Raw genomic sequence first — 72,089 nt, 5'->3', positions numbered from 1 at the left:
GCAGTCACCGCAGTCGGCACCGCAGTGACCACAGTCACCACAGTCACCACAGTCAGCACCACAGTCTGCACCGCAGTCACCACAGTCGGCACCGCAGTCACCGCAGTCGGCACCGCAGTCACCACAGTCGGCACCGCAGTCACCACAGTCGGCACCGCAGTCACCGCAGTCACCACAGTCGGCACCGCAGTCAACGCAGTCGGCACCGCAGTCACCACAGTCACCACAGTCGGCACCGCAGTCACCACAGTCACCACAGTCACCACAGTCGGCACCGCAGTCGGCACCGCAGTCTGCACCGCAGTCACCACAGTCGGCACCGCAGTCACCACAGTCACCACAGTCGGCACCGCAGTCGTCACCGCAGTCACAGCAGTCACCACAGTCGGCACCGCAGTCACCGCAGTCGGCACCGCAGTCACCGCAGTCGGCACCGCAGTCACCGCAGTCAACACAGTCGGCACAGCAGTCACCACAGTCGGCACCGCAGTCACTGCAGTCACCGCAGTCACCACAGTCACCACAGTCGGCACCGCAGTCGGCACCGCAGTCACCGCAGTCACTGCAGTCGGCACCGCAGTCGTCACCGCAGTCACCACAGTCGGCACCGCTGTCACCGCAGTCGGCACCGCAGTCACCGCAGTCGGCACCGCAGTCACCGCAGTCAACACAGTCGGCACAGCAGTCACCACAGTCGGCACCGCAGTCACTGCAGTCACCGCAGTCACCACAGTCACCACAGTCGGCACCGCAGTCGGCACCGCAGTCACCGCAGTCACTGCAGTCGGCACCGCAGTCACCGCAGTCGGCACCGCAGTCGGCACCGCAGTCACCACAGTCGGCACCGCAGTCACCGCAGTCACCACAGTCGGCACCGCAGTCGGCACCGCAGTCACCGCAGTCACTGCAGTCGGCACCGCAGTCACCGCAGTCACTGCAGTCGGCACTGCAGTCACCACAGTCGGCACCGCAGTCACCGCAGTCGGCACAGCAGTCACCGCAGTCGGCACCGCAGTCACCGCAGTCGTCACCGCAGTCACCACAGTCACCGCAGTCGGCACCGCAGTCACCGCAGTCACCACAGTCGGCACCGCAGTCGGCACCGCAGTCACCGCAGTCACTGCAGTCGGCACCGCGGTCACCGCAGTCGGCACCGCAGTCACCGCATTCGGCACCGCAGTCACCGCAGTCACTGCAGTCGGCACCGCAGTCACCACAGTCGGCACCGCAGTCACCGCAGTCGGCACCGCAGTCACCGCATACGGCACCGCAGTCACCGCAGTCGTCACCGCAGTCACCACAGTCACCACAGTCGGCACCGCAGTCACCGCAGTCACCGCAGTCGGCACCGCAGTCACCACAGTCACCACAGTCACCACATTCACCACAGTCGGCACCGCAGTTACCACAGTCGGCACCGCAGTCACCGCAGTCGGCACCGCAGTCACCACAGTCGGCACCGCAGTCACCGCAGTCGGCACCGCAGTCACCACAGTCACCACAGTCACCACAGTCAGCACCACAGTCGGCACCGCATTCACCACAGTCGGCACCGCAGTCACCGCAGTCAGCACCGCAGTCACCACATTCACCACAGTCGGCACCGCAGTCACCGCAGTCGGCACAGCAGTCACCACAGTCACCACAGTCACCACAGTCACCACAGTCAGCACCGCAGTCACCACAGTCACCACAGTCGGCACCGCAGTCACTGCAGTCACCGCAGTCGGCACCGCAGTCACCGCAGTCACCGCAGTCGGCACCGCAGTCACCACAGTCGGCACCGCAGTCACCACAGTCGTCACCGCAGTCACTGCAGTCACTGCAGTCACCACAGTTGGCACCGCAGTCACCGCAGTCGGCACCGCAGTCTCCGCAGTCACCGCAGTTGGTACCGCAGTCACCACAGTCGGCACCGTAGTCACCACAGTCAATACAGTCGGCACCCCAGTCACCGCATTCACCGCAGTCGGCACCGCAGCCACCGCAGTCACAGCAGTCGACACCGCAGTCACCACAGTCGTCACCGCAGTCGACACCGCAGTCACCACAGTCGTCACCGCAGTCACCGCAGTCACCGCAGTCGGCACCGCAGTCACCACAGTCGTCACCGCAGTCACCACAGTCGTCACCGCAGTCACCGCAGTCACCGCAGTCGGCACCGCAGTCACCACAGTCGTCACCGCAGTCACCACAGTCGTCACTGCAGTCGGCACTGCAGTCACCACAGTCGGCATCGCAGTCACCGCAGTCGGCACCGCAGTCACCACAGTCACCGCAGTCACCAAAGTCGGCACCGCAGTCACCGCAGTCACCACAGTCGGCACCGCAGTCACCAGAGTCACCGCAGTCACCACAGTCGGCACCGCAATCACAGCAGTCACCACAGTCTGCACTGCAGTCACCACAATCACCGCAGTCACCGCAGTCACCGCAGTCGGCACCGCAGTCACCGCAGTCGGCACCGCAGTCACCGCAGTCACCACAGTCGGCACCGCAGGCACCGCAGTCGGCACCGCAGTCACCGCAGTCGTCACAGTCGGCACAGTCGGCACCGCAGTCACCGCAGTCACTATAGTCGGCATCGCAGTCACAGCAGTCGTCACCGCAGTCGTCACCACAGTTGTCATCGCAGTCGGCACCGCAGTCGGCACAGTCGGCATCGCAGTCACCGCAGTCGGCACCGCAGTCACCACAGTCACCGCAGTCACCACAGTCGGCACCGCAGTCACCGCTGTCACCACAGTCGGCACCACAGTCAACACAGTCAGCACCGCAGTCACCGCAGTCGGCACCGCAGTCACCGCAGTCACCGCAGTCTGCACCGCAGTCACCTCAGTCGGCACCTTAGTCACCACAGTCGGCACCGCAGTCACCGCAGTCACTGCAGTCGGCACCACAGTCACCGCAGTCGGCACCGCAGTTACCGCAGTCACCACAGTCGGCACCGCAGGCACCGCAGTCGGCACCGCAGTCACCGCAGTCGTCACAGTCGGCACAGTCGGCACCGCAGTCACCGCAGTCACTGCAGTCGGCATCGCAGTCACCGCAGTCACCGCAGTTGGCACCGCAGTCACCACAGTCACCACAGTCGGCACCGCAGTCACCACAGTCACCACAGACGGCACCGCAGTCACCACAGTCGGCACCGCAGTCACCGCAGTCACCGCAGTCAGCACCGCAGTAACCAAAGTCACCACAGTCGGCACCGCAGTCAACGCAGTCGGCACCACAGTCACCACAGTCACCACAGTCGGCACCGCAGTCACCACAGTCACCACAGTCACCACCGTCGGCACCGCAGTCGGCACCGCAGTCACCACAGTCGGCACCGCAGTAACCGCAGTCACCACAGTCGGCACCGCAGTCACCGCAGTCGGCACCGCAGTCACCACAGTCGGCACCGCAGTCACCACAGTCGGCACCGCAGTCACCGCAGTCACCACAGTCGGCACCGCAGTCAACGCAGTCGGCACCGCAGTCACCACAGTCACCAGAGTCGGCACCGCAGTCACCACAGTCACCACAGTCGGCACCGCAGTCGTCACCGCAGTAACAGCAGTCACCACAGTCGGCACCGCAGTCACTGCAGTCACCGCAGTCGGCACCGCAGTCACCGCAGTCACCGCAGTCGGCACCGCAGTCACCACAGTCGGCACCGCAGTCACCACAGTCGGCACCGCAGTCACTGCAGTCACCACAGTTGGCACCGCAATCACCGCAGTCGGCACCGCAGTCTCCGCAGTCACCGCAGTTGGTACCGCAGTCACCACAGTCGGCATCGTACTCACCACAGTCAATACAGTCGGCACCCCAGTCACCGCATTCACCGCAGTCGGCACCGCAGCCACCGCAGTCACCGCAGTCGACACCGCAGTCACCACAGTCGTCACCGCAGTCGACACCGCAGTCACCACAGTCGTCACCGCAGTCACCGCAGTCACCACAGTCGTCACCGCAGTCACCACAGTCGGCACTGCAGTCGGCACTGCAGTCACCACAGTCGGCATCGCAGTCACCGCAGTCGGCACCGCAGTCACCGCAGTCACCGCAGTCGGTACCGCAGTCACCACAGTCGGCACCGCAGTCACCACAGTCACCACAGTCGGCACCGCAGTAATCGCAGTCACCGCAGTCGGCACCGCAGTCGGCACCACAGTCACCGCAGTCGTCACCGCAGTCACCGCAGTCACCACAGTCGGCACCGCAATCTGCACCGCAGTCACCGCAGTCACTGCAGTCGGCACCGCAGTCACCGCAGTCGGCACTGCAGTCACCGCAGTCGGCACCGCAGTCACCGCTGTCGGCACCGCAGTCACCGCAGTCGTCACCGCAGTCACCACAGTCACCACAGTCGGCACCGCAGTCACCGCAGTCGGCACCGCAGTCACCACAGTCACCACATTCACCACAGTCGGCACCGCAGTCACCACAGTCACCACCGTCGGCACCGCAGTCACCGTAGTCGGCACCGCAGTCACCACAGTCGGCACCGCAGTCACCGCAGTCGGCACCGCAGTGACCACAGTCACCACAGTCACCACAGTCAGCACCACAGTCTGCACCGCAGTCACCACAGTCGGCACCGCAGTCACCGCAGTCGGCACCGCAGTCACCACAGTCGGCACCGCAGTCACCACAGTCACCACAGTCGGCACCGCAGTCGGCACCGCAGTCACCACAGTCGGCACCGCAGTAACCGCAGTCACCACAGTCGGCACCGCAGTCACCGCAGTCGGCACCGCAGTCACCACAGTCGGCACCGCAGTCACCACAGTCGGCACCGCAGTCACCGCAGTCACCACAGTCGGCACCGCAGTCAACGCAGTCGGCACCGCAGTCACCACAGTCACCAGAGTCGGCACCGCAGTCACCACAGTCACCACAGTCGGCACCGCAGTCGTCACCGCAGTAACAGCAGTCACCACAGTCGGCACCGCAGTCACTGCAGTCACCGCAGTCGGCACCGCAGTCACCGCAGTCACCGCAGTCGGCACCGCAGTCACCACAGTCGGCACCGCAGTCACCACAGTCGGCACCGCAGTCACTGCAGTCACCACAGTTGGCACCGCAATCACCGCAGTCGGCACCGCAGTCTCCGCAGTCACCGCAGTTGGTACCGCAGTCACCACAGTCGGCATCGTACTCACCACAGTCAATACAGTCGGCACCCCAGTCACCGCATTCACCGCAGTCGGCACCGCAGCCACCGCAGTCACCGCAGTCGACACCGCAGTCACCACAGTCGTCACCGCAGTCGACACCGCAGTCACCACAGTCGTCACCGCAGTCACCGCAGTCACCACAGTCGTCACCGCAGTCACCACAGTCGGCACTGCAGTCGGCACTGCAGTCACCACAGTCGGCATCGCAGTCACCGCAGTCGGCACCGCAGTCACCGCAGTCACCGCAGTCGGTACCGCAGTCACCACAGTCGGCACCGCAGTCACCACAGTCACCACAGTCGGCACCGCAGTAATCGCAGTCACCGCAGTCGGCACCGCAGTCGGCACCACAGTCACCGCAGTCGTCACCGCAGTCACCGCAGTCACCACAGTCGGCACCGCAATCTGCACCGCAGTCACCGCAGTCACTGCAGTCGGCACCGCAGTCACCGCAGTCGGCACTGCAGTCACCGCAGTCGGCACCGCAGTCACCGCTGTCGGCACCGCAGTCACCGCAGTCGTCACCGCAGTCACCACAGTCACCACAGTCGGCACCGCAGTCACCGCAGTCGGCACCGCAGTCACCACAGTCACCACATTCACCACAGTCGGCACCGCAGTCACCACAGTCACCACCGTCGGCACCGCAGTCACCGTAGTCGGCACCGCAGTCACCACAGTCGGCACCGCAGTCACCGCAGTCGGCACCGCAGTGACCACAGTCACCACAGTCACCACAGTCAGCACCACAGTCTGCACCGCAGTCACCACAGTCGGCACCGCAGTCACCGCAGTCGGCACCGCAGTCACCACAGTCGGCACCGCAGTCACCACAGTCGGCACCGCAGTCACCGCAGTCACCACAGTCGGCACCGCAGTCAACGCAGTCGGCACCGCAGTCACCACAGTCACCACAGTCGGCACCGCAGTCACCACAGTCACCACAGTCACCACAGTCACCACAGTCGGCACCGCAGTCGGCACCGCAGTCTGCACCGCAGTCACCACAGTCGGCACCGCAGTCACCACAGTCACCACAGTCGGCACCGCAGTCGTCACCGCAGTCACAGCAGTCACCACAGTCGGCACCGCAGTCACCACAGTCGGCACCGCAGGCACCGCAGTCGGCACCGCAGTCACCGCAGTCGTCACAGTCGGCACAGTCGGCACCGCAGTCACCGCAGTCACTATAGTCGGCATCGCAGTCACAGCAGTCGTCACCGCAGTCGTCACCACAGTTGTCATCGCAGTCGGCACCGCAGTCGGCACAGTCGGCATCGCAGTCACCGCAGTCGGCACCGCAGTCACCACAGTCACCGCAGTCACCACAGTCGGCACCGCAGTCACCGCTGTCACCACAGTCGGCACCGCAGTCAACACAGTCAGCACCGCAGTCACCGCAGTCGGCACCGCAGTCACCGCAGTCACCGCAGTCTGCACCGCAGTCACCTCAGTCGGCACCTTAGTCACCACAGTCGGCACCGCAGTCACCGCAGTCACTGCAGTCGGCACCACAGTCACCGCAGTCGGCACCGCAGTTACCGCAGTCACTGCAGTCGGCATCGCAGTCACCGCAGTCACCGCAGTTGGCACCGCAGTCACCACAGTCACCACAGTCACCACAGTCGGCACCGCAGTCACCACAGTCACCACAGACGGCACCGCAGTCACCACAGTCGGCACCGCAGTCACCGCAGTCACCGCAGTCAGCACCGCAGTAACCAAAGTCACCACAGTCGGCACCGCAGTCAACGCAGTCGGCCCCACAGTCACCACAGTCACCACAGTCGGCACCGCAGTCACCACAGTCACCGCAGTCGGCACCGCAGTCGGCACCGCAGTCACCACAGTCGGCACCGCAGTAACCGCAGTCACCACAGTCGGCACCGCAGTCACCGCAGTCGGCACCGCAGTCACCACAGTCGGCACCGCAGTCACCACAGTCGGCACCGCAGTCACCGCAGTCACCACAGTCGGCACCGCAGTCAACGCAGTCGGCACCGCAGTCACCACAGTCACCAGAGTCGGCACCGCAGTCACCACAGTCACCACAGTCGGCACCGCAGTCGTCACCGCAGTAACAGCAGTCACCACAGTCGGCACCGCAGTCACTGCAGTCACCGCAGTCGGCACCGCAGTCACCGCAGTCACCGCAGTCGGCACCGGAGTCACCACAGTCGGCACCGCAGTCACCACAGTTGGCACCGCAGTCACTGCAGTCACCACAGTTGGCACCGCAGTCACCGCAGTCGGCACCGCAGTCTCCGCAGTCACCGCAGTTGGTACCGCAGTCACCACAGTCGGCATCGTACTCACCACAGTCAATACAGTCGGCACCCCAGTCACCGCATTCACCGCAGTCGGCACCGCAGCCACCGCAGTCACCGCAGTCGACACCGCAGTCACCACAGTCGTCACCGCAGTCGACACCGCAGTCACCACAGTCGTCACCGCAGTCACCGCAGTCACCACAGTCGTCACCGCAGTCACCACAGTCGTCACTGCAGTCGGCACTGCAGTCACCACAGTCGGCATCGCAGTCACCGCAGTCGGCACCGCAGTCACCGCAGTCACCGCAGTCGGTACCGCAGTCACCACAGTCGGCACCGCAGTCACCACAGTCACCACAGTCGGCACCGCAGTAATCGCAGTCACCGCAGTCGGCACCGCAGTCGGCACCACAGTCACCGCAGTCGTCACCGCAGTCACCGCAGTCGGCACCGCAGTCACCGCAGTCACCGCAGTCGGTACCGCAGTCACCACAGTCGGCACCGCAGTCACCACAGTCACCACAGTCGGCACCGCAGTAATCGCAGTCACCACAGTCGGCACCGCAGTCGGCACCACAGTCACCGCAGTCGTCACCGCAGTCACCGCAGTCACCACAGTCGGCACCGCAATCGGCACCGCAGTCACCGCAGTCACTGCAGTCGGCACCGCAGTCACCGCAGTCGGCACTGCAGTCACCGCAGTCGGCACCGCAGTCACCGCTGTCGGCACCGCAGTCACCGCAGTCGTCACCGCAGTCACCACAGTCACCACAGTCGGCACCGCAGTCACCGCAGTCACCGCAGTCGGCACCGCAGTCACCACAGTCACCACATTCACCACAGTCGGCACCGCAGTCACCACAGTCACCACCGTCGGCACCGCAGTCACCGTAGTCGGCACCGCAGTCACCACAGTCGGCACCGCAGTCACCGCAGTCGGCACCGCAGTGACCACAGTCACCACAGTCACCACAGTCAGCACCACAGTCTGCACCGCAGTCACCACAGTCGGCACCGCAGTCACCGCAGTCGGCACCGCAGTCACCACAGTCGGCACCGCAGTCACCACAGTCGGCACCGCAGTCACCGCAGTCACCACAGTCGGCACCGCAGTCAACGCAGTCGGCACCGCAGTCACCACAGTCACCACAGTCGGCACCGCAGTCACCACAGTCACCACAGTCACCACAGTCGGCACCGCAGTCGGCACCGCAGTCTGCACCGCAGTCACCACAGTCGGCACCGCAGTCACCACAGTCACCACAGTCGGCACCGCAGTCGTCACCGCAGTCACAGCAGTCACCACAGTCGGCACCGCAGTCACCGCAGTCGGCACCGCAGTCACCGCAGTCGGCACCGCAGTCACCGCAGTCAACACAGTCGGCACAGCAGTCACCACAGTCGGCACCGCAGTCACTGCAGTCACCGCAGTCACCACAGTCACCACAGTCGGCACCGCAGTCGGCACCGCAGTCACCGCAGTCACTGCAGTCGGCACCGCAGTCGTCACCGCAGTCACCACAGTCGGCACCGCTGTCACCGCAGTCGGCACCGCAGTCACCGCAGTCGGCACCGCAGTCACCGCAGTCAACACAGTCGGCACAGCAGTCACCACAGTCGGCACCGCAGTCACTGCAGTCACCGCAGTCACCACAGTCACCACAGTCGGCACCGCAGTCGGCACCGCAGTCACCGCAGTCACTGCAGTCGGCACCGCAGTCACCGCAGTCGGCACCGCAGTCGGCACCGCAGTCACCACAGTCGGCACCGCAGTCACCGCAGTCACCACAGTCGGCACCGCAGTCGGCACCGCAGTCACCGCAGTCACTGCAGTCGGCACCGCAGTCACCGCAGTCACTGCAGTCGGCACTGCAGTCACCACAGTCGGCACCGCAGTCACCGCAGTCGGCACAGCAGTCACCGCAGTCGGCACCGCAGTCACCGCAGTCGTCACCGCAGTCACCACAGTCACCACAGTTGGCACCGCAGTCACCGCAGTCACCACAGTCGGCACCGCAGTCGGCACCGCAGTCACCGCAGTCACTGCAGTCGGCACCGCGGTCACCGCAGTCGGCACCGCAGTCACCGCATTCGGCACCGCAGTCACCGCAGTCACTGCAGTCGGCACCGCAGTCACCACAGTCGGCACCGCAGTCACCGCAGTCGGCACCGCAGTCACCGCATACGGCACCGCAGTCACCGCAGTCGTCACCGCAGTCACCACAGTCACCACAGTCGGCACCGCAGTCACCGCAGTCGGCACCGCAGTCACCACAGTCACCACATTCACCACAGTCGGCACCGCAGTTACCACAGTCGGCACCGCAGTCACCGCAGTCGGCACCGCAGTCACCACAGTCGGCACCGCAGTCACCGCAGTCGGCACCGCAGTCACCACAGTCACCACAGTCACCACAGTCAGCACCACAGTCGGCACCGCAGTCACCACAGTCGGCACCGCAGTCACCGCAGTCAGCACCGCAGTCACCACATTCACCACAGTCGGCACCGCAGTCACCGCAGTCGGCACAGCAGTCACCACAGTCACCACAGTCACCACAGTCACCACAGTCAGCACCGCAGTCACCACAGTCACCACAGTCGGCACCGCAGTCACTGCAGTCACCGCAGTCGGCACCGCAGTCACCGCAGTCACCGTAGTCGGCACCGCAGTCACCACAGTCGGCACCGCAGTCACCACAGTCGTCACCGCAGTCACTGCAGTCACTGCAGTCACCACAGTTGGCACCGCAGTCACCGCAGTCGGCACCGCAGTCTCCGCAGTCACCGCAGTTGGTACCGCAGTCACCACAGTCGGCACCGTAGTCACCACAGTCAATACAGTCGGCACCCCAGTCACCGCATTCACCGCAGTCGGCACCGCAGCCACCGCAGTCACAGCAGTCGACACCGCAGTCACCACAGTCGTCACCGCAGTCGACACCGCAGTCACCACAGTCGTCACCGCAGTCACCGCAGTCACCGCAGTCGGCACCGCAGTCACCACAGTCGTCACCGCAGTCACCACAGTCGTCACTGCAGTCGGCACTGCAGTCACCACAGTCGGCATCGCAGTCACCGCAGTCGGCACCGCAGTCACCACAGTCACCGCAGTCACCAAAGTCGGCACCGCAGTCACCGCAGTCACCACAGTCGGCACCGCAGTCACCAGAGTCACCGCAGTCACCACAGTCGGCACCGCAATCACAGCAGTCACCACAGTCTGCACTGCAGTCACCACAATCACCGCAGTCACCGCAGTCACAGCAGTCGGCACCGCAGTCACCGCAGTCGGCACCGCAGTCACCGCAGTCACCACAGTCGGCACCGCAGGCACCGCAGTCGGCACCGCAGTCACCGCAGTCGTCACAGTCGGCACAGTCGGCACCGCAGTCACCGCAGTCACTATAGTCGGCATCGCAGTCACAGCAGTCGTCACCGCAGTCGTCACCACAGTTGTCATCGCAGTCGGCACCGCAGTCGGCACAGTCGGCATCGCAGTCACCGCAGTCGGCACCGCAGTCACCACAGTCACCGCAGTCACCACAGTCGGCACCGCAGTCACCGCTGTCACCACAGTCGGCACCACAGTCAACACAGTCAGCACCGCAGTCACCGCAGTCGGCACCGCAGTCACCGCAGTCACCGCAGTCTGCACCGCAGTCACCTCAGTCGGCACCTTAGTCACCACAGTCGGCACCGCAGTCACCGCAGTCACTGCAGTCGGCACCACAGTCACCGCAGTCGGCACCGCAGTTACCGCAGTCACCACAGTCGGCACCGCAGGCACCGCAGTCGGCACCGCAGTCACCGCAGTCGTCACAGTCGGCACAGTCGGCACCGCAGTCACCGCAGTCACTGCAGTCGGCATCGCAGTCACCGCAGTCACCGCAGTTGGCACCGCAGTCACCACAGTCACCACAGTCGGCACCGCAGTCACCACAGTCACCACAGACGGCACCGCAGTCACCACAGTCGGCACCGCAGTCACCGCAGTCACCGCAGTCAGCACCGCAGTAACCAAAGTCACCACAGTCGGCACTGCAGTCAACGCAGTCGGCACCACAGTCACCACAGTCACCACAGTCGGCACCGCAGTCACCACAGTCACCACAGTCACCACCGTCGGCACCGCAGTCGGCACCGCAGTCACCACAGTCGGCACCGCAGTAACCGCAGTCACCACAGTCGGCACCACAGTCTCCGCAGTCACCGCAGTTGGTACCGCAGTCACCACAGTCGGCATCGTACTCACCACAGTCAATACAGTCGGCACCCCAGTCACCGCATTCACCGCAGTCGGCACCGCAGCCACCGCAGTCACCGCAGTCGACACCGCAGTCACCACAGTCGTCACCGCAGTCGACACCGCAGTCACCACAGTCGTCACCGCAGTCACCGCAGTCACCACAGTCGTCACCGCAGTCACCACAGTCGTCACTGCAGTCGGCACTGCAGTCACCACAGTCGGCATCGCAGTCACCGCAGTCGGCACCGCAGTCACCGCAGTCACCGCAGTCGGTACCGCAGTCACCACAGTCGGCACCGCAGTCACCACAGTCACCACAGTCGGCACCGCAGTAATCGCAGTCACCGCAGTCGGCACCGCAGTCGGCACCACAGTCACCGCAGTCGTCACCGCAGTCATCGCAGTCACCGCAGTCGGCACCGCAGTCACCGCAGTCACCGCAGTCGGTACCGCAGTCACCACAGTCGGCACCGCAGTCACCACAGTCACCACAGTCGGCACCGCAGTAATCGCAGTCACCGCAGTCGGCACCGCAGTCGGCACCACAGTCACCGCAGTCGTCACCGCAGTCACCGCAGTCACCACAGTCGGCACCGCAATCGGCACCGCAGTCACCGCAGTCACTGCAGTCGGCACCGCAGTCACCGCAGTCGGCACTGCAGTCACCGCAGTCGGCACCGCAGTCACCGCTGTCGGCACCGCAGTCACCGCAGTCGTCACCGCAGTCACCACAGTCACCACAGTCGGCACCGCAGTCACCGCAGTCACCGCAGTCGGCACCGCAGTCACCACAGTCACCACATTCACCACAGTCGGCACCGCAGTCACCACAGTCACCACCGTCGGCACCGCAGTCACCGTAGTCGGCACCGCAGTCACCACAGTCGGCACCGCAGTCACCGCAGTCGGCACCGCAGTGACCACAGTCACCACAGTCACCACAGTCAGCACCACAGTCTGCACCGCAGTCACCACAGTCGGCACCGCAGTCACCGCAGTCGGCACCGCAGTCACCACAGTCGGCACCGCAGTCACCACAGTCGGCACCGCAGTCACCGCAGTCACCACAGTCGGCACCGCAGTCAACGCAGTCGGCACCGCAGTCACCACAGTCTCCACAGTCGGCACCGCAGTCACCACAGTCACCACAGTCACCACAGTCGGCACCGCAGTCGGCACCGCAGTCTGCACCGCAGTCACCACAGTCGGCACCGCAGTCACCACAGTCACCACAGTCGGCACCGCAGTCGTCACCGCAGTCACAGCAGTCACCACAGTCGGCACCGCAGTCACCGCAGTCGGCACCGCAGTCACCGCAGTCGGCACCGCAGTCACCGCAGTCAACACAGTCGGCACAGCAGTCACCACAGTCGGCACCGCAGTCACTGCAGTCACCGCAGTCACCACAGTCACCACAGTCGGCACCGCAGTCGGCACCGCAGTCACCGCAGTCACTGCAGTCGGCACCGCAGTCGTCACCGCAGTCACCACAGTCGGCACCGCTGTCACCGCAGTCGGCACCGCAGTCACCGCAGTCGGCACCGCAGTCACCGCAGTCAACACAGTCGGCACAGCAGTCACCACAGTCGGCACCGCAGTCACTGCAGTCACCGCAGTCACCACAGTAACCACAGTCGGCACCGCAGTCGGCACCGCAGTCACCGCAGTCACTGCAGTCGGCACCGCAGTCACCGCAGTCGGCACCGCAGTCGGCACCGCAGTCACCACAGTCGGCACCGCAGTCACCGCAGTCACCACAGTCGGCACCGCAGTCGGCACCGCAGTCACCGCAGTCACTGCAGTCGGCACCGCAGTCACCGCAGTCACTGCAGTCGGCACTGCAGTCACCACAGTCGGCACCGCAGTCACCGCAGTCGGCACAGCAGTCACCGCAGTCGGCACCGCAGTCACCGCAGTCGTCACCGCAGTCACCACAGTCACCACAGTCGGCACCGCAGTCACCGCAGTCACCACAGTCGGCACCGCAGTCGGCACCGCAGTCACCGCAGTCACTGCAGTCGGCACCGCGGTCACCGCAGTCGGCACCGCAGTCACCGCATTCGGCACCGCAGTCACCGCAGTCACTGCAGTCGGCAACGCAGTCACCACAGTCGGCACCGCAGTCACCGCAGTCGGCACCGCAGTCACCGCATACGGCACCGCAGTCACCGCAGTCGTCACCGCAGTCACCACAGTCACCACAGTCGGCACCGCAGTCACCGCAGTCACCGCAGTCGGCACCGCAGTCACCACAGTCACCACAGTCACCACATTCACCACAGTCGGCACCGCAGTTACCACAGTCGGCACCGCAGTCACCGCAGTCGGCACCGCAGTCACCACAGTCGGCACCGCAGTCACCGCAGTCGGCACCGCAGTCACCACAGTCACCACAGTCACCACAGTCACCACAGTCAGCACCACAGTCGGCACCGCAGTCACCACAGTCGGCACCGCAGTCACCGCAGTCAGCACCGCAGTCACCACATTCACCACAGTCGGCACCGCAGTCACCGCAGTCGGCACAGCAGTCACCACAGTCACCACAGTCACCACAGTCACCACAGTCGGCACCGCAGTCACTGCAGTCACCGCAGTCGGCACCGCAGTCACCGCAGTCACCACAGTCGTCACCGCAGTCACCGCAGTCACCACAGTCGTCACCGCAGTCACCACAGTCGTCACTGCAGTCGGCACTGCAGTCACCACAGTCGGCATCGCAGTCACCGCAGTCGGCACCGCAGTCACCGCAGTCACCGCAGTCGGTACCGCAGTCACCACAGTCGGCACCGCAGTCACCACAGTCACCACAGTCGGCACCGCAGTAATCGCAGTCACCGCAGTCGGCACCGCAGTCGGCACCACAGTCACCGCAGTCGTCACCGCAGTCATCGCAGTCACCGCAGTCGGCACCGCAGTCACCGCAGTCACCGCAGTCGGTACCGCAGTCACCACAGTCGGCACCGCAGTCACCACAGTCACCACAGTCGGCACCGCAGTAATCGCAGTCACCACAGTCGGCACCGCAGTCGGCACCACAGTCACCGCAGTCGTCACCGCAGTCACCGCAGTCACCACAGTCGGCACCGCAATCGGCACCGCAGTCACCGCAGTCACTGCAGTCGGCACCGCAGTCACCGCAGTCGGCACTGCAGTCACCGCAGTCGGCACCGCAGTCACCGCTGTCGGCACCGCAGTCACCGCAGTCGTCACCGCAGTCACCACAGTCACCACAGTCGGCACCGCAGTCACCGCAGTCACCGCAGTCGGCACCGCAGTCACCACAGTCACCACATTCACCACAGTCGGCACCGCAGTCACCACAGTCACCACCGTCGGCACCGCAGTCACCGTAGTCGGCACCGCAGTCACCACAGTCGGCACCGCAGTCACCGCAGTCGGCACCGCAGTGACCACAGTCACCACAGTCACCACAGTCAGCACCACAGTCTGCACCGCAGTCACCACAGTCGGCACCGCAGTCACCGCAGTCGGCACCGCAGTCACCACAGTCGGCACCGCAGTCACCACAGTCGGCACCGCAGTCACCGCAGTCACCACAGTCGGCACCGCAGTCAACGCAGTCGGCACCGCAGTCACCACAGTCACCACAGTCGGCACCGCAGTCACCACAGTCACCACAGTCACCACAGTCGGCACCGCAGTCGGCACCGCAGTCTGCACCGCAGTCACCACAGTCGGCACCGCAGTCACCACAGTCACCACAGTCGGCACCGCAGTCGTCACCGCAGTCACAGCAGTCACCACAGTCGGCACCGCAGTCACCGCAGTCGGCACCGCAGTCACCGCAGTCGGCACCGCAGTCACCGCAGTCAACACAGTCGGCACAGCAGTCACCACAGTCGGCACCGCAGTCACTGCAGTCACCGCAGTCACCACAGTCACCACAGTCGGCACCGCAGTCGGCACCGCAGTCACCGCAGTCACTGCAGTCGGCACCGCAGTCGTCACCGCAGTCACCACAGTCGGCACCGCTGTCACCGCAGTCGGCACCGCAGTCACCGCAGTCGGCACCGCAGTCACCGCAGTCAACACAGTCGGCACAGCAGTCACCACAGTCGGCACCGCAGTCACTGCAGTCACCGCAGTCACCACAGTCACCACAGTCGGCACCGCAGTCGGCACCGCAGTCACCGCAGTCACTGCAGTCGGCACCGCAGTCACCGCAGTCGGCACCGCAGTCGGCACCGCAGTCACCACAGTCGGCACCGCAGTCACCGCAGTCACCACAGTCGGCACCGCAGTCGGCACCGCAGTCACCGCAGTCACTGCAGTCGGCACCGCAGTCACCGCAGTCACTGCAGTCGGCACTGCAGTCACCACAGTCGGCACCGCAGTCACCGCAGTCGGCACAGCAGTCACCGCAGTCGGCACCGCAGTCACCGCAGTCGTCACCGCAGTCACCACAGTCACCACAGTTGGCACCGCAGTCACCGCAGTCACCACAGTCGGCACCGCAGTCGGCACCGCAGTCACCGCAGTCACTGCAGTCGGCACCGCGGTCACCGCAGTCGGCACCGCAGTCACCGCATTCGGCACCGCAGTCACCGCAGTCACTGCAGTCGGCACCGCAGTCACCACAGTCGGCACCGCAGTCACCGCAGTCGGCACCGCAGTCACCGCATACGGCACCGCAGTCACCGCAGTCGTCACCGCAGTCACCACAGTCACCACAGTCGGCACCGCAGTCACCGCAGTCGGCACCGCAGTCACCACAGTCACCACATTCACCACAGTCGGCACCGCAGTTACCACAGTCGGCACCGCAGTCACCGCAGTCGGCACCGCAGTCACCACAGTCGGCACCGCAGTCACCGCAGTCGGCACCGCAGTCACCACAGTCACCACAGTCAGCACCACAGTCGGCACCGCAGTCACCACAGTCGGCACCGCAGTCACCGCAGTCAGCACCGCAGTCACCACATTCACCACAGTCGGCACCGCAGTCACCGCAGTCGGCACAGCAGTCACCACAGTCACCACAGTCACCACAGTCACCACAGTCAGCACCGCAGTCACCACAGTCACCACAGTCGGCACCGCAGTCACTGCAGTCACCGCAGTCGGCACCGCAGTCACCGCAGTCACCGTAGTCGGCACCGCAGTCACCACAGTCGGCACCGCAGTCACCACAGTCGTCACCGCAGTCACTGCAGTCACTGCAGTCACCACAGTTGGCACCGCAGTCACCGCAGTCGGCACCGCAGTCTCCGCAGTCACCGCAGTTGGTACCGCAGTCACCACAGTCGGCACCGTAGTCACCACAGTCAATACAGTCGGCACCCCAGTCACCGCATTCACCGCAGTCGGCACCGCAGCCACCGCAGTCACAGCAGTCGACACCGCAGTCACCACAGTCGTCACCGCAGTCGACACCGCAGTCACCACAGTCGTCACCGCAGTCACCGCAGTCACCGCAGTCGGCACCGCAGTCACCACAGTCGTCACCGCAGTCACCACAGTCGTCACTGCAGTCGGCACTGCAGTCACCACAGTCGGCATCGCAGTCACCGCAGTCGGCACCGCAGTCACCACAGTCACCGCAGTCACCAAAGTCGGCACCGCAGTCACCGCAGTCACCACAGTCGGCACCGCAGTCACCAGAGTCACCGCAGTCACCACAGTCGGCACCGCAATCACAGCAGTCACCACAGTCTGCACTGCAGTCACCACAATCACCGCAGTCACCGCAGTCACCGCAGTCGGCACCGCAGTCACCGCAGTCGGCACCGCAGTCACCGCAGTCACCACAGTCGGCACCGCAGGCACCGCAGTCGGCACCGCAGTCACCGCAGTCGTCACAGTCGGCACAGTCGGCACCGCAGTCACCGCAGTCACTATAGTCGGCATCGCAGTCACAGCAGTCGTCACCGCAGTCGTCACCACAGTTGTCATCGCAGTCGGCACCGCAGTCGGCACAGTCGGCATCGCAGTCACCGCAGTCGGCACCGCAGTCACCACAGTCACCGCAGTCACCACAGTCGGCACCGCAGTCACCGCTGTCACCACAGTCGGCACCACAGTCAACACAGTCAGCACCGCAGTCACCGCAGTCGGCACCGCAGTCACCGCAGTCACCGCAGTCTGCACCGCAGTCACCTCAGTCGGCACCTTAGTCACCACAGTCGGCACCGCAGTCACCGCAGTCACTGCAGTCGGCACCACAGTCACCGCAGTCGGCACCGCAGTTACCGCAGTCACCACAGTCGGCACCGCAGGCACCGCAGTCGGCACCGCAGTCACCGCAGTCGTCACAGTCGGCACAGTCGGCACCGCAGTCACCGCAGTCACTGCAGTCGGCATCGCAGTCACCGCAGTCACCGCAGTTGGCACCGCAGTCACCACAGTCACCACAGTCGGCACCGCAGTCACCACAGTCACCACAGACGGCACCGCAGTCACCACAGTCGGCACCGCAGTCACCGCAGTCACCGCAGTCAGCACCGCAGTAACCAAAGTCACCACAGTCGGCACTGCAGTCAACGCAGTCGGCACCACAGTCACCACAGTCACCACAGTCGGCACCGCAGTCACCACAGTCACCACAGTCACCACCGTCGGCACCGCAGTCGGCACCGCAGTCACCACAGTCGGCACCGCAGTAACCGCAGTCACCACAGTCGGCACCACAGTCTCCGCAGTCACCGCAGTTGGTACCGCAGTCACCACAGTCGGCATCGTACTCACCACAGTCAATACAGTCGGCACCCCAGTCACCGCATTCACCGCAGTCGGCACCGCAGCCACCGCAGTCACCGCAGTCGACACCGCAGTCACCACAGTCGTCACCGCAGTCGACACCGCAGTCACCACAGTCGTCACCGCAGTCACCGCAGTCACCACAGTCGTCACCGCAGTCACCACAGTCGTCACTGCAGTCGGCACTGCAGTCACCACAGTCGGCATCGCAGTCACCGCAGTCGGCACCGCAGTCACCGCAGTCACCGCAGTCGGTACCGCAGTCACCACAGTCGGCACCGCAGTCACCACAGTCACCACAGTCGGCACCGCAGTAATCGCAGTCACCGCAGTCGGCACCGCAGTCGGCACCACAGTCACCGCAGTCGTCACCGCAGTCATCGCAGTCACCGCAGTCGGCACCGCAGTCACCGCAGTCACCGCAGTCGGTACCGCAGTCACCACAGTCGGCACCGCAGTCACCACAGTCACCACAGTCGGCACCGCAGTAATCGCAGTCACCGCAGTCGGCACCGCAGTCGGCACCACAGTCACCGCAGTCGTCACCGCAGTCACCGCAGTCACCACAGTCGGCACCGCAATCGGCACCGCAGTCACCGCAGTCACTGCAGTCGGCACCGCAGTCACCGCAGTCGGCACTGCAGTCACCGCAGTCGGCACCGCAGTCACCGCTGTCGGCACCGCAGTCACCGCAGTCGTCACCGCAGTCACCACAGTCACCACAGTCGGCACCGCAGTCACCGCAGTCACCGCAGTCGGCACCGCAGTCACCACAGTCACCACATTCACCACAGTCGGCACCGCAGTCACCACAGTCACCACCGTCGGCACCGCAGTCACCGTAGTCGGCACCGCAGTCACCACAGTCGGCACCGCAGTCACCGCAGTCGGCACCGCAGTGACCACAGTCACCACAGTCACCACAGTCAGCACCACAGTCTGCACCGCAGTCACCACAGTCGGCACCGCAGTCACCGCAGTCGGCACCGCAGTCACCACAGTCGGCACCGCAGTCACCACAGTCGGCACCGCAGTCACCGCAGTCACCACAGTCGGCACCGCAGTCAACGCAGTCGGCACCGCAGTCACCACAGTCTCCACAGTCGGCACCGCAGTCACCACAGTCACCACAGTCACCACAGTCGGCACCGCAGTCGGCACCGCAGTCTGCACCGCAGTCACCACAGTCGGCACCGCAGTCACCACAGTCACCACAGTCGGCACCGCAGTCGTCACCGCAGTCACAGCAGTCACCACAGTCGGCACCGCAGTCACCGCAGTCGGCACCGCAGTCACCGCAGTCGGCACCGCAGTCACCGCAGTCAACACAGTCGGCACAGCAGTCACCACAGTCGGCACCGCAGTCACTGCAGTCACCGCAGTCACCACAGTCACCACAGTCGGCACCGCAGTCGGCACCGCAGTCACCGCAGTCACTGCAGTCGGCACCGCAGTCGTCACCGCAGTCACCACAGTCGGCACCGCTGTCACCGCAGTCGGCACCGCAGTCACCGCAGTCGGCACCGCAGTCACCGCAGTCAACACAGTCGGCACAGCAGTCACCACAGTCGGCACCGCAGTCACTGCAGTCACCGCAGTCACCACAGTAACCACAGTCGGCACCGCAGTCGGCACCGCAGTCACCGCAGTCACTGCAGTCGGCACCGCAGTCACCGCAGTCGGCACCGCAGTCGGCACCGCAGTCACCACAGTCGGCACCGCAGTCACCGCAGTCACCACAGTCGGCACCGCAGTCGGCACCGCAGTCACCGCAGTCACTGCAGTCGGCACCGCAGTCACCGCAGTCACTGCAGTCGGCACTGCAGTCACCACAGTCGGCACCGCAGTCACCGCAGTCGGCACAGCAGTCACCGCAGTCGGCACCGCAGTCACCGCAGTCGTCACCGCAGTCACCACAGTCACCACAGTCGGCACCGCAGTCACCGCAGTCACCACAGTCGGCACCGCAGTCGGCACCGCAGTCACCGCAGTCACTGCAGTCGGCACCGCGGTCACCGCAGTCGGCACCGCAGTCACCGCATTCGGCACCGCAGTCACCGCAGTCACTGCAGTCGGCAACGCAGTCACCACAGTCGGCACCGCAGTCACCGCAGTCGGCACCGCAGTCACCGCATACGGCACCGCAGTCACCGCAGTCGTCACCGCAGTCACCACAGTCACCACAGTCGGCACCGCAGTCACCGCAGTCACCGCAGTCGGCACCGCAGTCACCACAGTCACCACAGTCACCACATTCACCACAGTCGGCACCGCAGTTACCACAGTCGGCACCGCAGTCACCGCAGTCGGCACCGCAGTCACCACAGTCGGCACCGCAGTCACCGCAGTCGGCACCGCAGTCACCACAGTCACCACAGTCACCACAGTCACCACAGTCAGCACCACAGTCGGCACCGCAGTCACCACAGTCGGCACCGCAGTCACCGCAGTCAGCACCGCAGTCACCACATTCACCACAGTCGGCACCGCAGTCACCGCAGTCGGCACAGCAGTCACCACAGTCACCACAGTCACCACAGTCACCACAGTCAGCACCGCAGTCACCACAGTCACCACAGTCGGCACCGCAGTCACTGCAGTCACCGCAGTCGGCACCGCAGTCACCGCAGTCACCGCAGTCGGCACCGCAGTCACCACAGTCGGCACCGCAGTCACCACAGTCGTCACCGCAGTCACTGCAGTCACTGCAGTCACCACAGTTGGCACCGCAGTCACCGCAGTCGGCACCGCAGTCTCCGCAGTCACCGCAGTTGGTACCGCAGTCACCACAGTCGGCACCGTAGTCACCACAGTCAATACAGTCGGCACCCCAGTCACCGCATTCACCGCAGTCGGCACCGCAGCCACCGCAGTCACAGCAGTCGACACCGCAGTCACCACAGTCGTCACCGCAGTCGACACCGCAGTCACCACAGTCGTCACCGCAGTCACCGCAGTCACCGCAGTCGGCACCGCAGTCACCACAGTCGTCACCGCAGTCACCACAGTCGTCACTGCAGTCGGCACTGCAGTCACCACAGTCGGCATCGCAGTCACCGCAGTCGGCACCGCAGTCACCACAGTCACCGCAGTCACCAAAGTCGGCACCGCAGTCACCGCAGTCACCACAGTCGGCACCGCAGTCACCAGAGTCACCGCAGTCACCACAGTCGGCACCGCAATCACAGCAGTCACCACAGTCTGCACTGCAGTCACCACAATCACCGCAGTCACCGCAGTCACCGCAGTCGGCACCGCAGTCACCGCAGTCGGCACCGCAGTCACCGCAGTCACCACAGTCGGCACCGCAGGCACCGCAGTCGGCACCGCAGTCACCGCAGTCGTCACAGTCGGCACAGTCGGCACCGCAGTCACCGCAGTCACTATAGTCGGCATCGCAGTCACAGCAGTCGTCACCGCAGTAGTCACCACAGTTGTCATCGCAGTCGGCACCGCAGTCGGCACAGTCGGCATCGCAGTCACCGCAGTCGGCACCGCAGTCACCACAGTCACCGCAGTCACCACAGTCGGCACCGCAGTCACCGCTGTCACCACAGTCGGCACCACAGTCAACACAGTCAGCACCGCAGTCACCGCAGTCGGCACCGCAGTCACCGCAGTCACCGCAGTCTGCACCGCAGTCACCTCAGTCGGCACCTTAGTCACCACAGTCGGCACCGCAGTCACCGCAGTCACTGCAGTCGGCACCACAGTCACCGCAGTCGGCACCGCAGTTACCGCAGTCACCACAGTCGGCACCGCAGGCACCGCAGTCGGCACCGCAGTCACCGCAGTCGTCACAGTCGGCACAGTCGGCACCGCAGTCACCGCAGTCACTGCAGTCGGCATCGCAGTCACCGCAGTCACCGCAGTTGGCACCGCAGTCACCACAGTCACCACAGTCGGCACCGCAGTCACCACAGTCACCACAGACGGCACCGCAGTCACCACAGTCGTCACCGCAGTCACCGCAGTCACCGCAGTCAGCACCGCAGTAACCAAAGTCACCACAGTCGGCACCGCAGTCAACGCAGTCGGCACCACAGTCACCACAGTCACCACAGTCGGCACCGCAGTCACCACAGTCACCACAGTCACCACCGTCGGCACCGCAGTCGGCACCGCAGTCACCACAGTCGGCACCGCAGTAACCGCAGTCACCACAGTCGGCACCACAGTCACCGCAGTCGGCACCGCAGTCACCACAGTCGGCACCGCAGTCACCACAGTCGGCACCGCAGTCACCGCAGTCACCACAGTCGGCACCGCAGTCAACGCAGTCGGCACCGCAGTCACCACAGTCACCAGAGTCGGCACCGCAGTCACCACAGTCACCACAGTCGGCACCGCAGTCGTCACCGCAGTAACAGCAGTCACCACAGTCGGCACCGCAGTCACTGCAGTCACCGCAGTCGGCACCGCAGTCACCGCAGTCACCGCAGTCGGCACCGCAGTCACCACAGTCGGCACCGCAGTCACCACAGTCGGCACCGCAGTCACTGCAGTCACCACAGTTGGCACCGCAATCACCGCAGTCGGCACCGCAGTCTCCGCAGTCACCGCAGTTGGTACCGCAGTCACCACAGTCGGCATCGTACTCACCACAGTCAATACAGTCGGCACCCCAGTCACCGCATTCACCGCAGTCGGCACCGCAGCCACCGCAGTCACCGCAGTCGACACCGCAGTCACCACAGTCGTCACCGCAGTCGACACCGCAGTCACCACAGTCGTCACCGCAGTCACCGCAGTCACCACAGTCGTCACCGCAGTCACCACAGTCGGCACTGCAGTCGGCACTGCAGTCACCACAGTCGGCATCGCAGTCACCGCAGTCGGCACCGCAGTCACCGCAGTCACCGCAGTCGGTACCGCAGTCACCACAGTCGGCACCGCAGTCACCACAGTCACCACAGTCGGCACCGCAGTAATCGCAGTCACCGCAGTCGGCACCGCAGTCGGCACCACAGTCACCGCAGTCGTCACCGCAGTCACCGCAGTCACCACAGTCGGCACCGCAATCTGCACCGCAGTCACCGCAGTCACTGCAGTCGGCACCGCAGTCACCGCAGTCGGCACTGCAGTCACCGCAGTCGGCACCGCAGTCACCGCTGTCGGCACCGCAGTCACCGCAGTCGTCACCGCAGTCACCACAGTCACCACAGTCGGCACCGCAGTCACCGCAGTCGGCACCGCAGTCACCACAGTCACCACATTCACCACAGTCGGCACCGCAGTCACCACAGTCACCACCGTCGGCACCGCAGTCACCGTAGTCGGCACCGCAGTCACCACAGTCGGCACCGCAGTCACCGCAGTCGGCACCGCAGTGACCACAGTCACCACAGTCACCACAGTCAGCACCACAGTCTGCACCGCAGTCACCACAGTCGGCACCGCAGTCACCGCAGTCGGCACCGCAGTCACCACAGTCGGCACCGCAGTCACCACAGTCGGCACCGCAGTCACCGCAGTCACCACAGTCGGCACCGCAGTCAACGCAGTCGGCACCGCAGTCACCACAGTCACCACAGTCGGCACCGCAGTCACCACAGTCACCACAGTCACCACAGTCACCACAGTCGGCACCGCAGTCGGCACCGCAGTCTGCACCGCAGTCACCACAGTCGGCACCGCAGTCACCACAGTCACCACAGTCGGCACCGCAGTCGTCACCGCAGTCACAGCAGTCACCACAGTCGGCACCGCAGTCACCACAGTCGGCACCGCAGGCACCGCAGTCGGCACCGCAGTCACCGCAGTCGTCACAGTCGGCACAGTCGGCACCGCAGTCACCGCAGTCACTATAGTCGGCATCGCAGTCACAGCAGTCGTCACCGTAGTCGTCACCACAGTTGTCATCGCAGTCGGCACCGCAGTCGGCACAGTCGGCATCGCAGTCACCGCAGTCGGCACCGCAGTCACCACAGTCACCGCAGTCACCACAGTCGGCACCGCAGTCACCGCTGTCACCACAGTCGGCACCGCAGTCAACACAGTCAGCACCGCAGTCACCGCAGTCGGCACCGCAGTCACCGCAGTCACCGCAGTCTGCACCGCAGTCACCTCAGTCGGCACCTTAGTCACCACAGTCGGCACCGCAGTCACCGCAGTCACTGCAGTCGGCACCACAGTCACCGCAGTCGGCACCGCAGTTACCGCAGTCACTGCAGTCGGCATCGCAGTCACCGCAGTCACCGCAGTTGGCACCGCAGTCACCACAGTCACCACAGTCACCACAGTCGGCACCGCAGTCACCACAGTCACCACAGACGGCACCGCAGTCACCACAGTCGGCACCGCAGTCACCGCAGTCACCGCAGTCAGCACCGCAGTCAGCACCGCAGTAACCAAAGTCACCACAGTCGGCACCGCAGTCAACGCAGTCGGCCCCACAGTCACCACAGTCACCACAGTCGGCACCGCAGTCACCACAGTAACCACAGTCACCGCAGTCGGCACCGCAGTCGGCACCGCAGTCACCACAGTCGGCACCGCAGTAACCGCAGTCACCACAGTCGGCACCGCAGTCACCGCAGTCGGCACCGCAGTCACCACAGTCGGCACCGCAGTCACCACAGTCGGCACCGCAGTCACCACAGTCGGCACTGCAGTCACCGCAGTCACCACAGTCGGCACCGCAGTCAACGCAGTCGGCACCGCAGTCACCACAGTCACCAGAGTCGGCACCGCAGTCACCACAGTCACCACAGTCGGCACCGCAGTCGTCACCGCAGTAACAGCAGTCACCACAGTCGGCACCGCAGTCACTGCAGTCACCGCAGTCGGCACCGCAGTCACCGCAGTCACCGCAGTCGGCACCGCAGTCACCACAGTCGGCACCGCAGTCACCACAGTTGGCACCGCAGTCACTGCAGTCACCACAGTTGGCACCGCAGTCACCGCAGTCGGCACCGCAGTCTCCGCAGTCACCGCAGTTGGTACCGCAGTCACCACAGTCGGCATCGTACTCACCACAGTCAATACAGTCGGCACCCCAGTCACCGCATTCACCGCAGTCGGCACCGCAGCCACCGCAGTCACCGCAGTCGACACCGCAGTCACCACAGTCGTCACCGCAGTCGACACCGCAGTCACCACAGTCGTCACCGCAGTCACCGCAGTCACCACAGTCGTCACCGCAGTCACCACAGTCGTCACTGCAGTCGGCACTGCAGTCACCACAGTCGGCATCGCAGTCACCGCAGTCGGCACCGCAGTCACCGCAGTCACCGCAGTCGGTACCGCAGTCACCACAGTCGGCACCGCAGTCACCACAGTCACCACAGTCGGCACCGCAGTAATCGCAGTCACCGCAGTCGGCACCGCAGTCGGCACCACAGTCACCGCAGTCGGCACCGCAGTCACCGCAGTCGGCACCGCAGTCACCACAGTCACCACAGTCACCACAGTCACCACAGTCAGCACCACAGTCGGCACCGCAGTCACCACAGTCGGCACCGCAGTCACCGCAGTCAGCACCGCAGTCACCACATTCACCACAGTCGGCACCGCAGTCACCGCAGTCGGCACAGCAGTCACCACAGTCACCACAGTCACCACAGTCACCACAGTCAGCACCGCAGTCACCACAGTCACCACAGTCGGCACCGCAGTCACTGCAGTCACCGCAGTCGGCACCGCAGTCACCGCAGTCACCGCAGTCGGCACCGCAGTCACCACAGTCGGCACCGCAGTCACCACAGTCGTCACCGCAGTCACTGCAGTCACTGCAGTCACCACAGTTGGCACCGCAGTCACCGCAGTCGGCACCGCAGTCTCCGCAGTCACCGCAGTTGGTACCGCAGTCACCACAGTCGGCACCGTAGTCACCACAGTCAATACAGTCGGCACCCCAGTCACCGCATTCACCGCAGTCGGCACCGCAGCCACCGCAGTCACAGCAGTCGACACCGCAGTCACCACAGTCGTCACCGCAGTCGACACCGCAGTCACCACAGTCGTCACCGCAGTCACCGCAGTCACCGCAGTCGGCACCGCAGTCACCACAGTCGTCACCGCAGTCACCACAGTCGTCACTGCAATCGGCACTGCAGTCACCACAGTCGGCATCGCAGTCACCGCAGTCGGCACCGCAGTCACCACAGTCACCGCAGTCACCAAAGTCGGCACCGCAGTCACCGCAGTCACCACAGTCGGCACCGCAGTCACCAGAGTCACCGCAGTCACCACAGTCGGCACCGCAATCACAGCAGTCACCACAGTCTGCACTGCAGTCACCACAATCACCGCAGTCACCGCAGTCACCGCAGTCGGCACCGCAGTCACCGCAGTCGGCACCGCAGTCACCGCAGTCACCACAGTCGGCACCGCAGGCACCGCAGTCGGCACCGCAGTCACCGCAGTCGTCACAGTCGGCACAGTCGGCACCGCAGTCACCGCAGTCACTATAGTCGGCATCGCAGTCACAGCAGTCGTCACCGCAGTAGTCACCACAGTTGTCATCGCAGTCGGCACCGCAGTCGGCACAGTCGGCATCGCAGTCACCGCAGTCGGCACCGCAGTCACCACAGTCACCGCAGTCACCACAGTCGGCACCGCAGTCACCGCTGTCACCACAGTCGGCACCACAGTCAACACAGTCAGCACCGCAGTCACCGCAGTCGGCACCGCAGTCACCGCAGTCACCGCAGTCTGCACCGCAGTCACCTCAGTCGGCACCTTAGTCACCACAGTCGGCACCGCAGTCACCGCAGTCACTGCAGTCGGCACCACAGTCACCGCAGTCGGCACCGCAGTTACCGCAGTCACCACAGTCGGCACCGCAGGCACCGCAGTCGGCACCGCAGTCACCGCAGTCGTCACAGTCGGCACAGTCGGCACCGCAGTCACCGCAGTCACTGCAGTCGGCATCGCAGTCACCGCAGTCACCGCAGTTGGCACCGCAGTCACCACAGTCACCACAGTCGGCACCGCAGTCACCACAGTCACCACAGACGGCACCGCAGTCACCACAGTCGTCACCGCAGTCACCGCAGTCACCGCAGTCAGCACCGCAGTAACCAAAGTCACCACAGTCGGCACCGCAGTCAACGCAGTCGGCACCACAGTCACCACAGTCACCACAGTCGGCACCGCAGTCACCACAGTCACCACAGTCACCACCGTCGGCACCGCAGTCGGCACCGCAGTCACCACAGTCGGCACCGCAGTAACCGCAGTCACCACAGTCGGCACCACAGTCACCGCAGTCGGCACCGCAGTCACCACAGTCGGCACCGCAGTCACCACAGTCGGCACCGCAGTCACCGCAGTCACCACAGTCGGCACCGCAGTCAACGCAGTCGGCACCGCAGTCACCACAGTCACCAGAGTCGGCACCGCAGTCACCACAGTCACCACAGTCGGCACCGCAGTCGTCACCGCAGTAACAGCAGTCACCACAGTCGGCACCGCAGTCACTGCAGTCACCGCAGTCGGCACCGCAGTCACCGCAGTCACCGCAGTCGGCACCGCAGTCACCACAGTCGGCACCGCAGTCACCACAGTCGGCACCGCAGTCACTGCAGTCACCACAGTTGGCACCGCAATCACCGCAGTCGGCACCGCAGTCTCCGCAGTCACCGCAGTTGGTACCGCAGTCACCACAGTCGGCATCGTACTCACCACAGTCAATACAGTCGGCACCCCAGTCACCGCATTCACCGCAGTCGGCACCGCAGCCACCGCAGTCACCGCAGTCGACACCGCAGTCACCACAGTCGTCACCGCAGTCGACACCGCAGTCACCACAGTCGTCACCGCAGTCACCGCAGTCACCACAGTCGTCACCGCAGTCACCACAGTCGGCACTGCAGTCGGCACTGCAGTCACCACAGTCGGCATCGCAGTCACCGCAGTCGGCACCGCAGTCACCGCAGTCACCGCAGTCGGTACCGCAGTCACCACAGTCGGCACCGCAGTCACCACAGTCACCACAGTCGGCACCGCAGTAATCGCAGTCACCGCAGTCGGCACCGCAGTCGGCACCACAGTCACCGCAGTCGTCACCGCAGTCACCGCAGTCACCACAGTCGGCACCGCAATCTGCACCGCAGTCACCGCAGTCACTGCAGTCGGCACCGCAGTCACCGCAGTCGGCACTGCAGTCACCGCAGTCGGCACCGCAGTCACCGCTGTCGGCACCGCAGTCACCGCAGTCGTCACCGCAGTCACCACAGTCACCACAGTCGGCACCGCAGTCACCGCAGTCGGCACCGCAGTCACCACAGTCACCACATTCACCACAGTCGGCACCGCAGTCACCACAGTCACCACCGTCGGCACCGCAGTCACCGTAGTCGGCACCGCAGTCACCACAGTCGGCACCGCAGTCACCGCAGTCGGCACCGCAGTGACCACAGTCACCACAGTCACCACAGTCAGCACCACAGTCTGCACCGCAGTCACCACAGTCGGCACCGCAGTCACCGCAGTCGGCACCGCAGTCACCACAGTCGGCACCGCAGTCACCACAGTCGGCACCGCAGTCACCGCAGTCACCACAGTCGGCACCGCAGTCAACGCAGTCGGCACCGCAGTCACCACAGTCACCACAGTCGGCACCGCAGTCACCACAGTCACCACAGTCACCACAGTCACCACAGTCGGCACCGCAGTCGGCACCGCAGTCTGCACCGCAGTCACCACAGTCGGCACCGCAGTCACCACAGTCACCACAGTCGGCACCGCAGTCGTCACCGCAGTCACAGCAGTCACCACAGTCGGCACCGCAGTCACCACAGTCGGCACCGCAGGCACCGCAGTCGGCACCGCAGTCACCGCAGTCGTCACAGTCGGCACAGTCGGCACCGCAGTCACCGCAGTCACTATAGTCGGCATCGCAGTCACAGCAGTCGTCACCGTAGTCGTCACCACAGTTGTCATCGCAGTCGGCACCGCAGTCGGCACAGTCGGCATCGCAGTCACCGCAGTCGGCACCGCAGTCACCACAGTCACCGCAGTCACCACAGTCGGCACCGCAGTCACCGCTGTCACCACAGTCGGCACCGCAGTCAACACAGTCAGCACCGCAGTCACCGCAGTCGGCACCGCAGTCACCGCAGTCACCGCAGTCTGCACCGCAGTCACCTCAGTCGGCACCTTAGTCACCACAGTCGGCACCGCAGTCACCGCAGTCACTGCAGTCGGCACCACAGTCACCGCAGTCGGCACCGCAGTTACCGCAGTCACTGCAGTCGGCATCGCAGTCACCGCAGTCACCGCAGTTGGCACCGCAGTCACCACAGTCACCACAGTCACCACAGTCGGCACCGCAGTCACCACAGTCACCACAGACGGCACCGCAGTCACCACAGTCGGCACCGCAGTCACCGCAGTCACCGCAGTCAGCACCGCAGTAACCAAAGTCACCACAGTCGGCACCGCAGTCAACGCAGTCGGCCCCACAGTCACCACAGTCACCACAGTCGGCACCGCAGTCACCACAGTCACCACAGTCACCGCAGTCGGCACCGCAGTCGGCACCGCAGTCACCACAGTCGGCACCGCAGTAACCGCAGTCACCACAGTCGGCACCGCAGTCACCGCAGTCGGTACCGCAGTCACCACAGTCGGCACCGCAGTCACCACAGTCGGCACCGCAGTCACCACAGTCGGCACTGCAGTCACCGCAGTCACCACAGTCGGCACCGCAGTCAACGCAGTCGGCACCGCAGTCACCACAGTCACCAGAGTCGGCACCGCAGTCACCACAGTCACCACAGTCGGCACCGCAGTCGTCACCGCAGTAACAGCAGTCACCACAGTCGGCACCGCAGTCACTGCAGTCACCGCAGTCGGCACCGCAGTCACCGCAGTCACCGCAGTCGGCACCGCAGTCACCACAGTCGGCACCGCAGTCACCACAGTTGGCACCGCAGTCACTGCAGTCACCACAGTTGGCACCGCAGTCACCGCAGTCGGCACCGCAGTCTCCGCAGTCACCGCAGTTGGTACCGCAGTCACCACAGTCGGCATCGTACTCACCACAGTCAATACAGTCGGCACCCCAGTCACCGCATTCACCGCAGTCGGCACCGCAGCCACCGCAGTCACCGCAGTCGACACCGCAGTCACCACAGTCGTCACCGCAGTCGACACCGCAGTCACCACAGTCGTCACCGCAGTCACCGCAGTCACCACAGTCGTCACCGCAGTCACCACAGTCGTCACTGCAGTCGGCACTGCAGTCACCACAGTCGGCATCGCAGTCACCGCAGTCGGCACCGCAGTCACCGCAGTCACCGCAGTCGGTACCGCAGTCACCACAGTCGGCACCGCAGTCACCACAGTCACCACAGTCGGCACCGCAGTAATCGCAGTCACCGCAGTCGGCACCGCAGTCGGCACCACAGTCACCGCAGTCGTCACCGCAGTCATCGCAGTCACCGCAGTCGGCACCGCAGTCACCGCAGTCACCGCAGTCGGTACCGCAGTCACCACAGTCGGCACCGCAGTCACCACAGTCACCACAGTCGGCACCGCAGTAATCGCAGTCACCGCAGTCGGCACCGCAGTCGGCACCACAGTCACCGCAGTCGTCACCGCAGTCACCGCAGTCACCACAGTCGGCACCGCAATCGGCACCGCAGTCACCGCAGTCACTGCAGTCGGCACCGCAGTCACCGCAGTCGGCACTGCAGTCACCGCAGTCGGCACCGCAGTCACCGCTGTCGGCACCCGGTCACCGCAGTCGTCACCGCAGTCACCACAGTCACCACAGTCGGCACCGCAGTCACCGCAGTCACCGCAGTCGGCACCGCAGTCACCACAGTCACCACATTCACCACAGTCGGCACCGCAGTCACCACAGTCACCACCGTCGGCACCGCAGTCACCGTAGTCGGCACCGCAGTCACCACAGTCGGCACCGCAGTCACCGCAGTCGGCACCGCAGTGACCACAGTCACCACAGTCACCACAGTCAGCACCACAGTCTGCACCGCAGTCACCACAGTCGGCACCGCAGTCACCGCAGTCGGCACCGCAGTCACCACAGTCGGCACCGCAGTCACCACAGTCGGCACCGCAGTCACCGCAGTCACCACAGTCGGCACCGCAGTCAACGCAGTCGGCACCGCAGTCACCACAGTCACCACAGTCGGCACCGCAGTCACCACAGTCACCACAGTCACCACAGTCACCACAGTCGGCACCGCAGTCGGCACCGCAGTCTGCACCGCAGTCACCACAGTCGGCACCGCAGTCACCACAGTCACCACAGTCGGCACCGCAGTCGTCACCGCAGTCACAGCAGTCACCACAGTCGGCACCGCAGTCACCACAGTCGGCACCGCAGGCACCGCAGTCGGCACCGCAGTCACCGCAGTCGTCACAGTCGGCACAGTCGGCACCGCAGTCACCGCAGTCACTATAGTCGGCATCGCAGTCACAGCAGTCGTCACCGCAGTCGTCACCACAGTTGTCATCGCAGTCGGCACCGCAGTCGGCACAGTCGGCATCGCAGTCACCGCAGTCGGCACCGCAGTCACCACAGTCACCGCAGTCACCACAGTCGGCACCGCAGTCACCGCTGTCACCACAGTCGGCACCGCAGTCAACACAGTCAGCACCGCAGTCACCGCAGTCGGCACCGCAGTCACCGCAGTCACCGCAGTCTGCACCGCATTCACCTCAGTCGGCACCTTAGTCACCACAGTCGGCACCGCAGTCACCGCAGTCACTGCAGTCTGCACCACAGTCACCGCAGTCGGCACCGCAGTTACCGCAGTCACTGCAGTCGGCATCGCAGTCACCGCAGTCACCGCAGTTGGCACCGCAGTCACCACAGTCACCACAGTCACCACAGTCGGCACCGCAGTCACCACAGTCACCACAGACGGCACCGCAGTCACCACAGTCGGCACCGCAGTCACCGCAGTCACCGCAGTCAGCACCGCAGTAACCAAAGTCACCACAGTCGGCACCGCAGTCAACGCAGTCGGCCCCACAGTCACCACAGTCACCACAGTCGGCACCGCAGTCACCACAGTCACCACAGTCACCGCAGTCGGCACCGCAGTCGGCACCGCAGTCACCACAGTCGGCACCGCAGTAACCGCAGTCACCACAGTCGGCACCGCAGTCACCGCAGTCGGCACCGCAGTCACCACAGTCGGCACCGCAGTCACCACAGTCGGCACCGCAGTCACCGCAGTCACCACAGTCGGCACCGCAGTCAACGCAGTCGGCACCGCAGTCACCACAGTCACCAGAGTCGGCACCGCAGTCACCACAGTCACCACAGTCGGCACCGCAGTCGTCACCGCAGTAACAGCAGTCACCACAGTCGGCACCGCAGTCACTGCAGTCACCGCAGTCGGCACCGCAGTCACCGCAGTCACCGCAGTCGGCACCGCAGTCACCACAGTCGGCACCGCAGTCACCACAGTCGGCACCGCAGTCACTGCAGTCACCACAGTTGGCACCGCAGTCACCGCAGTCGGCACCGCAGTCTCCGCAGTCACCGCAGTTGGTACCGCAGTCACCACAGTCGGCATCGTACTCACCACAGTCAATACAGTCGGCACCCCAGTCACCGCATTCACCGCAGTCGGCACCGCAGCCACCGCAGTCACCGCAGTCGACACCGCAGTCACCACAGTCGTCACCGCAGTCGACACCGCAGTCACCACAGTCGTCACCGCAGTCACCGCAGTCACCACAGTCGTCACCGCAGTCACCACAGTCGTCACTGCAGTCGGCACTGCAGTCACCACAGTCGGCATCGCAGTCATCGCAGTCGGCACCGCAGTCACCGCAGTCACCGCAGTCGGTACCGCAGTCACCACAGTCGGCACCGCAGTCACCACAGTCACCACAGTCGGCACCGCAGTAATCGCAGTCACCGCAGTCGGCACCGCAGTCGGCACCACAGTCACCGCAGTCGTCACCGCAGTCACCGCAGTCACCACAGTCGGCACCGCAATCGGCACCGCAGTCACCGCAGTCACTGCAGTCGGCACCGCAGTCACCGCAGTCGGCACTGCAGTCACCGCAGTCGGCACCGCAGTCACCGCTGTCGGCACCGCAGTCACCGCAGTCGTCAACCTTAGTCACCACAGTCACCACAGTCGGCACCGCAGTCACCGCAGTCACCGCAGTCGGCACCGCAGTCACCACAGTCACCACATTCACCACAGTCGGCACCGCAGTCACCACAGTCACCACCGTCGGCACCGCAGTCACCGTAGTCGGCACCGCAGTCACCACAGTCGGCACCGCAGTCACCGCAGTCGGCACCGCAGTGACCACAGTCACCACAGTCACGACAGTCAGCACCACAGTCTGCACCGCAGTCACCACAGTCGGCACCGCAGTCACCGCAGGAGGCACCGCAGTCACCACAGTCGGCACCGCAGTCACCACAGTCGGCACCGCAGTCACCGCAGTCACCACAGTCGGCACCGCAGTCAACGCAGTCGGCACCGCAGTCACCACAGTCACCACAGTCGGCACCGCAGTCACCACAGTCACCACAGTCACCACAGTCGGCACCGCAGTCGGCACCGCAGTCTGCACCGCAGTCACCACAGTCGGCACCGCAGTCACCACAGTCACCACAGTCGGCACCGCAGTCGTCACCGCAGTCACAGCAGTCACCACAGTCGGCACCGCAGTCACCGCAGTCGGCACCGCAGTCACCGCAGTCGGCACCGCAGTCACCGCAGTCAACACAGTCGGCACAGCAGTCACCACAGTCGGCACCGCAGTCACTGCAGTCACCGCAGTCACCACAGTCACCACAGTCGGCACCGCAGTCGGCACCGCAGTCACCGCAGTCACTGCAGTCGGCACCGCAGTCGTCACCGCAGTCACAGCAGTCACCACAGTCGGCACCGCTGTCACCGCAGTCGGCACCGCAGTCACCGCAGTCGGCACCGCAGTCACCGCAGTCAACACAGTCGGCACAGCAGTCACCACAGTCGGCACCGCAGTCACTGCAGTCACCGCAGTCACCACAGTCACCACAGTCGGCACCGCAGTCGGCACCGCAGTCACCGCAGTCACTGCAGTCGGCACCGCAGTCACCGCAGTCACTGCAGTCGGCACTGCAGTCACCACAGTCGGCACCGCAGTCACCGCAGTCGGCACAGCAGTCACCGCAGTCGGCACCGCAGTCACCGCAGTCGTCACCGCAGTCACCACAGTCACCACAGTCGGCACGCAGTCACCACAGTCGGCACCGCAGTCGGCACCGCAGTCACCGCAGTCACTGCAGTCGGCACCGCAGTCACCGCAGTCGGCACCGCAGTCACCGCATTCGGCACCGCAGTCACCGCAGTCACTGCAGTCGGCACCGCAGTCACCGCAGTCGGCACCGCAGTCACCGCAGTCGGCACCGCAGTCACCGCATTCGGCACCGCAGTCACCGCAGTCGTCACCGCAGTCACCACAGTCACCACAGTCGGCACCGCAGTCACCGCAGTCACCGCAGTCGGCACCGCAGTCACCACAGTCACCACAGTCACCACATTCACCACAGTCGGCACCGCAGTTACCACAGTCGGCACCGCAGTCACCGCAGTCGGCACCGCAGTCACCACAGTCGGCACCGCAGTCACCGCAGTCGGCACCGCAGTCACCACAGTCACCACAGTCACCACAGTCAGCACCACAGTCGGCACCGCAGTCACCACAGTCGGCACCGCAGTCACCGCAGTCAGCACCGCAGTCACCACATTCACCACAGTCGGCACCGCAGTCACCGCAGTCGGCACAGCAGTCACCACAGTCACCACAGTCACCACAGTCAGCACCGCAGTCACCACAGTCACCACAGTCGTCACCGCAGTCGTCACCGCAGTCACAGCAGTCACGACAGTCGGCACCGCAGTCACTGCAGTCACCGCAGTCGGCACCGCAGTCACCACAGTCGGCACCGCAGTCACCACAGTCGGCACCGCAGTCACCACAGTCGTCACCGCAGTCACTGCAGTCACTGCAGTCACCACAGTTGGCACCGCAGTCACCGCAGTCGGCACCGCAGTCTCCGCAGTCACCGCAGTTGGTACCGCAGTCACCACAGTCGGCACCGTAGTCACCACAGTCAATACAGTCGGCACCCCAGTCACCGCATTCACCGCAGTCGGCACCGCAGCCACCGCAGTCACCGCAGTCGACACCGCAGTCACCACAGTCGTCACCGCAGTCGACACCGCAGTCACCACAGTCGTCACCGCAGTCACCGCAGTCACCGCAGTCGGCACCGCAGTCACCACAGTCGTCACCGCAGTCACCACAGTCGTCACTGCAGTCGGCACTGCAGTCACCACAGTCGGCATCGCAGTCACCGCAGTCGGCACCGCAGTCACCACAGTCACCGCAGTCACCAAAGTCGGCACCGCAGTCACCGCAGTCACCACAGTCGGCACCGCAGTCACCAGAGTCACCGCAGTCACCACAGTCGGCACCGCAATCACCGCAGTCACCACAGTCTGCACTGCAGTCACCACAATCACCGCAGTCACCGCAGTCACCGCAGTCGGCACCGCAGTCACCGCAGTCGGCACCGCAGTCACCGCAGTCACCACAGTCGGCACCGCAGGCACCGCAGTCGGCACCGCAGTCACCGCAGTCGTCACAGTCGGCACAGTCGGCACCGCAGTCACCACAGTCGTCACCGCAGTCACCACAGTCGTCACTGCAGTCGGCACTGCAGTCACCACAGTCGGCATCGCAGTCACCGCAGTCGGCACCGCAGTCACCACAGTCACCGCAGTCACCAAAGTCGGCACCGCAGTCACCGCAGTAACCACAGTCGGCACCGCAGTCACCAGAGTCACCGCAGTCACCGCAGTCGGCACCGCAGTCACCACAGTCACCGCAGTCACCACAGTCGGCACCGCAGTCACCGCTGTCACCACAGTCGGCACCGCAGTCAACACAGTCAGCACCGCAGTCACCGCAGTCGGCACCGCAGTTACCGCAGTCACCGCAGTCTGCACCGCAGTCACCTCAGTCGGCACCTTAGTCACCACAGTCGGCACCGCAGTCACCGCAGTCACTGCAGTCGGCACCACAGTCACCGCAGTCGGCACCGCAGTTACCGCAGTCACTGCAGTCGGCATCGCAGTCACCGCAGTCACCGCAGTTGGCACCGCAGTCACCACAGTCACCACAGTCACCACAGTCGGCACCGCAGTCACCACAGTCACCACAGACGGCACCGCAGTCACAACAGTCGGCACCGCAGTCACCGCAGTCACCGCAGTCAGCACCGCAGTAACCAAAGTCACCACAGTCGGCACCGCAGTCAACGCAGTCGGCACCACAGTCACCACAGTCGGCACCGCAATCACCGCAGTCACCACAGTCTGCACTGCAGTCACCACAATCACCGCAGTCACCGCAGTCACCGCAGTCGGCACCGCAGTCACCGCAGTCGGCACCGCAGTCACCGCAGTCACCACAGTCGGCACCGCAGGCACCGCAGTCGGCACCGCAGTCACCGCAGTCGTCACAGTCGGCACAGTCGGCACCGCAGTCACCGCAGTCACTATAGTCGGCATCGCAGTCACAGCAGTCGTCACCGCAGTCGTCACCGCAGTCGTCACCACAGTTGTCATCGCAGTCGGCACCGCAGTCGGCACAGTCGGCATCGCAGTCACCGCAGTCGGCACCGCAGTCACCACAGTCACCGCAGTCACCACAGTCGGCACCGCAGTCACCGCTGTCACCACAGTCGGCACCGCAGTCAACACAGTCAGCACCGCAGTCACCGCAGTCGGCACCGCAGTCACCGCAGTCACCGCAGTCTGCACCGCAGTCACCTCAGTCGGCACCTTAGTCACCACAGTCGGCACCGCAGTCACCGCAGTCACTGCAGTCGGCACCACAGTCACCGCAGTCGGCACCGCAGTTACCGCAGTCACTGCAGTCGGCATCGCAGTCACCGCAGTCACCGCAGTTGGCACCGCAGTCAACGCAGTCGGCACCACAGTCACCACAGTCACCACAGTCGGCACCGCAGTCACCACAGTCACCACAGTCACCACAGTCGGCACCGCAGTCGGCACCGCAGTCGGCACCGCAGTCACCACAGTCGGCACCGCAGTAACCGCAGTCACCACAGTCGGCACCGCAGTCACCGCAGTCGGCACCGCAGTCACCACAGTCGGCACCGCAGTCACCACAGTCGGCACCGCAGTCACCGCAGTCACCACAGTCGGCACCGCAGTCAACGCAGTCGGCACCGCAGTCACCACAGTCACCAGAGTCGGCACCGCAGTCACCACAGTCACCACAGTCGGCACCGCAGTCGGCACCGCAGTCACCACAGTCGGCACCGCAGTCACCACAGTCGGCACCGCAGTCACCGCAGTCGTCACCGCAGTCAAAGCAGTCACCACAGTCGGCATCGCAGTCACCGCAGTCACCGCAGTCAGCACCGCAGTAACCAAAGTCACCACAGTCGGCACCGCAGTCACCGCAGTCACCGCAGTCACCGCAGTCGGCACCGCAGTCACCACAGTCGGCACCGCAGTCACCACAGTCGTCACCGCAGTCACCGCAGTCACCACAGTTGGCACCGCAGTCACCGCAGTCGGCACCGCAGTCTCCGCAGTCACCGCAGTTGGCACCGCAGTCATCACAGTCACCACAGTCGGCACCGCAGTCACCACAGTCACCACAGTCGCACCGCAGTCACCACAGTCGGCACCGCAGTCACCGCAGTCACCGCAGTCACCGCAGTCACCGCAGTCAGCACCGCAGTAACCAAAGTCACCACAGTCGGCACCGCAGTCAACGCAGTTGGCACCGCAGTCACCACAGTGACCACAGTCACCAAAGTCGGCACCGCAGTCGGCACCGCAGTCACCACAGTCACCACAGTCACCACAGTCGGCACCGCAGTCGGCACCGCAGTAACCGCAGTCACCACAGTCGGCACCGCAGTCACTGCAGTCACCGCAGTCACCACAGTCGGCACCGCAGTCACCGCAGTCACCACAGTCGGCACCGCAGTCACCCCAGTCGGCACCGCAGTCACCGCAGTCGTTACCGCAGTCACCGCAGTCACCGCAGTCGGCATCGCAGTCACCACAGTCGGCACCGCTGTCACCACAGTCACCACGGTCGGCATCGCAGTCACCACAGTCGGCACAGTCGGCACCGCAGTCACCGCAGTCACTGCAGTCGGCATCGCAGTCACAGCAGTCGTCACCGCAGTCGTCACCACAGTCGTCATCGCAGTCGGCACCGCAGTCGGCACAGTCGGCATCGCAGTCACCGCAGTCGGCACCGCAGTCACCACAGTCACCGCAGTCACCACAGTCGGCAACGCAGTCACCGCTGTCACCAAAGTCGGCACCGCAGTCAACACAGTAAGCACCGCAGTCACCGCAGTCGGCACCGCAGTCACCGCAGTCACCGCAGTCTGCACCGCAGTCACCTCAGTCGGCACCTTAGTCACCACAGTCGGCACCGCAGTCACCGCAGTCACTGCAGTCGGCACCACAGTCACCGCAGTCGGCACCGCAGTTACCGCAGTCACTGCAGTCGGCATCGCAGTCACGGCAGTCACCGCAGTTGGCACCGCAGTCACCACAGTCACCACAGTCACCACAGTCGGCACCGCAGTCACCGGTCACCACAGTCGGCACCGCAGTCACCACAGTCGGCACCGCAGTCACCGCAGTCACCGCAGTCAGCACCGCAGTAACCAAAGTCACCACAGTCGGCACCGCAGTCAACGCAGTCGGCACCACAGTCACCACAGTCGGTACCGCAGTCACCACAGTCACCACAGTCACCACAGTCGGCACCGCAGTCGGCACCGCAGTCACCACAGTCGGCACCGCAGTAACCGCAGTCACCACAGTCGGCACCGCAGTCACCGCAGTCGGCACCGCAGTCACCACAGTCGGCACCGCAGTCACCACAGTCGGCACCGCAGTCACCGCAGTCACCACAGTCGGCACCGCAGTTAACGCAGTCGGCACCGCAGTCACCACAGTCACCACAGTCGGCACCGCAGTCATCACAGTCACCACAGTCACCACAGTCGGCACCGCAGTCGGCACCGCAGTCACCACAGTCGGCACCGCAGTAACCGCAGTCACCACAGTCGGCACCGCAGTCACCGCAGTCGGCACCGCAGTCACCACAGTCGGCACCGCAGTCACCACAGTCGGCACCGCAGTCACCGCAGTCACCACAGTCGGCACCGCAGTCAACGCAGTCGGCACCGCAGTCACCACAGTCACCACAGTTGGCACCGCAGTCACCACAGTCACCACAGTCGGCACCGCAGTCACCACAGTCGGCACCGCAGTCACCGCAGTCACCGCAGTCACCGCAGTCGGCACCGCAGTCACCACAGTCACCACAGTCACCACATTCACCACAGTCGGCACCGCAGTCACCGCAGTCGGCGCCGCAGTCACCGCAGTCGGCACCGCAGTCACCACAGTCGGCACCGCAGTCACCGCAGTCGGCACCGCAGTCACCACAGTCACCACATTCAGCACCACAGTCGGCACCGCAGTCACCACAGTCGGCACCGCAGTCACCGCAGTCAGCACCGCAGTCACCACATTCACCACAGTCGGCACCGCAGTCACCGCAGTCGGCACAGCAGTCACCACAGTCACCACAGTCACCACAGTCACCACAGTCATTACCGCAGTCACCACAGTCACCACAGTCGGCACCGCAGTCGTCACCGCAGTCACAGCAGTCACCGCAGTCGGCACCGCAGTCACCGCAGTCACCGCAGTCGGCACCGCAGTCACCACAGTCGGCACCGCAGTCACCACAGTCGTCACCGCAGTCACTGCAGTCACTGCAGTCACCACAGTTGGCACCGCAGTCACCGCAGTCGGCACCGCAGTCTCCGCAGTCACCGCAGTTGGTACCGCAGTCACCACAGTCGGCACCGTAGTCACCATAGTCAATACAGTCGGCACCCCAGTCACCGCATTCACTGCAGTCGGCACCGCAGCCACCGCAGTCACCTCAGTCGACACCGCAGTCACCACAGTCGTCACCGCAGTCGACACCGCAGTCACCACAGTCGTCACCGCAGTCACCGCAGTCACCGCAGTCGGCACCGCAGTCACCACAGTCGTCACCGCAGTCACCACAGTCGTCACTGCAGTCGGCACTGCAGTCACCACAGTCGGCATCGCAGTCACCGCAGTCGGCACCGCAGTCACCGCAGTCGGTACCGCAGTCACCACAGTCGGCACCGCAGTCACCACAGTCACCACAGTCGGCACCGCAGTCACCAGAGTCACCGCAGTCACCACAGTCGGCACCGCAATCACCGAAGTCACCACAGTCTGCACTGCAGTCACCACAATCATCGCAGTCACCGCAGTCACCGCAGTCGGCACCGCAGTCACCGCAGTCGGCACCGCAGTCACCGCAGTCACCACAGTCGGCACCGCAGGCACCGCAGTCGGCACCGCAGTCACCGCAGTCACCACAGTCGGCACCGCAGGCACCGCAGTCACCACAGTCGGCACAGTCGGCACCGCAGTCACCGCAGTCACTGCAGTCGGCATCGCAGTCACAGCAGTCGTCACCGCAGTCGTCACCACAGTCGTCATCGCAGTCGGCACCGCAGTCGGCACAGTCGGCATCGCAGTCACCGCAGTCGGCACCGCAATCACCACAGTCACCGCAGTCACCACAGTCGGCACCGCAGTCACCGCTGTCACCAAAGTCGGGACCGCAGTCAACACAGTCAGCACCGCAGTCACCGCAGTCGGCACCGCAGTCACCGCAGTCACCGCAGTCACCGCAGTCTGCACCGCAGTCACCTCAGTCGGCACCTTAGTCACCACAGTCGGCACCGCAGTCACCGCAGTCACTGCAGTCGGCACCACAGTCACCGCAGTCGGCACCGCAGTTACCGCAGTCACTGCAGTCGGCATCGCAGTCACCGCAGTCCCCGCAGTTGGCACCGCAGTCACCACAGTCACCACAGTCACCACAGTCGGCACCGCAGTCACCACAGTCACCACAGTCGGCACCGCAGTCACCACAGTCGGCACCGCAGTCACCGCAGTCACCGCAGTCAGCACCGCAGTAACCAAAGTCACCACAGTCGGCACCGCAGTCAACGCAGTCGGCACCACAGTCACCACAGTCACCACAGTCGGCACCGCAGTCACCACAGTCACCACAGTCACCACAGTCGGCGCCGCAGTCGGCACCGTAGTCACCACAGTCGGCACCGCAGTAACCGCAGTCACCACAGTCGCCACCGCAGTCACCGCAGTCGGCACCGCAGTCACCACAGTCGGCACCGCAGTCACCACAGTCGGCACCGCAGTCACCGCAGTCACCACAGTCGGCACCGCAGTCAACGCAGTCGGCACCGCAGTCACCACAGTCACCACAGTCGGCACCGCAGTCACCACAGTCACCACACTCACCACAGTCGGCACCGCAGTCGGCACCGCAGTCACCACAGTCGGCACCGCAGTAACCGCAGTCACCACAGTCGGCACCGCAGTCACCGCAGTCGGCACCGCAGTCACCACAGTCGGCACCGCAGTCACCACAGTCGGCACCGCAGTCACCGCAGTCACCACAGTCGGCACCGCAGTCAACGCAGTCGGCACCGCAGTCACCACAGTCACCACAGTCGGCACCGCAGTCACCACAGTCACCACAGTCGGCACCGCAGTCGGCACCGCAGTCACCACAGTCGGCACCGCAGTCACCACAGTCACCACAGTCGTCACCGCAGTCAAAGCAGTCACCACAGTCCGCACCGCAGTCACCGCAGTCTCCGCAGTCAGCACCGCAGTAACCAAAGTCACCACAGTCGGCACCGCAGTCAACGCAGTCGGCACCACAGTCACCACAGTCACCACAGTCGGCACCGCAGTCACCACAGTCACCACAGTCGGCACCGCAATCGGCACCGCAGTCACCACAGTCGGCACCGCAGTAACCGCAGTCACCACAGTCGGCACCGCAGTCACCGCAGTCGGCACCGCAGTCACCACAGTCGGCACCGCAGTCACCACAGTCGGCACCGCAGTCACCGCAGTCACCACAGTCGGCACCGCAGTCAACGCAGTCGGCACCGCAGTCACCACAGTCACCACAGTCGGCACCGCAGTCACCACAGTCACCGCAGTCGGCACCGCAGTCGGCACCGCAGTCACCACAGTCGGCACCGCAGTCACCACAGTCACCACAGTCGGCACCGCAGTCGTCACCGCAGTCAAAGCAATCACCACAGTCGGCACCGCAGTCACTGCAGTCACCGCAGTCGGCACCGCAGTCACCGCAGTCACCGCAGTCGGCACCGCAGTCACCACAGTCGGCACCGCAGTCACCACAGTCGTCACCGCAGTCACTGCAGTCACCACAGTTGGCACCGCGGTCACCGCAGTCGGCACCGCAGTCTCCGCAGTCACCGCAGTTGGTACCGCAGTCACCACAGTCGGCACCGTAGTCACCACAGTCAATACAGTCGGCACCCCAGTCACCGCATTCACCGCAGTCGGCACCGCAGCCACCGCAGTCACCGCAGTCGACACCGCAGTCACCACAGTCGTCACCGCAGTCGACACCGCAGTCACCACAGTCGTCACCGCAGTCACCGCAGTCACCGCAGTCGGCACCGCAGTCACCGCAGTCACCAGAGTCGTCACCGCAGTCACCACAGTCGTCACTGCATTCGGCACTGCAGTCACCACAGTCGGCATCGCAGTCACCGCAGTCGGCACCGCAGTCACCACAGTCACCGCAGTCACCACAGTCGGCACCGCAGTCACCGCAGTCACCACAGTCGGCACCGCAGTCACCAGAGTCACCGGAGTCACCGCAGTCACCACAGTCGGCACCGCAATCACCGCAGTCACCACAGTCTGCACTGCAGTCACCACTATCACCGCAGTCACCGCAGTCGGCACCGCAGTCACCACAGTCAGCACCGCAGTCACCGCAGTCGGCACCGCAGTCACCACAGTCACCGCAGTCACCACAGTCGGCACCGCAGTCACCGCTGTCACCACAGTCGGCACCGCAGTCAACACAGTCAGCACCGCAGTCACCGCAGTCGGCACCGCAGTCACCGCAGTCTGCACCGCAGTCACCTCAGTCGGCACCGCAGTCACCACAGTCGGCACCACAGTCACCGCAGTCACTGCAGTCGGCACCACAGTCACCGCAGTCGGCACCGCTGTTACCGCAGTCACCGCAGTCGGCATCGCAGTCACCGCAGTCACCGCAGTTGGCACCGCAGTCACCACAGTCACCACAGTCGGCACCGCAGTCACCGCAGTTGGCACCGCAGTTGGCACCGCAGTCACCACAGTCACCACAGTCACCACAGTCGGCACCGCAGTCACCACAGTCACCACAGTCGGCACCGCAGTCACCACAGTCGGCACCGCAGTCACCGCAGTCACCGCAGTCAGCACAGTCGGCACCGCAGTCAACGCAGTCGGCACCGCAGTCACCACAGTCGGCACTGCAGTCACCACAGTCACCACAGTCACCACAGTCGGCACCGCAGTCGGCACCGCAGTCACCACAGTCGGCACCGCAGTAACCGCAGTCACCACAGTCGGCACCGCAGTCACCGCAGTCGGCACCGCAGTCACCACAGTCGGCACCGCAGTCACCACAGTCGGCACCGCAGTCACCGCAGTCACCACAGTTGGCACCGCAGTCACCCCAGTCGGCACCGCAGTCACCGCAGTCGGTACCGCAGTCACCACAGTCGGCACCGCAGTCACCACAGTCGGCACCGCAGTCACCGCAGCCACCGCAGTCACCGCAGTCGGCATCGCAGTCACCACAGTCGGCACCGCAGTCACCACAGTCACCACGGTCGGCACCGCAGTAACCGCAGTCACCTTAGTCGGCACCTTAGTCGGCACCGCAGTCACCGCAGTCATTACCGCAGTCACCACAGTCGGCACCGCAGTCGGCACCGCAGTCACCGCAGTCACCGCAGTCACTGCAGTCGTCACCGCAGTCACCGCAGTCGTCACCGCAGTCACCGCAGTCACCACAGTCACCACAGTCGGCACCGCAGTCACCGCAGTCACCGCAGTCTGCACCGCAGTCACCACAGTCACCACAGTCACCACATTCACCACAGTCGGCACCGCAGTCACCACAGTCACCACAGTCGGCACTGCAGTCACCGCAGTCGGCACCGCAGTCACCACAGTCACCACAGTCGGCACCGCAGTCACCGCAGTCGGCACCGCAGTCACCGCAGTCGGCACCGCAGTCACCGCAGTCACCACAGTCGGCACCGCAGTCACCGCAGTCGGCACCGCAGTCACCACAGTCGGCACCGCAGTCACCACAGTCGGCACCGCAGTCACCGCAGTCACCACAGTCGGAACCGCAGTCACCCCAGTCGGCACCGCAGTCACCGCAGTCGGTACCGCAGTCACCACAGTCGGAACCGCAGTCACCCCAGTCGGCACCGCAGTCACCGCAGTCGGTACCGCAGTCACCACAGTCACCACAGTCGGCACCGCAGTCACCGCAGTCGGCACCGCAGTCATCGCAGTCACCACAGTCGGCTCCGCAGTCACCGCAGTCACCGCAGTCGGCACCGCAGTCACCACAGTCGGCACCACAGTCACCGCAGTCACCACAGTTGGCACCGCAGTCACCGCAGTCGGCACCGCAGTCACCGCAGTCGGCACCGCAGTCACCACAGTCGGCACCGCAGTCACCGCAGTCACCACAGTTGGCACCGCAGTCACCGCAGTCGGCACCGCAGTCTCCGCAGTCACCGTAGTTGGTACCGCAGTCACCACAGTTGGCACCGTAGTCACCACAGTCACCACAGTCGGCACCCCAGTCACCGCAGTCACCACAGTCGGCACCGCAGTCATCGCAGCCACCGCAGTCACCGCAGTCGGCACCGCAGTCGGCACCGCAGTCACCGCAGTCGTCACCGCAGTCACCGCAGTCACCACAGTCGGCTCCGCAGTCACCGCAGTCACCGCAGTCGGCACCGCAGTCACCACAGTCGGCACCGCAGTCACCGCAGTCACCACAGTTGGCACCGCAGTCACCGCAGTCGGCACAGCAGTCACCGCAGTCGGCACCGCAGTCACCACAGTCGGCACCGCAGTCACCGCAGTCACCACAGTTGGCACCGCAGTCACCGCAGTCGGCACCGCAGTCTCCGCAGTCACCGTAGTTGGTACCGCAGTCACCACAGTTGGCACCGTAGTCACCACAGTCACCACAGTCGGCACCCCAGTCACCGCAGTCACCGCAGTCGGCACCGCAGCCACCGCAGTCACCGCAGTCGACACTGTAGTCACCACAGTCGTCACCGCAGTCGACACCGCAGTCACCACAGTCGTCACCGCAGTCACCGCAGTCGGCACCGCAGTCACCGCAGTCACCACAGTCGGCACCGCAGTCGGCACTGCAGTCACCACAGTCGGCATCGCAGTCACCGCAGTCGGCATCGCAGTCACCACAGTCACCGCAGTCACCACAGTCGGCACCGCAGTCACCACAGTCACCGCAGTCACCGCAGTCACCACAGTCTGCACCGCAATCACCGCAGTCACCACAGTCTGCACTGCAGTCACCACAATCACCGCAGTCACCACAGTCACCGCAGTCGGCACCGCAGTCACCACAGTCAGCACCGCAGTTACCGCAGTTGGCACCGCAGTCACCGCAGTCACCACAGTCGGCACCGCAGGCACCGCAGTCACCACAGTCGGCACAGTCGGCACCGCAGTCACCACAGTCACCGCAGTCACCACAGTCGGCACCGCAGTCACCGCGGTCACCACAGTCGGCACCGCAGTCAACACAGTCACCGCAGTCACTGCAGTCACCACAGTCACCACAGTCGGCACCGCAATCACCGCAGTCACCACAGTCGGCACTGCAGTCACCACAATCACCGCAGTCACCGCAGTCACCGCAGTCGGCACCGCAGTCACCAGAGTCAGCACCGCAGTCACCGCAGTCGGCACCGCAGTCACCGCAGTAACCGCAGTCTGCACCGCAGTCACCTCAGTCGGCACCGCAGTCACCGCAGTCACTGTAGTCGGCACCACAGTCACCGCAGTCGGCACCGCAGTTACCGCAGTCACCGCAGTCGGCATCGCAGTCACCGCAGTCACCGCAGTGGGCACCGCAGTCACCACAGTCACCACAGTCGGCACCGCAGTCACTGCAGTTGGCACCGCAGTCACCACAGTCACCACAGTCACCACAGTCGGCACCGCAGTCACCACAGTCACCACAGTCGGCACCGCAGTCAAAACAGTCGGCACCGCAGTCACCGCAGTCACCGCAGTCACCGCAGTCAACGCAGTCGGCACCGCAGTCACCACAGTCACCACAGTCACCACAGTCGGAACCGCAGTCACCACAGTCGGCACCGCAGTCGGCACCGCAGTCACCACAGTCGGCACCACAGTAACCGCAGTCACCACAGTCGGCACCGCAGTCACTGCAGTCACCGCAGTCACCACAGTCGGCACCGCAGTCACCGCAGTCGGCACCGCAGTCACCACAGTCGGCACCGCAGTCACCACAGTCGGCACCGCAGTCTCCGCAGTCACCACAGTTGGCACCGCAGTCACCCCAGTCGGCACCGCAGTCACCGCAGTCGGTACCGCAGTCACCACAGTCGGCACCGCAGTCACCACAGTCACCACAGTCGGCACCGCAGTCACCGCAGCCACCGCAGTCACCGCAGTCGGCATCGCAGTCACCACAGTCGGCACCGCAGTCACCACAGTCACCACGGTCGGCAGTCACCGCAGTCACCGCAGTCACCTTAGTCGGCACCTTAGTCGGCACCGCAGTCACCGCAGTCGTTACCGCAGTCACCGCAGTCACCACAGTCGGCACCGCAGTCGGCACCGCAGTCACCACAGTCACCACAGTCACCGCAGTCGGCACCGCAGTTACCACAGTCACCACAGTCACCGCAGTCACCGCAGTCGGCACCGCAGTCGGCACCGCAGTCGGCACCGCAGTCGGCACCGCAGTCGGCACCGCAGTCACCGCAGTCGGCACCGCAGTTACCACAGTCACCGCAGTCACCACAGTCACCACAGTCACCGCAGTCACCACAGTCACCGCAGTCGGCACTGCAGTCACCACAGTCACCGCAGTCGGCACTGAAGTCACCACAGTCACCGCGCAATGGCCTTTCAGAAGACAGGAAAAGGAATCTCAAATTTATGCGGCAGAAGGAAAAATCACGTGTCTGACTTTATATGGGTCAAATGTGATGATTCAGACTCAAAGGGCGTGTCTGACTTTATAAACAACAATACCATAAACTAAATGAAAATAGAATATAAACAATTGTGATGGACAAAATACGATTGAAAATGTATATATACGACAATGGATAACACTCTATATAAAATATATGAATGAGAAATATATTAATAAAAATATAATTTTTAACAATTAATTTTAAAAAATGAATAAATAATAATAATGAATAATAATACATGCTATCATAAATAAATAGAAACATTTTGGAAATAAATATATGGCCTACTAAAACACATTGAAATACTGGTGTTGTTTTCTGTTTATTTTGGTATTATTTTTTTTATGTATGTTGTATCTTAATCAGTTTTTTGGTTTATTGTTTGTTATTTGTTGTTGTCTTTTTGTGAAATATGAAGCGCGTTACATAGAAGAGGCTCTATCAGCACAGAAGACACTGGAGTTCAGGACCACAGAGCGCCGGGCGTCTGCATCTTGAAGCCTCTAATCACTCATCTGAAGAGCGTGAGGTAAAGATTCTAAGCAGGAGAAAAGATGGTTTGAAAGAGTTAAAGAGGCTATTTTTGTTATTAAAGAAAGACCTTTTTTAACAGGAATGGAGGGTTACGATTCAATCTTCCTGTGGTTTATAATGGAATTTTTAATCCCTGGAGAGGTCGACGTCCAGAGCATTCGGATGATAATCAGGTCCTCAGGGAAGAGAAAGAGAGTGAGCCAGGGACAAAAGGGAGACTAACAGCCCATTAAAGGGCTGAGAGTAAACAAGAGGGTAAGTTTCTGTTGAAACAATAACTTTTTCTTCTACTTCTACCACAGAATAGAATAAATATCTGAGTTCCTGGTCTAAATTCGCAAATTGACAATGACTCTTGGATGAGAGTCGAAACGTCTTGTTTTTTCTAAAACTGAGTCCAGATGAAACAACTGAACCTTTTTCTACAACGTTGTCTTTTTGTGTGTAAATATGTGGTGAAGGTGCAATATTTGTATAATATATAAAACTGGTTCCGGTCTGTGGGAAGGGGACGGGGCCAGACGCCTCTTAAATGTCAGGCTTTGGGAAAGCTTTGCTCCCCGGGTCTTGGCAGAGCTGAATTGTGAAATAAAATTACGCACTCGCTCTCTCTCTTGCACTCTCCTCGTAGCTAACCTGATAGCTAACCTCATAGCTAACCTCGTAGCTAACCTCATAGCTAACCTCATAGCTAACCTCGTAACTAACCTCACTGCTGTCTCATTTATGCAAATGGAAACAAAAGATCTAACCCGAGGTTGAACAGTGAAGGCCAAACACTTCTCTGGTCAAATGGACAGAGTTATGAGCTCTCCGATAACATGGAGCAGCACATGTACTTCCAGAGAGCAGAGAAGGCTATCGTGAGAAAGAGCCTTGTGAGTGTGCCACGCGTTGGGATGAGCTGAAAAAGCTGCTCTAAAATGATGCTAGAGGCCAAAAAGATGCACGTGAATACAAGCAATGTGCCAAATGAGCCAGGAATAGATTATAATGACTCTATAATGGCTTTCATGATTTAAGAGTCACTTTATTCATCCCCAAGCATGTTGCACCCAGAAGAGTTATGAGGAAGTTTTGCAAAGTTTGTTTCTGAACCCTGCTGACTGCAGACTGTTCTCTAACAAGGAAGAGCTGCTGTCCGGTCAGTTTGCATTCAAGACACTCACTGGATATCTTGATATCTTCCTCTCCCACTTTTTACACACAGCTCTCGTCCAGACTTTTTCACTCCCAAGAAATACATCATCATTTTGTTATAAAACATGAAATTTGTTGCGCTCACAGACGTTGGAAGCGAGACACGAGGCACTTCCAATATCCACCATCGTAATCTGGTATTTGCACCTGACCACTCGGGCCTGCACCTGACCACTCGGGCCTGCACCTGACCACTCGGGCCTGCACCTGACCACTCGGACCTGCACCTGACCACTCGTCTGACCACTCGTCTGACCACTCGGGCCTGCACCTGACCACTCGGGCCTGCACCTGACCACTGGGGCCTGCACCTGACCACTCGTCTGACCACTCGGGCCTGCACCTGACCACTGGGGCCTGCACCTGACCACTCGGGCCTGCACCTGACCACTCGTCTGACCACTCGTCTGACCACTCGGGCCTGCACCTGACCACTCGGGCCTGCACCTGACCACTGGGGCCTGCACCTGACCACTCGTCTGACCACTCGGGCCTGCACCTGACCACTGGGGCCTGCACCTGACCACTCGGGCCTGCACCTGACCACTCGTATGACCACTCGTCTGACCACTCGGGCCTGCACCTGACCACTCGGGCCTGCACCTGACCACTGGGGCCTGCACCTGACCACTCGTCTGACCACTCGGGCCTGCACCTGACCACTGGGGCCTGCACCTGACCACTCATCTAACCACTCGGGCCTGCACCTGACCACTCGTCTGACCACTCGTCCGACCACTCGTCTGACCACTCGTCTGACCATTCCTCTGACCACTCGGGCCTGCACCTGACCACTCGTCTGACCACTCGGGCCTGCACCTGACCACTCGTCTGACCACTCGTCTGACCACTCTGGAATGCATGTTGGCTCCGCTCTGCTCTGATTCTTGGCCGGGACAGCGTTTTCACACAGCGCCGTCTTTGGCAGAGAAAGCGGCAGAAACACATTCTGCGCCGGCTCGAGCTCCAAAAGTCACACCAACGTTTCCTTTGGATGATGTCATTTGTTTATGAAGTTCATCATTTGAGTTTTTCTGTTTGTGAAATGTTCAGGAACAAGAAGAGTCAAGAACTAACTGTGTTATCATCTTTGATCATTTAAAAGTCCTTTCCAGATTAAATCTTCTGTCAACACTGGTCACATTGTTTGTGTAAAAATGACCTTTCATATTTCATACTTTCATATTTCATACTTTCATATTTCATACTTTCATATTTCATACTTTCATACTTTCATATTTTATACTTTCATATTTCATACTTTCATACTTTCATATTTTATACTTTCATATTTCATACTTTCATATTTCATACTTTCATATAACTGTCGCTCTTAAAGGTGCAGAACGTCAGTCACATTTCTATGTTTTTGCTTTGGAATGTCTTGCATTTTGTCTTGTGTTTTTATTATATACATTTATAATATATAATAAAACTGGTCCCTTTTCACTCAGCATCGACACCTCGACCATCACCCCCTCCACCCTGGTACGCAATCTCGGTGTCATCATGGACCCCACCCTCTCCTTCACTCCCCATGTCAGCCACATCGTCAAGACCTCATACTTCCACCTCCGCCGCATCGCCAAAATCCGACACTGCCTCACCCTCCCCGCTGCTGAATCCCTCATCCATGCCTTCATCTCCTCCCGCCTTGACCACTGCAACTCCCTCCTCACTGGCATCTCCTCCCATTCCCTCCATAGACTCCAAATGGTCCAAAACTCCGCTGCCCGCCTCCTCACCCACACCCGCCTCACCCACACCCGGTCCCGTGATCACATCACTCCCGTTCTCCGCTCTCTCCACTGGCTCCCCATCAAGCAGCGCATAAACTTTAAAATACTCCTCCTCACCTTCAAAGCTCTTCACCACCTTGCCCCCCCCTACCTGTCTGACCTCCTCATCCCCCACCGCCCCTCCCGAGCTCTCCGATCCTCCTCCTCTCTCACCCTGGCTGCACCAACTTTTGGCATTCTCCCGAACAGCACCCCGACTCTGGAACTCCCTCCCCCAACCTGTCCGCCACTCTCCCTCACTCACAACATTCAAATCCCGCCTAAAAACATGACCTCTTCACCCAAGCCTATGACCTCCCCTACCCCTAGCCTCCTCTACCCCATTGCCTACTCTTCTACCCCCTGTTACATCCCCATCTTTTTCTCTCTACTTCTTCTGTCTTGTTCATTTTATCTGTATATTAATGTGTTCTGTACGTGTTGTCCCCCCTGTCTGTAAATACCCCCCCCCTTTTTTATATATGTTCAGCGTCTTTGGGTCACTGAAAAGCGCTATATAAATAAAAGTTATTATTATTATTATTATTATTATTGCTCAAAAATACTTTCAAAATATGCATTTGTTTTACTGTGAGCAGGGGGTCGCCTCTGCACAGATCTGACCTGTAACTCAGCCTGGCGTCTCATATGAGATAGATAAGTTTAATGCCATACTGTCCATGAAGATAACGTAGCCAAGTGCAGCATCAAACCAAACATGACATTATATTTAACAGAATGTATGTGTCATGTGTTCAGGTGAGGCCTGGGTGGTCTTACTTCTATTCTTTTAAATGCATTACCTTCAATAACAAATACTGTGCAATATTTGCAGTGGTGTATATATGTACACATATATATATATGTGTACATATATACATGTATACATGTATATATGTACACATATATACATATACATGTATACATGTATATGTATATATGTACACATATATACATATATACATGTTGTATACATGTATGTATATAGTCGGTTAAATGAGCCCAAAAACTGGAGCCAAATCCAAGAACAAAGCTTAGAGAGCCAACGCTGAGGACACACTTCCATCCAAAAACTGGAATCCAGACCCAGGAGCGCGAGAGAGAGTACGCTTTGATCCGAGAGAGAGAACAGTGGGGGCTGGTGGGGGCTGGTGGGGGCTGGTGGGGGCTGTGAGCGGGTGGAGCACTGATGGGCCGTGTTTTCGTGCATGGAGGAAATGCCAATGCAGAGATACAGCTCAGATTAGTGGCGCCAGCAGCTGATGTCACAGGCATGCCCCCCACCAGCCCCCCACCAGCCCTCATGCCCCCCACCCACCCTCGCCTCACCCTCATGCCCTCCCCCAACCAAAAAAATGCCAGGCCAGGAGTTCCATTCCAAAACAAGTGGCACACAACAGCGCTCTGTGCAGCTCCTGACCACAGCTCCTGACCACAGCTCCTGACCACAGCTCCTGACCACAGCTCCTGACCACAGCTCCTGACCACAGCTCCTGACCACAGCTCCTGACCACAGCCGACTCTGTGGTGGTGCGTACTCTGCTCTCCGGCGTTTAGCGTTTGAAACAGTCAAAAGAAATGCTGATCCGAACATTCTTAGTTCAAGTACGCTAATGTTGTTAAAGGTGCACTATGTAACCTTTCTCTCAGTTTATCTCCATGCGGATGTTATCGCTTGGCATGGAATGTTCCACAGTATGGCACTATATTTCGTATTTTTTTCAATGTTTATTTTGCGGCAAAATACCTTAAAAACATGCAGTCTTGAGTGATAAGACCCTCCACCAGAAAGGTTCCATAGTGTGCCTTTAAATGATGCCCACAGGCCTGATAATCGTGCACCCGAAGATGGCGCAAGACCTGCATCTGCTTATACACTGAAGAAGGAAGCTGTTCGCATGAAGCTAGAAACAATGACAGCCGTGTGTCAAAGTTGCTAAGCCAGTGCAGCACTGAGACGATGAGAACTGGGATGGTGTATGGACCTTAAAAACACAGAGGAGCTTCTTTACACTGAAGGGGTCGTGGTGATGCTGTGGCTGTTGCAGTCCTAGGTGCAAATGTCTCGCAGTCGTGGTAACGCTGAATGATCTCCACTTCGCAGGCACAGGTGTACGGCCATGCTACGCTACTGTAGGACGCCCACACAGCCCAGTGCATTGTGGGAGAAGAGGCGTCCGGACCATCTGCTGCCACGACGACAGCTCTGTTTGGTCTGGGAACGAGGGAAAAGAACAGAACACAGCAGAGAGAGACAGACATGGAGGAGAGACAACACGATGGGCCTGCGCTGGGGGCCACCAGGGGGCCAAACTGAGGGCGGCCATTCATCATTTTCAACACTACTTTTATCTCTCATGTATAAAGCGTGGCCATATTTGTGGTGTTCAGCTTCCTGTATATACAACATTTTATTTTGCTGACTTTATTTTGTCGGTTGTAAAGTAACTTTGAGTCTGACACAATCTCTAAGACTATGTCCAAGTCCAAGTCCTAATCCCAGTCTTTATCCAAGGCATTGACCGAGTCTGAAGTTTGTGGACCACACAGATGAACTCAGCTGTGTCCATGGAAACAAGCAGCCGAGTTACACGTCAGATCTAGGACGAACCTGCCTATTTCTTTTTCGATAAATACACCTGTAATTCAAAGGCCACCAAGCCTCCATCAGCAGAAGCACATCAGGACAAGTGTGAATGCACCTTACCCCCACGAGCGCTGAGCTGCGACATGTCTGCAGCCGCTCCAAACGTATCGGCGATAGAGTTACACCGCAGGAATATAGACGTCTCACTTTGTACGGGGCACAGGCCTACGTCATTATTATGGTACGGAGCGCCTCTGCGGCCCTGTCCTGGTGTCAGGTCCCAGCGTGCCCGGTCATGCCACCTTATTTCTGGACTATCTTCAACTTAAGGAGGACATAGCAAGCGCGGCGATTAGTCACATTCATCATTTTGTCTTTCAGCAGTTGAACGCCAATCTCCCAGAGCAAATATCTACCAAATGTTCAAACAGAATTGCGGTTCATTTCAGCCTTTTGGATTTTGTTTCCTCCTCATATTCAAATGTGACACCGAGCGCTCTTGTATTTGGCTGAACACGCTGTGATTTTGTGAAAATCCTCCAAACAAATGCTGAGCGGAAGAATAGGAGATGCATCGCAGCTTGAGAAAGGTCATGATTTACATAAAACTGTGGATCAGCAGCAAGGACTGGACGTGTCCTTAACAGGAAGTGTGCAGAAGACATGTGGGAGTCTCTGGACTGGTTTACACCTGCTTCACTCTAGTTCTGCGTTAGCCTTGGAAGAAAAGTCCAATTAATCAGAACACAAGGTCTTAAGCTTAAGGATGCTCAAAGGAGTCATTTTACATTGCATCATTCATTCATCTCTCTTGGCGTAGCCACAGTTGCCCTGGGGTGCTGCCAATCTGTGCCAACTTGGATGAAAAGTCCTACTCAAGGACCACAAATCTTGCTCTTTATCGCCTTAGACTTTTGCACCATTTGGTCCCAGTTTTGACACATTCTCAAAGATCCTGGTTTCATCCAGTCTTGTCCTTTGACCTGGTTTGGACCTAGTTCCTATCTGACCTCACACTACCTCTGCGTATGACTCACCACTCTGCCAGACAACGGAGGAATGGTGCAGCGGCTAATGCTAAGCTATGGTTCGCGTGAGGACACTGAGCCAGCTGGGTGCCAGATGAGAGCGTTAATTAGGCCACGGTCCACAGGCTTTGGTTACAGGTGCGATGCTCCTCCTGCAGAGATCCACCGAGCTGTCAGCGAACGCATCGCTCACACAAAAACAGAACACCGGCTCGGACAAGACAAATGGATCCGAGTGGCACGGCGACAACCGCCCAGCACAGCATTAAATCATGTTACACAGATGCAGCCAGCGAACTGAAATAGGCTGCTGCCAACCACCGCTGCCATTGTTCAAAAGCGTTATGAAAATCTGTCACATGAAAGATGGACCTACGTGAACATGTGATAATGTGCGCTGCGTGTGGGAGAAGATGTTTGGTTGTGAAACTGTACTTAAAGGGGGCATATTGTGCAAAATAAACGTTGAACCCTATAATGGTGATTCCTCATCGTTAGTTTCCTCAAAGTTGTATTTTATTAGATTCCGGCAGGTTTGAGTAATGCTGTGTTGTCAGAGCTTAGAAAATGTTCACTTACTCAATATCTCCGCACACATCCTTGTATTTAAGGAAACAATAGAGGATTTTTAGCTGATTTGAGAACTACTTTGAGAAGTAAAAAAAATTAAAAGTGTGCATGCGCACATTCCCCCCTTCCCCCCCACCCTCCTGTTCTTTCCAAGACTCCGCCTCCCATCAAACCTCGAGCAGAAGCACACAAAAGCCCCGCCTCTACATGTGTTTGTTTATTAGCACGACGATCGCATCGTCTCTCGTCTCCACAGATTTCCGTCTCTTCTGAGCTGGAACACAGTCTTTCTCTGTGTCATGTTTGTAACTGAAGGAACTCACTAAACACACACCGACATATCAACCACACATGTGCAGCCAGGGAAACCTGCTGCTATGGCAACGAGGCTGCAGGTGTGCAGTAGCACGCAAGGGATGATTGACATGTGAATGAACTACTCGGCTGTCCACGCCACCAGGAAATGAGACTCAGATTTGGCGTCAAAAATCCTCTATTATTCTTTTAATTGCAATTATTTGTAAAAAATGAAGACACTGAGTGACACATGGAGAGTTTTACAAATTAAAACATGTTAATTACAATCTGCTGCAGGAAAAACTACAAAGATCTTTGGGAGAAAGTGTGAACCTGGAGGAGAACCACAGCAACGAGATCTGTTCTGCTCCAACACTGAGTAACAATATGTCTCCTTTAGTTGTACTGTCACATTTTCTGCCACCTGCTTTGCCTAGAATGTTCCACAGCATGGAATTAAACGTATGCTGCTCTGTAAGAATACATGTGATGCAATCAGGTCAATTTATAGGTCCAATCTGTGGAAAGGCGACCCTGCTATGTAAGGGTCGGCTTTAATAAAAAACACCTGGAATTGAAGATAGGTTTATTGCTATATTGTGGAACATTCCAGGTAAAGTATAGCATCGCCATGGACACAAGCAAGCGGTGACCCTCACCAGAGAAGTTACCCACAACAAGAATTACAATATGAATTCATAGAGTATGTGTGTGTTTTTCTTTATTTAATCATCAAATAATTCTAATGTCAAATAGCACTTTATCCTCCAGATTTAGTCCAAATCCATCCGGAGTGAAGCGGTGGTTTCCCCTGACCCCTGACCCTTCTACCCTTCTCATTCCCTTGCTGCTTTTGAGCAACCTGCTTTGTGTTTAAAGCACTTTATCAATATATTGGACTTTCCTGCACAGTCAATAGAGAGTCCATTAGCCTCGCTGCGCCGGCTCAAGCCCCTGGCTCAGGCCCCTGGCTCAGGCCCCTCTCTGTGAGCCGTATCTGTTAGCGCTGGTTAGCACGCAGCATCATGCTAACTTCTGTCACGTGTAATGCCATTATGGAGGATTAGGCATGGGATAGTTGAGTAATGGGATTAGCAGGGCACTAAATCTGACACACCAGAACCAGCACGGCCCGGGCTCAGGTGCAGTGACTCTCACGCAGCAGCGGCTGGTCCATTAAGGGCGCTGGGGCTGGCATCTGCCAACTACGTACATTTTTTGGTGTCTAAAAACAATATAATTTATTCAGAAATATCTTATATTCTTATTAGTGTAAATGTTTAAAATAATAATATATATATCTATAAATAGATATATATGTATACTTTGTTTGCGCGGCGCGTGCTCTGCTGCGCAGCCTGCGTCACTTTTCTTCGTAGCCGTGAGGCGGTTTGAAAAGCCCCAGAGCCTCAGAGAAAATCAATGGGGATTTTTAGCCAATCAAATCACAATCAAAAGTGACTACGTCACTATGGTTTTCTCCATAGGAAAATAGTGACTATGGGGCTGTTGTTGTTGTTGTTTTATGGCGGTTGGCATCCAATTGTTGCATTACCGCCAGACTTTATTCCTCAGACTCCAGAAAGCTCCTTTTGAACGTAGTAGTTACGCCATGGAGCTACGCTTTTTACGCTAGAGACACAGACATGTGCGCGCGCACACGCGGAAGTGCCGCACACGCCGTGTTTTCCGTGTTTACATCTTAAAACTGCATCTACAGACGTCTGTGACAAAAGGTACGTCCAAAACGACTCAGAATGAGCTGCTCAACTGTTTGCTGCTTTATTTGTGTTGAAAGTGGCTGATTTCGTATCAATCCGAGCCAAGACATGTGTCTGTCAAACTCCGTGCTACGTTACCATGACAACAAACACGCAGTTTTTTTAGTTTATTACTTGCATAAGGCTAACGCTAAGCATTAAGTATCGCTTAACTTCTATTGATAAAAATATGCTTTTGTTATTAGAAAACCTATGAAAGAAAGTCATAAATGACAACTTTCCATACAGCAATAATGGATGTGATGATTAAAAATAAAAATGTAAAATGTTACACATGTAGGTCAGGGTAACTAATGCCACTTTTTGTATTTTTGTGTTTTTTGTTTTGTCATGAAATCAGACATACACCAGATGCTATTCCTTAACACATAGAGAACACAATTCAACTTAGAATATGAAACGACACAGAAATGTCAGACATTTGTATGGCAAGCTTGGGAGAAAACGCCGGGACTTATCACGCAGGCTGTGGTAAGCAGCCTGCGTGATCCTCCTGCGTCTCACCCTGTTTTTTCCCATGCTGGTTGGTTTTATTAGATATTCTGGAATAGGCGGGTCACATTTCTCATTGGTCAGCTTCACATCAAGGCACTTGGTATTTTTCCGTAGAGATCGAGCCTTGGGTAAACATTCTTTGGCCCATCTTTATGACCCCTTCACAAATGCAGTTTGTCACACACCCGTTCTTCTCTTAGACTAATGATGCAGATAAAATATCACTATTATGCAGATAAAATACACCACAGAAATATACTCATATATTCACATTTTATCACATTTCCCTCCTGTTTATCAAAGCATTAGTCTACTGTCTCATACGCCAAACACATTATTCTTTTCAGTTTTCAACATGTCTTTCATATTGGTGTTAAAATGACACTTTTACACTCAAAAAGGTTAAATACAGTTCTCAAAATTGAACACACTCCTTTTCTCTCGGCCCACAACATGTCTACAGCATTACTGTCCTAAATTTTGAGTCAGATTGGTCAATCTCAACAATTGGACAATTTATCTTGTCTATAATTTGTGCGGTGTGATGGGAAATATAGAAGTACAAGCGGAAAGCCCTTAAACCCGCTGCTCTCTGGTCAGTCAGTTTGACTCGTCAGTGACCTCTCTGGACACCCCAATAGAATCAAATACGTAGTATCAGGTGCTACTGGGACCAGACTGTCCACTAACCTCTCGACCTTGACCCTGCGGTATGGTTCTGGGTGATGCTGATCTTTGTTCTGACCATGGCTGGCCACAAAAGGGATACATAGGCACAACGTCCCACAAGTGTCCCCACACCACCATACGTCCTCGCTTGGTTTCTTAAGAGACCTTCTTCCGCTGCTCGCTTCGGTCACACCTTTGACACATATGAACTGGTACATTTCCCATCTCAATTCATAATCTCATTAACATTACATGTAGTTATGTTGTAGCAGATAAAAAAGCTCTCTTAGTTAGTGCAAACAATAGTGGCTGTGGTGTAATATGCCATTGTGTTTCTTCAGCTACTGTCATGTCAATTGTACATTGTACATTATTACACATCATGCATTTCATAACCTTTCAAGTTGATCACTTATTTTCTTCCCTCTATTTTAGGTCTGTGTATGTTTCATTTCCCGGTATACACAGTTGTGACACACCATTGTATGTTGATCGATTGTCCCGATTGTCCCGATGCATAATACAGGTGTTCAGCACCCATATCATCGTCATCGCTGTGATGATAACTGTTGATTCTTTTTCACAGAGTATGGTACTCTGCGCACCGTAGCCTCTGGCTCTCGTTCATCGTAGCAGAGTATAGCACTTTGCGTACTGTAGAATCTGTCTCCTCATCCATTGTAGCAAAGTATCGTACTCTACCGTAGACTCTGGACAAAACTCATACAAACGAAGTCCTGCGTCTGCGATGTTATGGATCTGCCGCTGTGTTGTCCAGACATTTCTCTCACTTTCCCATGAGAGCACCCATGTTCTCGTCCCTCCAATGGTCGGTGTGAGGCTCCGTCTCTGTAAACACCACATCTCCAACACGTTTTTACTGCGGTGATAAACAAAGTCTTTTCGACAGTTCAGTGTATTTCAAACAGTTCTCTTGTTTACAATTTTTTTTAGTAATTATTGATTCGGAATATTTGTTTACACGTACATATCCCTCCTTTTTGAGATATGGCCTCGCCCATTTCTCAATCTTCTACACAATTCTACATTTAAACAAAATTCATAATCCAGATAGTTTACAACGTTCACTAATCCAGGATGTAATCAAGGAAGAGATGGAATTGCGTCTGTCTTCAACTCCGCAATGTCACCTCTTGACCTTTCACAGTTCAGTGGTCACATCCCTGGCTGAGCCCCCCCTTCCACGGCGCTGGGCTTCCCCCTGTGTGTCTGTAATCCGACACTGCCTCTGCGATCTGTAACTTGTAAATCTGTTTTACCACCATTTGTTTCAAACTCCAAATGTTTCAAACTCTAAATGTCTCAAACTCTAAAAGTTTCAAACTATAAATGTTTCAAACTCTAAATGTTTCAAACTCTACGTGTTTCAAGCTCTAAATGTTTCAAACTCTAAATGTTTCAAACTCTAAAAGTCTGGTGTCCACGTGTGCGCATGTATGTATGTATGTATGTGTGTGTGTGCGTGTGTGTGTGTGTGTGTGTGTGTGTGTGTGTGCAATACAAATACATCAACTATAATAATTATCTCAATAATTCCCCTGTTGAGCTGGCCATAAGGGTCAGTTCACAACTTAGAATCCTTCATCACATAATTAACATAACATCTCCTCTGTGGGTGTGGCCTGTATAAGGTCACACATCTAATGTAATATGTTCTAATCTTCTATATGTGCTTCAGGTGAGTTTCAAACTCAATCTCTCACACCTGCTCATGTGGTGCTTTACAAACATTGTGTATTAGTTTGTTCTAACAAGTCTATATGTGTATTAAAAATCAAAATGATTCTAAACCTTCCCCTTGTCCATAAGGCAAGTCTCTTTCCTGCGTCTTTCCTTTGTCACGTCACATCTTCCTCTCTGTCTTCCCCTCTCTGTCTTCCTCTTGTAACGGAGAAAACACCCATTTCCAAATTTCTAAACCTGCTTTTTTTTCTCCTCTCTTTTCACTTACTCTTACCCTCACTTGTAACCTGCTTTTACTTTCTCTCTTTCTTGTAGTCTAACCATCTCTTGCCTCCGTCCTGAGTCCTATAATGTTTAAGTCCTGTTATCACTGGTTTTCATAACTTCTATAACGTCTACATTTAGATGATATTGTCTAATTTAAATCTATTCAATTCTTGATTGAATCTCCACAATCCTTTAGGTATTTCCTTTAGAATGTCAAATTCTTTCCCTGTTAATGTTAACTTTTCCTATTACTCATCAGTCGACCCCCCTGAGGTGTTGCTGTTGATACTCAAAGATAACAACATCTGCTCCATCCTGAGTCCTCCAGATTCTTTGCCAGTCAATAGCCCCTTATCTCTGACTATCTTTTATGACTTGGTGTCCTCCCATGTTTCCCCACTTCTGCATCAATTGCCTTAGTTAATGACACATTCATGTCTTTCCAAGGAGGACATTGGACGTCACTATTTAACTTATTCCCTCACTTATCTATATGCAATACGAGGTTTCCTCATGATAATACAAATAAATAAGTTACTGATATAACTTTTACTATCACTTTACTTACTGCCCGTTCTACTCCCATGTCCAAAAACATCAGTAGTCACTAATTTACCCATATTATCACTCCCCAGGCCTGTGCCTGTATTTGATTCTAAATTTAAAAACACTTCTGTCTTTTCGTCCTGTCCTTTCATCTTAGTCATGCATTAAGTCCAAAAATATAATTTTCGTCAAGTCTAAAAATAAAACAAACCAAAACAAAACGTAGGTTTGTTCTGTGCACTCAAAAAACAAGATACCGTAAAAACACAACTTTTGTCTTCTATGTCGGGGACAGGAAGTGTCCTGTCTGTCATCACATTCCCCAAAATATTGGCCATCTATAAAAATCTGAATTCATCTTCATCTCTTATCAAGTTTAATACAATATTTATAATTGATTGTTGTCAATCAAACAAAACCCTTAAAATTTGTTCTACAGAGCTCTCAATAACTAAAATTTAAAACCATCTGGGTTTAGTTTTGCTTAATTCATCAGTTCAGAGCGTCCTCTGAACTGCTTTCTCTCCATTCTCCTGCCTTGTTGACCCCCCTTATCTCCCCCTCTCTGCCACGTCATCTGAGCACGCTGGAAGTCTCCCTCCAAAATCCTCTTATGACTTTTCCTTTGTCTTTTTACAGTTTGGGGTGATAATTCTGGCATAATGTGGTCTCAGTCGTCTGAGAGAAATGCTACTTGCTTTACAGTCACGGTCAATGTCAAGCTTCTAGAGAAAATTCCTTATTAGATTCCTCCGGACATAAACGTGGTGTTTAAGATTCACCCGTGACTGCAAATTTGAGATCTCTCAGAATAACGCCTTGTGACCCTTGTATGATTAATTGTGATTCACACTTGTTAGTGAATCACTTATTAATCCTCATTCACACATTCATACTTCTCTCTTACTTACTTCGCTCGTGCACAGCGCTTACATTCACACATATTTATGTCGGTAACAACTCGGCATAAGGCTTCATTACTTTCTTTCGGTGAGAAACTTAACTCGTGGTGAGCAATTTAACTCCTTTATGTGAGAAATTATCTACACAAAGCCAACCCCCAAAATATTTCCTCAGTAACACCTAACTGGGCATTTCCTCAGTAACACCTAACTGGGCATTTCCTCAGTAACACCTAACTGGGCATTTCCTCAGTAACACCTAACTGGGCATTTCCTCAGTAACACCTAACTGGGCATTTCCTCAGTAACACCTAACTGGGCATAAAAGCCTATAATATTTTTCCAGTAAATATCAAACTAATCTATAAAAACGTTTCATGGCTAACTCTTTTTCACACACAATGTTTTTGTCTGACCTTCTTGGTCTGCCTGTGTTCTCCTGCTGCTTCGAAACGACGCGCTCTCCTCGCGGAGAATGAGGTCCGATGGGCGGCCACGGGGAAAAGTGGACTTCCTTTAGCTGTGCACAGACTTCACCGATTCACCCGTCAATCTCCGCGAAGGGGCTGCTTGTCGTCCGGCTCGATAGGACCAGAAAATGTCATGGAATCAGAAAATGTCCTTGGGAGGAGATATACACCGATGCTATTCCGTAACACATTGAGAACACAATTCAACTTAGAATATGAAACGACACAGAAACATCAGGCATTTGTATGGCAAGCTTGGGAGAAAACGCCGGGCTGTGTCAGCCAGGCCGTTGTAAGGAGCCTGGCTGACCCTTCTGCGTCTCACCCTGTTTTTTCCCATGCTGGTTGGTTTTATTAGATATTCTGGAATAGGCGGGTCACATTTCTCATTGGTCAGCTTCACATCAAGGCACTTGGTATTTTTCCGTAGAGATCGAGCCTTGGGTAAACATTCTTTGGCCCATCTTTACGACCCCTTCACAAATGCAGTTTGTCACACACCCGTTCTTCTCTTAGACTAATGATGCAGATAAAATATCACTATTATGCAGATAAAATACATCACAGAAATATACTCATATATTCACATTTTATCACATGTTTGTGTTTTTATTTCCTCTTAATGTAGTAATTGCTACTCTGCACTATAAGTGACAATATCACTGAGATTTTTGATTTGCTCTTTTGGAGTGGAAATAAAGAGTGTTTACTTAATTAATTCAGTTGTAAATGTGTATTTAAGATATGTATCCATACAGTCAATGTTAAAAATTTCAATTTTGGACATTTAAAAAAACAAAAACACGGTCATGTCAAATAGCCCCCCCTATAATTTGTACCACCAGCCGCCACTGCTCTCACGTCCACGTCCATCTGCTCCAAATATTTAACAATGCATTCAAAATGTGCTTGGACCATAAACTTGAACAAAAGTCCAGAAATAACATTTTATATTGTTTAGTTATAGGCGGTTTACACGATATTATCCAGTCTAAATAAACCAGTTTATGAAATATGATTTGCCTTCACTCTCCATCTGCTTCCGCTTATCCAGGGCCGAGTCACAGGATCAGCAGTCTAAGCAGGGACTCCCAGACTTCCCTCTCCCCAGACACTTCCTCCAGTTCCTCCGGGGGGGATCCCAAGGCGTTCCCAGGCCTTGGGATCCCCCCAGCCAAGAGACATAGTCTCTCGGCTTCCCCGAGGCCTCTTCCCATTGGGACATGCCCAAAATAAAAACAAAAAAGCCCAGGAGGAGCAGATGCCAGAGCCACCTCAGCTGGAGGAGCAGCGACTCTACTCCGAGCTCCCCCCGTGTGGCCGAGCTCCTCACCCTATCTCTAAGGGAGCGCCCAGCCACCCGGCGGAGGAAACTCATTTCGACCACTTGTATCCGCGATCTTGTCCTTTCGGTCATTCGGTCACCCAAAGCTCATGACCATAGGTGAGGTCAGGAACGTAGACCGACCGGTAAATCGAGAGCTCTGCCTTTGGACTCACAAGACCCCGAGATATTTGAACTCCTCCACTTGAGGCAGGGACTCCCCACCCACCCGGAGAGGGCCAGACACCTTTTACCCTTTAGCCTCAGATTTGGAGCTGATTCTCCTCCCAGACGCTTCACACTCGGCTCAGACCGTCCCAGTGCTGCAGGTCCAGGTTTGATCATCAGGACAACATCGTCTGCAAACAGCTACTGTGGATTATTGTATATTCAGAAATTAACTTTTATTTAATTCAAAACATTACAGCAAAGGTGTCCAAAAGTATTATAAGGAATGTTGTGCTCGTTAACAAATACTGTAGTTAGAAAGGGCATCTGATGTGAAAACCAGTTCTCCATCTATCGTACAATGGCGTCTGCTGGAGCAGGGGGCGTGTCTGCTGGGGCGGGGGGCGGGGGGCGTGTCTGCTGGGGCGGGGGGCGTGTCTGCTGGAGCGGGGGGCGTGTCTGCTGGGGCGGGGGGCGTGTCTGCTGGGGCGGGGGGCCTGTCTGCTGGAGCGGGGGGCCTGTCTGCTGGAGCGGGGGGCGTGTCTGCTGGAGCAAGGGGTGTGATGTTCCTGCTCCAGCCTGCTCCTCCACCCTGCTCCACCACCCTGCTCCTCCACCCTGCTCCACCACCCTGCTCCTCCACCCTGCTCCACCACCCTGCTCCACCACCCCCCTGCTCCTCCACCCTGCTCCTCCACCCTGCTCCACCACCCTGCTCCTCCACCCTGCTCCTCCACCCTGCTCCACCACCCTGCTCCACCACCCCCCTGCTCCTCCACCCTGCTCCACCACCCTGCTCCACCACCCTGCTCCTCCACCCTGCTCCACCACCCTGCTCCTCCACCCTGCTCCTCCACCCTGCTCCACCACCCTGCTCCTCCACCCTGCTCCTCCACCCTGCTCCACCACCCTGCTCCTCCACCCTGCTCCACCACCCTGCTCCACCACCCTGCTCCTCCACCCTGCTCCACCACCCTGCTCCACCACCCTGCTCCTCCAGGCTGCTCCTCCACCCTGCTCCACCACCCTGCTCCTCCACCCTGCTCCACCACCCTGCTCCTCCACCCTGCTCCACCACCCTGCTCCTCCAGGCTGCTCCTCCACCCTGCTCCACCACCCTGCTCCTCCACCCTGCTCCACCACCCTGCTCCACCACCCTGCTCCTCCACCCTGCTCCTCCACCCTGCTCCACCACCCTGCTCCTCCACCCTGCTCCACCACCCTGCTCCACCACCCTGCTCCTCCAGGCTGTTCCTCCACCCTGCTCCACCACCCTGCTCCTCCACCCTGCTCCACCACCCTGCTCCTCCAGGCTGCTCCTCCACCCTGCTCCACCACCCTGCTCCTCCAGGCTGCTCCTCCACCCTGCTCCTCCAGCCTACTCCACCACCCTGCTCCAGCCTGCTCCTCCACCCTGCTCCTCCAGCCTGCTCCACCACCCTGCTCCAGCCTGCTCCTCCACCCTGCTCCTCCACTGTGCTCCTTCAGCCTGCTCCTCCACCCTGCTCCTCCACCGTGCTCCTCCAGCCTGCTCCTCCACCCTGCTCGTCCACCCTGCTCGTCCAGCCTGCTCCTCCAGCCTGCTCCTCCAGCCTGCTCCTCCAGCCTGCTCCTCCACCCTGCTCCTCCAGCCTGCTCCTCCAGCCTGCCCATCCACCCTGCTCCTCCAGCCTGCTCCTCCACCCTGCTCCTCCAGCCTGCTCCTCCACCCTGCTCCTCCAGCCTGCTCCACCACCCTGCTCCAGCCTGCTCCTCCACCCTGCTCCTCCAGCCTGCTCCACCACCCTGCTCCAGCCTGCTCCTCCACCCTGCTCCTCCACCCTGCTCCTCCAGCCTGCTCCACCACCCTGCTCCAGCCTGCTCCTCCACCCTGCTCCTCCACCCTGCTCCTCCAGCCTGCTCCTCCAGCCTGCTCCTCCAGCCTGCTCCACCACCCTGCTCCAGCCTGCTCCTCCAGCCTGCTCCTCCAGCCTGCTCCTCCACCCTGCTCCAGCCTGCTCCTCCACCCTGCTCCTCCACCCTGCTCCACCCTGCTCCTCCAGCCTGCTCCTCCACCCTGCTCCACCCTGCTCCTCCAGCCTGCTCCTCAACCCTGCTCCTCCAGCCTGCTCCTCCACCCTGCTCCACCCTGCTCCTCCACCCTGCTCCACCCTGCTCCTCCACCCTGCTCCTCCACCCTGCTCCTCCAGCCTGCTCCTCCACCCTGCTCCACCCTGCTCCTCCACCCTGCTCCTCCACCCTGCTCCTCCACCGTGCTCCTCCAGCCTGCTCCTCCAGCCTGCTCCTCCAGCCTGCTCCTCCAGCCTGCTCCTCCAGCCTGCTCCTCCACCCTGCTCCTCCAGCCTGCTCCTCCAGCCTGCCCATCCACCCTGCTCCTCCAGCCTGCTCCTCCACCCTGCTCCTCCAGCCTGCTCCTCCACCCTGCTCCTCCAGCCTGCTCCTCCAGCCTGCTCCACCACCCTGCTCCAGCCTGCTCCTCCAGCCTGCTCCACCACCCTGCTCCAGCCTGCTCCACCACCCTGCTCCAGCCTGCTCCTCCACCCTGCTCCTCCAGCCTGCTCCTCCAGCCTGCTCCTCCACCCTGCTCCTCCAGCCTGCTCCTCCAGCCTGCCCATCCACCCTGCTCCTCCAGCCTGCTCCTCCACCCTGCTCCTCCAGCCTGCTCCTCCACCCTGCTCCTCCAGCCTGCTCCACCACCCTGCTCCAGCCTGCTCCTCCACCCTGCTCCTCCAGCCTGCTCCACCACCCTGCTCCAGCCTGCTCCTCCACCCTGCTCCTCCACCCTGCTCCTCCAGCCTGCTCCACCACCCTGCTCCAGCCTGCTCCTCCAGCCTGCTCCTCCAGCCTGCTCCTCCACCCTGCTCCTCCACCCTGCTCCTCCAGCCTGCTCCTCCAGCCTGCTCCTCCAGCCTGCTCCACCACCCTGCTCCAGCCTGCTCCTCCAGCCTGCTCCTCCAGCCTGCTCCTCCACCCTGCTCCAGCCTGCTCCTCCAGCCTGCTCCTCCACCCTGCTCCACCCTGCTCCTCCACCCTGCTCCTCCACCCTGCTCCACCCTGCTCCTCCAGCCTGCTCCTCAACCCTGCTCCTCCAGCCTGCTCCTCCACCCTGCTCCACCCTGCTCCTCCACCCTGCTCCACCCTGCTCCTCCACCCTGCTCCTCCACCCTGCTCCTCCAGCCTGCTCCTCCACCCTGCTCCACCCTGCTCCTCCACCCTGCTCCTCCACCCTGCTCCTCCACCGTGCTCCTCCAGCCTGCTCCTCCAGCCTGCTCCTCCAGCCTGCTCCTCCAGCCTGCTCCTCCACCCTGCTCCTCCAGCCTGCTCCTCCAGCCTGCCCATCCACCCTGCTCCTCCAGCCTGCTCCTCCACCCTGCTCCTCCAGCCTGCTCCTCCACCCTGCTCCTCCAGCCTGCTCCTCCAGCCTGCTCCACCACCCTGCTCCAGCCTGCTCCACCACCCTGCTCCAGCCTGCTCCTCCACCCTGCTCCTCCAGCCTGCTCCTCCAGCCTGCTCCTCCACCCTGCTCCTCCAGCCTGCTCCTCCACCCTGCTCCTCCAGCCTGCTCCACCACCCTGCTCCAGCCTGCTCCTCCACCCTGCTCCTCCAGCCTGCTCCACCACCCTGCTCCAGCCTGCTCCTCCACCCTGCTCCTCCACCCTGCTCCTCCAGCCTGCTCCACCACCCTGCTCCAGCCTGCTCCTCCAGCCTGCTCCTCCAGCCTGCTCCACCACCCTGCTCCAGCCTGCTCCTCCAGCCTGCTCCTCCAGCCTGCTCCTCCACCCTGCTCCAGCCTGCTCCTCCAGCCTGCTCCTCCACCCTGCTCCACCCTGCTCCTCCAGCCTGCTCCTCCAGCCTGCTCCACCACCCTGCTCCAGCCTGCTCCTCCAGCCTGCTCCTCCAGCCTGCTCCTCCACCCTGCTCCAGCCTGCTCCTCCAGCCTGCTCCTCCACCCTGCTCCACCCTGCTCCTCCAGCCTGCTCCTCCACCCTGCTCCACCCTGCTCCTCCAGCCTGCTCCTCAACCCTGCTCCTCCAGCCTGCTCCTCCACCCTGCTCCACCCTGCTCCTCCACCCTGCTCCACCCTGCTCCTCCACCCTGCTCCTCCACCCTGCTCCTCCAGCCTGCTCCTCCACCCTGCTCCACCCTGCTCCTCCACCCTGCTCCTCCACCCTGCTCCTCCACCGTGCTCCTCCAGCCTGCTCCTCCAGCCTGCTCCTCCAGCCTGCTCCTCCAGCCTGCTCCTCCACCCTGCTCCTCCAGCCTGCTCCTCCAGCCTGCCCATCCACCCTGCTCCTCCAGCCTGCTCCTCCACCCTGCTCCTCCAGCCTGCTCCTCCACCCTGCTCCTCCAGCCTGCTCCTCCAGCCTGCTCCACCACCCTGCTCCAGCCTGCTCCTCCAGCCTGCTCCACCACCCTGCTCCAGCCTGCTCCACCACCCTGCTCCAGCCTGCTCCTCCACCCTGCTCCTCCAGCCTGCTCCTCCAGCCTGCTCCTCCAGCCTGCTCCTCCACCCTGCTCCTCCAGCCTGCTCCTCCAGCCTGCCCATCCACCCTGCTCCTCCAGCCTGCTCCTCCACCCTGCTCCTCCAGCCTGCTCCTCCACCCTGCTCCTCCAGCCTGCTCCACCACCCTGCTCCAGCCTGCTCCTCCACCCTGCTCCTCCAGCCTGCTCCACCACCCTGCTCCAGCCTGCTCCTCCACCCTGCTCCTCCACCCTGCTCCTCCAGCCTGCTCCACCACCCTGCTCCAGCCTGCTCCTCCACCCTGCTCCTCCACCCTGCTCCTCCAGCCTGCTCCTCCAGCCTGCTCCTCCAGCCTGCTCCACCACCCTGCTCCAGCCTGCTCCTCCAGCCTGCTCCTCCAGCCTGCTCCTCCACCCTGCTCCAGCCTGCTCCTCCAGCCTGCTCCTCCACCCTGCTCCACCCTGCTCCTCCAGCCTGCTCCTCCACCCTGCTCCACCCTGCTCCTCCAGCCTGCTCCTCAACCCTGCTCCTCCAGCCTGCTCCTCCACCCTGCTCCACCCTGCTCCTCCACCCTGCTCCACCCTGCTCCTCCACCCTGCTCCTCCACCCTGCTCCTCCAGCCTGCTCCTCCACCCTGCTCCACCCTGCTCCTCCACCCTGCTCCTCCACCCTGCTCCTCCACCGTGCTCCTCCAGCCTGCTCCTCCAGCCTGCTCCTCCAGCCTGCTCCTCCAGCCTGCTCCTCCAGCCTGCTCCTCCAGCCTGCTCCTCCAGCCTGCCCATCCACCCTGCTCCTCCAGCCTGCTCCTCCACCCTGCTCCTCCAGCCTGCTCCTCCACCCTGCTCCTCCAGCCTGCTCCTCCAGCCTGCTCCACCACCCTGCTCCAGCCTGCTCCTCCAGCCTGCTCCACCACCCTGCTCCAGCCTGCTCCACCACCCTGCTCCAGCCTGCTCCTCCACCCTGCTCCTCCAGCCTGCTCCTCCAGCCTGCTCCTCCACCCTGCTCCTCCAGCCTGCTCCTCCACCCTGCTCCTCCAGCCTGCTCCACCACCCTGCTCCAGCCTGCTCCTCCACCCTGCTCCTCCAGCCTGCTCCACCACCCTGCTCCAGCCTGCTCCTCCACCCTGCTCCTCCACCCTGCTCCTCCAGCCTGCTCCACCACCCTGCTCCAGCCTGCTCCTCCAGCCTGCTCCTCCAGCCTGCTCCACCACCCTGCTCCAGCCTGCTCCTCCAGCCTGCTCCTCCAGCCTGCTCCTCCACCCTGCTCCAGCCTGCTCCTCCAGCCTGCTCCTCCACCCTGCTCCACCCTGCTCCTCCAGCCTGCTCCTCCACCCTGCTCCACCCTGCTCCTCCAGCCTGCTCCTCAACCCTGCTCCTCCAGCCTGCTCCTCCACCCTGCTCCTCCACCCTGCTCCTCCACCCTGCTCCTCCACCCTGCTCCTCCAGCCTGCTCCACCACCCTGCTCCAGCCTGCTCCTCCACCCTGCTCCTCCAGCCTGCTCCTCCACCCTGCTCCACCCTGCTCCTCCAGCCTGCTCCTCAACCCTGCTCCTCCAGCCTGCTCCTCCACCCTGCTCCACCCTGCTCCTCCACCCTGCTCCACCCTGCTCCTCCACCCTGCTCCTCCACCCTGCTCCACCCTGCTCCTCCACCCTGCTCCTCCACCCTGCTCCTCCACCCTGCTCCAGCCTGCTCCTCCAGCCTGCTCCTCCTTTGTTGTACATATTCAAGTGATAATTAATGTATAAACTCAATGGGGTCAATTCAGTGGCAAAGAACAAGAACAGCAGCAAAATAAGAATAAAAAAGCTAAATAAGAATAATTTCAAATTCAATAAATTATTACTTCATTATTTTTAAGTTATATAAACATATATTTTACATTATCTTGAAACTGAATTGATTTGCTTTGGACATAATATAACTATAATATAACTAAGTGACACTGTGTGACTTTGTAACCTACATTTCCATGGAAACAAGTATGAGGCTCGTCCAGGGCAACTGAGAGTCAGGTCTGTGGAGCGGCCACACAGCTGGTTTGGGACTTTGAATTGAAAATTGGGACATGAAAAGAAAAAAGCCAAAATTTACAGTCAACATTTCACTAAATTTCGGGTTTTGAACCATCAACCAAGTCCTTACACCAGGGGTCTCCAAACCACGGGGCCGGGGCCCAAGACCGGGCCGGGGGCCATCCCCAGAGGCCGATGTAACCCGTGTTTTACCATGTATTCTTATGCGTTACGTGTTTACCTTGTGAATAGAGCCATAAGTATAAGTTACTTTAAAAGGGTTCGTTCACATTTCACGCTGTTGTTTCTGGCTCGGCTCTTCTTCCGGCCCCTGAAAAATAACCTTGTGATTGCACCGGCCCTCGTGAGTTCAGGGGCTCAATTCATTACCGAGCGCCACGTTCAGAACAAGGGCCCTTAAAACGCACTGAAGCAAAGCCAGTGTGCAGGAGCCCTTTATTCAGATGTTCTTCTCCTCGGTGTGCGGAGGCAGGAGGAGCCCAAAGGTCACCCAAAGGTCATCCTGATTACCTCTACGTCCATTATCAACAGAGAACAGTGAACAGGGCCGTTTCTAGGTGTCGGGGGCCCTGTAAATGTAGTTGGGAGCCCTGTAAATGTAGTCGGGGGCCCTGTAAATGTAGTTGGGGGCCCTGTAAATGTAGTCGGGGGCCCTGTAAATGTAGTTGGGAGCCCTGTAAATGTAGTCGGGGGCCCTGTAAATGTAGTTGGGGGCCCTGTAAATGTAGTCGGGGGCCCTGTAAATGTAGTCGGGGGCCCTGTAAATGTAGTTGGGGGCCCTGTAAATGTAGTCGGGGGCCCTGTAAATGTAGTTGGGAGCCCTGTAAATGTAGTCGGGGGCCCTGTAAATGTAGTTGGGGGCCCTGTAAATGTAGTCGGGGGCCCTGTAAATGTAGTCGGGGGCCCTGTAAATGTAGTTGGGGGCCCTGTAAATGTAGTTGGGGGCCATGTAAATGTAGCTGGGGGCCCTGTAAATGTAGTTGGGGGCCCTGTAAATGTAGCTGGGGGGCCCTGTAAATGTAGCTGGGGGCCCTGTAAATGTAGCTGGGGGCCCTGTAAATGTAGCTGGGGGCCCTGTAAATGTAGCTGGGGGGCCCTGTAAATGTAGCTGGGGGCCCTGTAAATGTAGCTGGGGGGCCCTGTAAATGTAGCTGGGGGCCCTGTAAATGTAGCTGGGGGCCCTGTAAATGTAGCTGGGGGCCCTGTAAATGTAGCTGGGGGCCCTGTAAATGTAGCTGGGGGCCCTGTAAATGTAGCTGGGGGCCCTGTAAATGTAGCTGGGGGCCCTGTAAATGTAGCTGGGGGCCCTGTAAATGTAGCTGGGGGCCCTGAGGGTTTCATTTGCACAAAAACCACGTAGAATCCAAATTTCTCCATCAAAATCACAGAATGTTCCAGAATGTTCCAGGGCCTTTTGCCTCCACATTCCTCTGATGGAGACGACCGCGCTGGAAGATGAGTCGACTGCGCACGCTTTCGTTCAGACAGAGGGAGGACACGGGAGCGCTTTGAGCATAGGATAAGGGAGCGCTATGAGCATAGGACACAGGGAGAACATGCAAACCACACGCCAAAAACACCTCGCGCAACGCTGGACTCAAACCTCTCGTTTTCGTCACCACGCACTCCACAAGCGTTTAGCGAGCTAAGGCGGTGCAGCGGGAC

This window comes from Eucyclogobius newberryi, unplaced genomic scaffold, assembly GCF_026437365.1.
Source record: "Eucyclogobius newberryi isolate DKJ021-1_F unplaced genomic scaffold, fEucNew1.0.hap1 SCAF_1, whole genome shotgun sequence".
Taxonomy (NCBI): domain Eukaryota; kingdom Metazoa; phylum Chordata; class Actinopteri; order Gobiiformes; family Gobiidae; genus Eucyclogobius; species Eucyclogobius newberryi.
Note: the sequence above shows the minus strand (reverse complement) of the source record.